Source organism: Pelodiscus sinensis, chromosome 4 (assembly GCF_052426305.1).
Source record: "Pelodiscus sinensis isolate ZL-2025 chromosome 4, ASM5242630v1, whole genome shotgun sequence".
In the NCBI taxonomy this organism is placed as follows: Eukaryota; Metazoa; Chordata; order Testudines; family Trionychidae; genus Pelodiscus; species Pelodiscus sinensis.
The window spans coordinates 52,428,899-52,499,355 of NC_143055.1; the positions used below are offsets into that span (position 1 = coordinate 52,428,899).

The 70,457-nt window shown below is 42.8% G+C and overlaps 1 protein-coding gene across 1 annotated transcript; it reads left to right on the forward strand.

Annotated features, from left to right (window-relative positions):
* Window positions 1-45,187: 45,187 nt before the first annotated feature.
* TRMT9B (tRNA methyltransferase 9B (putative)) lies at window positions 45,188-57,942 on the forward strand. Its single transcript, XM_014568724.4, has 3 exons — window positions 45,188-46,663; window positions 50,854-51,027; window positions 56,695-57,942. The coding sequence occupies exons 1-3, from the start codon at window positions 46,489-46,491 to the stop codon at window positions 57,714-57,716; spliced, it is 1,371 nt and encodes a 456-aa protein (XP_014424210.2). The 5' UTR covers window positions 45,188-46,488; the 3' UTR covers window positions 57,717-57,942.
* Window positions 57,943-70,457: the final 12,515 nt, after the last annotated feature.

Consider the following 70,457-nt stretch of genomic DNA (forward strand, 5'->3'; position numbering starts at 1 on the left):
ATTCACCCAACTTTTTTTATTGATAAGTGAGATAGATGGAGATCCTTGAGTTTCTCCTGATAAGGGTTGTTTTCTAATCCTTTAATCATCCTGTACTAGAACTTCTCCCATAGGTGTAGTTAACCCACTTCTGCAAGAGAAGGCAGCTACCATGCTAGGAGAAGCTAGCATTGCAGTCTCTATACCAGGTGTTAGGTTGGTATAACTATGTCATATGCAGGGCTATGGATTGTTTACATCCCTGAGTGATGCAGCTATACTGATGTAAATCTGTAGTATAGATCTGGCTTGAACTGAGGGCAAAGCATGGCCTTTAACTTAGCCCAAAATTATAGTGTTGATTTGAGGGAAGAATCAGTGCTTTAGTTCGTCACAGGTGGCCAAAAATACCTTCATACATTATGAAAAAACATAAAAAACAACAAACAGTAACTCGGCTACCCCTCTGAAACTTGCATACATTATGGTACAGTAACTCCTCAATTGACATTGTCCCAGTTAACCTTTTTTCATTGTTACATTGCTTATCTATTAGAGCACATGCTCATTTAGGTGATGTCTACACTGCACATTTATTTTGGAAGAAATATTCTGAAATAGCTTATTTTGAAATAGTGCATCTTCACACCAAAGCCTCATCAAAATAGCACTTAGCTATTTCAAAATAGGGTGTCCACAGTGACTGGACACTGAGTCGCATTTAAGGCCACCCGGAACCATTTCAGGCAGGGCATTAGGACAGTAGTTACTTCCTGGAGCTGCTGCCTGAGTCTATCTGAAGCTCTTGCTTGAAGGGACACCCCCGTACAGGAATGTCTCAGCCTTTTTTCCTTTGCCTACCTCCTCGAGGGACAGCAAAACCTTTTCTCTTGCCTAATATGGCTGCCCTTGCGGACATCTCAGCTCTTTAAACATGGAGCCAGAACTGCCTCTGGGCAGTTGACGGATATTGCAGCTTGTACTGCGGCTGCCTCCCAGGTCCTGCAGGAACCCAACCCGCTGTTCTGCTTGGAGACCCTCCTCACTTCTCTGCGGGAGCAGCTCATGCTGCTAGATCCCGCCCGCCCTCCCCTGCACACTATGCACCGCTGCTTCTGACGACTGGACACCAGTGCAGACCGGTGGGACAGGCTCATCATAGAGCGGTAGGGTGACGAGTAGTGGCTCCAGAATTTTCGGATGAAGAAGGACACCTTTCTGGAGCTCTGTGAGTGGCTTGCCCCTGCCGTCAGGTGACAGGACACTCACATGACACCCGCCATCCCCCTTGAGAAGCGGGTCACAATAACCTTGTGAAAGGTCGTCACGTCGGACAGCTACCAATCTGTCCGGAACTAGTTTGGCGTGGGGAGATTGATCGTTGGGGCCCTGCACATGCAGGTATGGTGCTCTCGGGCTACTGTTCCAGGAGGGGGGTGAACTGCTAGAAAGGTGGGGAGGAGGTTGGGGGTGGAGGTGGAGGTGGTGCAAGCCCCCTCCCTGGAGATTTTTTTCAGTCTCACCTTCACAAAGCCCTGCTGGGGGATGGGATAAGTGGAGGAGGGGTGGGGGGGAGAGTTGCCCCTGGTGGGAGGGGAAGGGGAGATTGGCCTCAAGGACCTCCTCAGGGCTCTGGCCACCCTCTGATTCTCTGTTTCTTTATTTTTTGTATGTCTCGTTCTACAGGTGGTGAGGGCCATCAACACCATCTTGCTGCGGAGGGTCATCCACCTCAGCGATGTGGATGCCAGTCTCAGGCTTTGACGACATGGGTTTCCCCAACTGCAGGGGGGCTATTGATGGCATCCACATCCTTATCCAGGCCCCTAACCACCGGGCATCTGTCTACATCAACCGGAAGGGCTCCTTCTCGATGTCCCTGCAGGCCATCACAGACCATCAGGGCCAGTTTTCAGACATCTTCGTCAGGTGGTTGGGGAAGATGCATGATGACTGTGTCTTCCACAACTCCAGCATGTTTTAGAAGCTGCACACCGGAACATTTTTCCCTGACCACACCATCATGGTCGAGGATGTGGGGAACACGGCCTACCCTCTTCTGCCTACTCCAGCTACCTTGACCCCTCCAAGAAATGCTACAATGCCAGGCTCAGCAGTGCCCGCATGGTCATGGTCATGAGGGTGCTTTTGGGTGTCTGAAGGCATGGTTCAGATGTCTCTTCACTTGGCTGGACATCGGGGAGCGGAACATCCCACATGTGGTGGCCGTGTGTTGTGTCCTCTACAATATTTCTGAGTGGAAGAGGAAGGCGTTTTTGCCAGAGTTGGGGGCAGAAGCTGACTGCATCGGCAGGGCCTTGGAGCAGCCGTGCACAGCTGCTGTCCAGCATGATCTGAGGAAGAGTTTTTCACAAGGACCCCAGTGACAGTCTCCCTTGGCTGCTGCTATGTGGCTCAGGGCTGTCAGGGCCTCCTGTCTGCCACAAGCCCTTTTCCTTGTGGCTGCAGCTTTAAGAGATTCAGGGGTAGGGGAGACTACAGAGTTTGGCTGTGTGTAGTCAGAGTGGCCAGCGGCAATTTGGGAAGGACTGGAGACCCTTTATTTCTAAATAACTGCAGCTGTCCTGTCTACAAAGCTCCTATTTTATAATAGCTCCCCTAAGTTCCTATATGTAGTGGCCAGCAGCAGTTTTGCTATCCCTCCCGCACTGTCATGCTACTCCTTGCCCGCTGCCTTGGAGCTGCTCTCAGAATCCCTCTGCTTGATGTTCCCCCTTCACTGATAAAGCCTCCCTCTCCAGACCCCATCTCATCTCCACAAAACAGGGCTATTGTGTTTCCTGCCTCAATCCATGCTGCCTTGTAGAGTGTGAGGCTACATTAACAAAGGCTCAACTAAGTGATAGTTCATCATTTAGTAACAAGACATTCTCTGGAAATATTCCACCCACTGACTACACAACCTCAACCAAGTTTGTTTAAAATTGATATTATATATGTATAAACTGTCTGTTGTCTGCTGAAAAAAAATTCCCTCGAACCTAACCTACCCTATTTACATGAATTCGTTTTGCTTATAGTAGCATTTTTTCAGGAACAGAAGTACAATGTTAAGCAAGGAGTTACTGTAATGCTGTTAGTGATTTTTGGTCTCAGATCTTTAAGGGAAAGTTACAAATTCACCAGTGTTGTATTTAGCAACTAAATTAACTGAAAGATGCTTAAAGACCAGTAGTTAGACAGTTACATATTGCCTGCAAACAACAGAGGAAACTTAAGAACCCAAAGATTAAATTCAGTCTTATGATATGTATATAGAGCTCTCACTGAAGCTGTAGGAGGACAGAACTTGGCAGTAATTAATGCCACTATCTGCACGATTCTGCTAACCTTGTTCTTGATGAGTTCCTTCATTCTCAAATTGAGGTCAATGGAACTATAGAAAAAATAAAATGCAACTCAAGATGAGTAGCAGAGTCTGACCTTAAACTTAATCCACATCCTCCTATTTCAGATGGAAGCATAGGATGAATATAGGCATGCTGATTTAAAAAAAAACCTCTTTTAATCACATGGTGTCATTTTCTAGAGATCTGATTTCAAAAACAAGCAAGATAGGGACATCTGGATATCTACATTAATGTACAAGGGCAGAACATTGGCAATTCAACAGTTAAGGAAAGACTCAGAAGGGTAGCCATGTTAATCTGTATCTGCAAAAATAAGGAGTCCTGTGGCACCTTAGGTGCATCTACACAGCACCCTAAACTCAAAATAAGATACACAAATTGCACTACAGTGAACCCTCGCTACTTCGCGGTTCGACCATCGCGGATTCACGACTTCGCGGACTTTTTTCATTACATTATGTATATACGTGAATCCGCGATGGTCGAACCGCGAAGTAGCGAGGGTTCACTGTACTGTGAACATAAAATTGATCCTTACCAAAACTTTAAAAAGCCTCGGGGGAAGCCGGCGGGGGGGCATCCCAGGCGCGCCTGGGCTGCTCCCCCGCTGGAGCCCCTCCGCGGCTTTCAAAGCCGCGGAGGGGCTCCGGCGGGGGAGCAGCCCAGGCGCACCTGGGATGCCCCCCCGCCGGCTTCCCCCGAGGCTTTGAAAGCCGCGGAGGGGCTCCGGCGGGGGAGCAGCCCAGGCGCGCCTGGGATGCCCCCCGGCCGGCTTCCCCGAGGCTTTGAGGATCCTACTTCGCGGATTTTCATCTATCGCGGTCGGGTTTGGAACCTATCTACCGCGATAAACGAGGGTTCACTGTACACAAATTTTGTATCTTATTTCAATTCTATTTCAAAAATAGTTTATTTTGAAATTTGGCATGTCTACACAGGGCAAAATTTCAAAATAACACCGTATTCCAAAACATCCCTTAATTCTCATGGAACAAGGGTTACGGGGCTGCCGAAATAGTGTGCTCATTATTTTGAAAAATATTTCAAAATAATGTGCAGCTTGTTAAGATGCGGGGTAGCTATTTCGGGATATCTCCAGTATTCCAAACTAGCCATGCAGTGTAGAGACTAGCAGCAGCTTCTTACATACTTAACATAATTAAAATATCTAATACACACACAACAAATCAGAGGGTAGAATTTGGCCCTAAGGATATGTCTACACTGTGCGGTTTTTCCGGGATACTGGAAGTATCCCAGAAAAACTCCGCTGTGTCCAAGGAATGCATTTGCTCTTCCGCTTTTTTTGTGTAAGAGTAAACATGCTCTTTCGGGGAGCCCTGTATACCTCATTCTATGAGGGATAAGGGATCTGCCGAAAGAGGAGGCTTTCCCGCCATTTGGCCCTACCTAGACGGGGCCAAATGGCGGAAAAGCCTTTTCCAGAAAAGCGATCGGAAAAAGCTACGCAAATTGCAGAGCGCAATTTTGTGTAGCTTTTTCCAATAAAAGACTGTAGTCTAGACCTATCTTATATTTGATTTCATCTTGATCTTGAAATGTTTTAGTTTGAAAATTTTAGCATGTTTACAAGACAACTGGTTTTTGATGTGTCCTTGGTGTAACTGGTTTGCCAGAATCATCTCTATGAAGTTCTTGCAATGAGAAGACTAATAAACTAAAATGCTTCAGTACTGCCAGGGAGAACAGCTCTTTGAACAGTAGATTTAAGATTCTGTGTGGGTGGAAGACTCACAGAGGTTACATTATCTCTGTTGTGCTTAAATTGGAAATTCTAAGGAGGATATATGTTAGCTTTTTTAATTTAAAGAAGCTTTATTGTTTTGTAAAAATATCTAAGAAAAAATATAGAAACAAGGGTGCCTTCCAAAGAGAGAGAAAAACCAGGAATTGGTAATGCATGTATTACATAAACATACATTACAGATTGTACAAAACATCAGATACTCAATGACAATTAAATTAATTACTTACTAGATTCCAGATGCTAATGAGAAAGACTCCTTGTTACAACTGTAAGCATAAATCCTCTTAAATGTGTGTCACTATAAAAGAATATATCAAATTTTTAAAAATAATTTTAATGTTAATTAATTTTAATTTAATTTTAATAATTTAATATCAATAGACATGAGAAGTTTCTAGTATGAATAACCACTGTACTTTACAATATCTGATATGACTATTAGCAAAATCATAATCAACATATTAATATTGCTTTTATATTTTTCTATGAATTAATCTAGATTTTTCCCCTCTTGAATAAATAGGAAAAGGTCAATTTGAATAAATATTATGTTTGCTGTCTGACACATTCAGCAATAGTACCATTCTGAGAGACATGCTTTAAACATTTTACTTGTAGTTTTATCCATGTAGCTTTACAAAGCAAGAAATTGGATAACTGATGATCTCGTTTGTTGTGAAGGTTCTATCATACTGTCTCTCATTCAAGGTTTGTCTACATTTGAAAAGCTACAGCAGCACATCTGCTTCAGTGTACATATTCGCTATAGTTATGGGAGAGGTTCTTTTGTCAGCACAATTAATCCTCCTTCCCCAAAGATGAAAGCCAGATCAATGGAAGAATTCTTCTATTGACCAACTGTTGTCTAGACTAGGGGTTAGTTCAGCTTAACTGCTCTCCTGAGTGATATAGTTAGACCAACTTCTTTTTTGAGTACAAAAGTGGCCTCAGAAAATGATGGAGTCACAGTGTCACCTGCCAAATTTTTTGTAAACCTAGCATTAGTGTAGCTGAATTGTCTACTGGGAATCCAAAAGTGAGAACTCTCAACTCCCTTTTACTACAAGATGAAGACATCATGTTTTCACTGTAGATGTGTAGATTTAATTAAGCATAGAAATCTTAGATTTCTAGAATGGGTATTATTTGTATTAATAATGCTAGGCAAATGGAAAAATATATCACCCTTTTTCTTATACTCAACAAAGCAGGACACAGCTCTTTTCCTTCCCTTCCTTCCCCATCTCTTTTCTTCCTGTGTAGCTTCTCATTTGGCCACCGAAGTTCTTCCCATAGTAAATGCTCCTGGTGCAAGCCTGCTGGGTGCACAACTTCTCCAGAATGTCCTTTTGAATGTAGTACTTAGAAGGCTGGCTGTCCAGCCCGTGTCTAAAGCTGCCTTTGCTAAGAGCAGTTTATGGTAAAATTGGCTGGGAATTTTTCCATGAAACAGTTTTCACTGGAAAATGTTGATTTGTCAGAATCAAAACTTTTCACAGAAATGTATCTGTTTAAACAGGAAGGTTTCTCAGGTCCAGGATGGAAGAAAGTGAGCCCTCCCCCACTGTAGTATAGCCAACAGGTGGGAGCTTAGGGCTCACCAGGGTTCAAGTCCCTATTCTGAAACCATGATATTGTTCACAAAATAAAATTCTTGTTTTCCAGCCAGCCCTAATTTATGGCTTTGATCCTGAAATGCATTACATATGAGTGGACTGTTGTACCTACATATAACAAATTTCAGAATCTGGGCCTGAAACAGGAATTTGATATAATAGAAAAAAAAGACAGAAATAAAATAATGTTATTTAGAAATGTAAGTCCTACATAAACTGGTACGCTGCCATATTTGGTATAGTCTACTTTTGCTTTGATAACTCAAACTGTTTAACAAAACATTCATTTTTTACATAAGAGCTGAAAAATTCAAAGGCTATTAGAAGCTGCAGTTGATGTAATTATATTTGTTAGTTCTCATACAGCATTATTTCAGATAGATTCACACACTTTCCTTTAGTTGCAAATATTTTTCCTTTTCTATAAATCAGAAAGAAGTGCTAAACCTTAATTTGCCAGAAACAAATATATATGTTCCCTAGACAGGTCTTTCACGAGTTCTGACACCAATATCTAGAGTCCTACAGTTCAGAAATCTGTAATACCGCCTCTGCTTTCTCAGAAGTACACTCTTACCTAGAATAAAGCTATGGCTACACTAGAACTATGTTGTGTACCTGCTCTAAGTCGATGGGAGAGAGAGCATTCTCCAGCATTGACTTAATCCACTTCCAACATAAATTATACCGACATAACAGGTAGTGTAGACATAGTCTGAATATATACTAGAATATTTCCAGTTCACATCTATTATTTGAAAGTGTACAGACACTGCAACATACAACTATGTCAAAAGCAAAAGTTGTACTGTAGGTCCTATGGGGCATTTACTGTGCCCATTACTTCTATGTAGTGTTAATTACTCATTCAATGTACACATTTATTTCAAAGTTTTGTTGATTCATTTAAGTCAAAACTGAACAGAAGTAAAGAGAAAACTGTGACCGGCCCAGATTTTCCTACTCTTTCACTGGGCCAGGTTATCAGCTGGTGTAAACAAATCTCTGTCAAGCTACACAAATTGACTCCAGCTGAAGATCTGCCTACTAAATTGTATCTTACCCCCAATTTAATCAATGGGATTACTCAGAAGTAAGGTAGGACTTATTCTAAAAAAGTTGTCAGAATTGAGTCGTCAGTCATCAGTTAGGGTGCATTTGTGTTATGTAGATTTCAGGGATGAACCCTGCTACTGTATTTCATAATTATTATGTTTTAGTTAAACTTTCTGCAAAGCTAGTAAGGCTGGGTCTAAGTTAGCTCTTTGATAGGATGAAATGCCTATGTAGCTTTCGCTTACAGGGACAAATGCCGCTTGCTTTACAGATGGAAAACTCACTGAGTAGTGTCACTGAAATCAATGAGTAAGGTGAGTAAGGTGAACATCAGTTGGGTATTAATGCCTGCCTGTAATACTTAATAATATGCTTAGCACTTATGCAACTTAATGCTTTATAATCTTCAAAGTGCTTTACAAATCTTAACGGCCTAATCCTCACAACAACCCTGTGAGATACAAGATGAGGACAGTAGCCTGAAAAATTTCCACAATACCAAATGTTCTGAGCATTATGTGTAATAGTCTGGATGAAAAAAAAACCAAAACACTAACACAGGTAGGTCCCCAAATGCATGGAAGTTTACTTTCTACTTGAATAGCCTCACTCCAGTCACTCACAATAAATCAGCTCTGCTCCCTTCTGCAAATAAATCCCTCCTTGATGGATCTGACCCACAAAATGCTCTCTAGTCCCACTCACCCAGTCAAAATGTCTACACTCCCAGGCAAGTCCTAATAAAGTGTATGTTACACACTGCTCTTGAGATTTAGATATTTTGACTTTCTAACACCGCTTTTTTTTTAAACAGTTTTTTTTAAAAAACCCAGCAGTCTAAACGTGGATCTGTCGAAAATAAACCCTTTTTTGACAGATCCTGTATTCCTCAAAAAATGACGTTTACAAGATCTGTTGAAAAAGGATTTATTCAACAGATCCGTATCTAGATTGCCATTTTTTTGAAAAAACTCCATTTCAAAAAAAGCGGTGGCCATGTTTATGCTAATGGGATATTTAAATCCCTGCTTCATTAGCAATTTCGATGTGCCTAATCTACATCTCTCTGTCGACAGAGAGGTGTAGTCTAGACACCCCTAAAAGACTATTTCAGAGAAATCAGTTGTAGTAATGCTAACCTATCCACACTCTTGTATTAACACCCCTGTGTGATCTAATTTGTTCCAGGTAGGAAACTTTACAAACAGCACAACATTTTTATTGTCTTATACTGAAGATTCAGAAAATTCTAACCTTTTGAATTTAACATGCAGACCAAATGTATTAAGTTTCAATAATTACCTAATTATTACATTTTTATAGAAATTAAGTCTGAAAAGTCTTCAAGGCTGACATGAAGATGAAGCAACTACTTTACTTTGTGACAGTTCGTTGGAAGAAAGTCAAGTACAGGCGCTATGCTATGCCAGCTACAGGTATTTGCTGAAAAGTATACAGATTTTCAAACACCATTGCTTCATTTCTAATAAGCCAGTGCATCGTTAATTAATAATGATGCTCTCGGGGACTACTTGTTTTCTTTTTGATTTAGTTCTACTGTTAATTCTCACTTTCAATCTCATGTTTTGAGAGCTGGTATTCCATATGAAGGAATCTTATAAAAAAAATCTGGGAACTGGCCTTGATTGAAAGATTTATAACATAGGATCTGATTCACCACTGCTTTGTACCTATGAAAAATGAGTGCAAAGATGATGTAAAATAGTAAAAGCTGCCACCGAGTCAAAACTTTTGTCTAAGGGTACGGCTACACTGCAATGCTATTTCAGGATACTGGAGAAACCCAAAATAGCTATCCTGCGTCTTTTCAGCAAGCCCATTATTTTGCTATTCCGATGTCCCTGTAAACCTCATTCTATGAGGAGTAAGGGATGTTTCAGAATAGCGCTTTATTTTGAAATATGGCGCTGTGCAGCCAGAGGCAAATGATGAAATACGCTGTTTTGAAATAGTATCAAAATGAGATATCCAATTTGTGTAGCTCAAATTGTGCATCTTATTTTGAGTTATAGTGCAGCATAGATGTACCCGAATTCACCATTAAAAATAAAAAAGTTATTTGGTGGAAACAGTTCCATATATACCATATTTTCCATATATATAACTTTACCTGGATTTTACAATACCAGGTAAAGTTCCCATTTTGAGAAGTAACAAAAAAGAGGATAGGGAGATCCAGAATGTAGTAGTGGTGTAAATGGGTGGAAACATAAAGGAATGTATATTTAGCTAGTTTCACATGCTTGACACTTTACAGAATTTTAAACTTTCCAATATCTGCAACAAATGAGGGAGGTGCTATATAGACAACTTCTTTTACTATACCATTCTGACCATTCCCTGCCTGTCCTATGTACTGAATGAGGCAGGGATCCACTTTTAAAAATCAGATGTAATCCTGTAATATCATAATGCATATACACAAGCAGGCTGAATTAAAGTTGCATAAGAACTCTGAATTCTAGCATTTCCTAACTTTTGAGTGCTTGAATCTGCAACCTTCAGGCTCTCTTAACTTAGTTTTTTTGGATGTAAATTATTATTAGTAGAGTAATATGGATGGATGGTGCTTAAAGGATAAAAGTATTTTATTTTACATAGGTTCTTCTACCACCCTCAGCATAGTATATAAGCACCATTCAGTAGTGCATTAAGCCACGTGACTGATAACTTACTACATGTGGTTCGTTCTTTCATCCTCTTCCTGGGGGCAGAGCCAGCACTAGGCATAAGCAGACTAAGAATTGCTTAAGAACCTGAGCAGCTGTATTTGCTTGTCCTATTTGCTTTTTCTTATTAGAACTTGCCATCATTAGTATTGGGGAGATGACAGCATATTCCTGCATAGGACCCCCATTAGGCTAGCACCAGCTCAGCCACAAGGGTGAGGGAGAATTGTGCATACAGTACAGAGTTTTGTTTGGGATTTTTTAAAAATGTTCATAATACTCTGTTTTTATTCCAGAGATAGCAGGTTGAAGTACACCTTGCACATGGCTTGGAAGGTGGTGATCATTTGTGATGCCAGTTAATTTTTATGGAAATGTATTCCTCAGTCTTTGAGTGGTCCTCAAGAAAGTTCTGTCTTCTGCATAGACAAGATTTACCTTTATGGCAGAAAGTTCCATTGTTCCCAAGCAGAAGAGCTATGAAACACAGACTTTATCCTAGTTCTTTAGATGATTTTTTTAGATATGCTGGCCCGTATAAGGACTAAGACATTAAACTTTACTCAATAGTCCTGGTATATTTAATATAGTCTTAGTTTCATTTTTCTTATATGTATTCTTTTCCAGTTTGGTGTTTATAGTGTTCATGAATTTTATGTAGTGTTATTTGTTCCTTGGGTGGGACTTTCAAAAACATCTAAGTGACTTAGGAGCAGAAGTCCTATTGAAAGTCATTGGGATTTGTGCTCCTAAGTTAACTGGGCACTACTGAAAATTCCACGTGTGTATAAATATATTATTTTATCGTAGTAACGTGTTACATAGTTTTAAAATATTAGAAATTATTATTTTCTGTGTTTAAATTATTATAATGGGAATCTTCAGGAAACAATTGCAAACAATGCAGACTGATGGAGGCAGCATTAATCATAAAAACTCTCAAGAGAAATAAAACCTTGTTACAGACAGATTCTGTACTTGTGGGAGACATCCGTGACAAAAAAACTGTAAAGGGAATTAAAATGGTAACAATGAGAACTGACTACAATATGAATAAGAAGTTCAGAAACAAGAGAATCAAAGTAAGGATGAATTCTGACTATGTTCCCGAGGGACATGCAGCTGTTACAGAGAAAGTAAAAATGAGAGAAAAATCGAAGACTGGGATCAAGAATGACTCCTGGGGCTTGATTATTCTGACATTTGCTCAACATAAGGCCCCTACATTTCTAGCTACAGGAGCAAAGCTAAGGGCTAGCAGCAAGCGAAGAGCCAGAAATGTGGGACAAAAGGAACACAATATGAATGATGACTCAATCATGTCCTGAGGTTTTCCGTGACTCCAGTTAACCGATTCTTCACATTTCAAACGATCCCTTTTCCTAAATTCTTCAGCTGTTCGGTGATTTCACAGTGCGAAGGCCGGAGCAAGTAAGACCAACTGAAGAAGGGACCCGACAGAGTTCAGAACAGCCCCCATAATGGATCCATTCACTCTCGGCCTTGGGGACCTAGGTCCCCGGCCACTTTCGTCTCTCCGACTTCATCTTGCCTGCTCTTCATGCCAGCCTGCGGCGGCTCTTTTCCCTCCTGCCAGAAAGCTCCCGCTGACGTAAGCCTCCTGGTGCCCCCTTCACGTCAGCCCGGGGGTGCGGGGGGGTGACGGGGGCAGCACCCCAGTTTTGGGAAGGGCGCGCGCCCCTTCTCCCGCGCCCGCAGCCATCGCAGCATCTCCCGCCTCGCTCCCCGCGGCGCAGGTCTCGCCCCCGCCTTGCCATGGCCGGGGAGCCGCGTCTCCCCATTTATAGCCCCGCGCTGGCAGGTGCGCAGCCCCCGCCCCGGCACACCCCGCCCCGGCCCGCCCCCAGCGGAGGAGCGCGGGGCCCGCTGCGCCGGGCCGGGCCGGGGTCACATGAGCAGCCTCGCTCGCCGCTGGGGGGCCCAGGGCTCCGCGCTCTCCGCGCCCCGCTCGCTCCCCCAGGGCGCCGGGGAGAGCGGCCCCCGCCCCCGCCCGGGGTGCCCCGCGGGGCTGCCTGGCAGGCAGCGGGCGGGAGGACGGGAGCGGAGCCGGGCAGCGGGGGGAGCGGGCAGGCGCCGCCTCCCAGGGCAGGATGCAGCAGCTGCCGCCCGCGGCCGGCACCGGGTGCACGGACAGAGGCGGCGGATGAGGCAGCGGCCCCGCCCCCACTGGCAGGTGCAGGTAAAAGGAGGGGGAAGGGGCTTGGGATGGAGCCGGTACCTGCTGCGGCTAATCCGAGCCGCCTCCTGGCGATATGGCACGCAGGGTGCAGTGGGTGTGCACACACTGCCTGCTCCTGCTAGGGACCACACATGGCAAAGGATAGCTATAACGCGCGCGCACACACACACACACACACCAGCTATCTATAGCACACACACACACACACACACACACACACACGCTATAGCCTACCCCCCTCCCCACCTTCCCCATTGGATAGCTATAGCCTCCACAAGCACAGAGTATGGGATAGCTATACCCTGCACACACACAGAGCGTGCACATGCACACAGACACAGAACATAGAATAGCTACAGCCTGCACACACAAACATGCACAGACACACAGCATAGGATAGCTGTAAACTGCCCCCACACTATATATTATAGTAATATACTTTATACCAGGGGTGGGGAACCTTTTTCGTGTCCAGTGCCGCTGACCCAAAGAAAAATCAGTTGGCACAGGGGCTGGAGTGTCAGTGTAGGCTTCCCAATGCTGGGGTGCAGGAAGGAGAGCTGAGCCCCTGGGACCAGATCTAGGCAAGCCAGGGACAGAATCTGGCCTCTGGTCCTTAGGTTCCCCACCCCTGCTTTACACAGACACACACTGTATGCTTAGTAGTGCACATACATTTGATATGCCTTGCAAACAGTAAACCTAGATGTGCATATCATATGTCTCTATCTGATGTATGGATTGAATGTATGGATGGCTGCTGTCTATGCCTGACTGTGCCTGTATTGTCTCTCTCTCTCTCTCCACTCTACTATTCTCTACTGTAACTTCTTCCCCATGCTCCCTCTTCCTTCTGTTTTTGGAATCAATAACTCAGTCATACTGGGAAACCGTCTCTTTGAACTGCATGGCTTTTCTGTTCCCTGAAAAGAAAATAGGTCACATCTTTCTTTTTAACAAAAGCCAAGAAAAGAGAAGTCAGGATTCAGCCTGGCTCCGATGATTTTGGCTCCTAGAGGGCTGTAGATCTCTCCTTCAGAAGTGGATTACTGTGCTGGTTACTGGTTGCTTTGTCCATCTTGCTGTTCTTGAAAACTTTTAATTATCTTACAAAGCTTCATGTCTCCTCCCTGCCCTCTCCTCTCCTTCCCTGCAGCTGGAGGCACTGCAGGATGTGCCAACTGCTAATGATAAGGAGAAGAAAAAAAATCACTATTAATAGTCTCTTAGCTTCTCCGTTCAGGCATTGGGTCCACTTTGAGACAGGGAAACGTGATGGTAATCAGCTATGTCTGTACCCTCCTTACTGTGCCAGGAGTGTAGCTGCTTAGCTGTGACTCACTAATTTCTCCCCTCATATTTAGTGCTTAGTTACTCTTTGCATATGCATGGACCAAACATACTTTCTTTGAGCAGCCTCCTGGGATGCCATATGCTATAACCTGGAATCTGTTTCGCTTTTGACACTTTCCAAGTAACTCTACATTTTCATGTTATTTCTGTTTTTGATAGTTGGGTTTAGCATATAAAGGTGGGTTATGAAAGGTGGGTTTACTGAAAGAACATATAGAGTTTGCAGTAGAACAGAGTATATGTGTTTTTCTGGGTTTCTTCTACATAGTTACCTTATTTAAATACATGTGTTTTTCAGTTATGTAGCAGTAATTTAATAAGTAATTCTTACAATTCAAAACAAGTGATCAGTGAAGTGGTATGTTCTATTTATTCATTCTTCAACAGTATATTCTAGTTACTGTATTATCCAAGTATTTGCCATTGTAATTCTTTACTTGTTAGCATTGGAAATTAATAGTAGTTTAATGAGAGTTTATAGTGGGTTTTTTTTCCAGAAATTCTGAGCTCTGGAGCCACTCACCTAACCATTTCTGAAAATCATACCATTAATTAATTTTATGTATGTTTGTATTTATTTGTTTATTTTTGCAAAGAAAAAGATTAGCAGAATTATTTCAATACCACTGCTGAGATGTTGTGATACAGAGGCTGAAATTCCAGGCTGTCATCCATTGCTCATCTTGATTTTACCAACCTGTCATGTAAATTATGTCTCTGGAGTTTCTGATTCTTAATGTGAGAATGAAGAAACAGATATGAAAAACACCAGAGGCAATCTATGCACATGATCTGTAGGAAAGGTCACTGTAGCAGCTTAGAAGGTCCAAAAGGCCCATTCTTTCACAGGGAAATATTCAGGAAATGTTTTTCATTACTACTATTTATTTTCAGGCTAATATCTATATTTCAGTTATACACATCCTTTTTGTAGAAAACCTGTTTCAATTGATCCATTTTCCTCCACTCAACACAGATCTTGATTTTAAAGATCAAATTAGTGTGTTGATCTTAAAGAAAAGATTTGATGATTGAAATCTTTCTGTATATAAGCTATGACAAAAAGACAATGTAAAAGACACTGGTGTCATTTTATTTATCCAGAGAGTAAGGCAACTACCTTTGCATAAATTATTTGGATATGCATTTGAATATTTGTCTCTACCAAAAATATCCTCGAAAGGTTGTTGTGCATTCCCAGATTATAATATTCTTTTATGCAAGTGAAACTGCGTTTGTAGAAAAAATAAATAAGCTAGTCTTTTTTTAATTTCTCATTTGAAAGGTTCATACATTTTGTTTTGTGACTGAGCTGAATTTCACCATCCGAGTCAGGAAGGAGATTCCAAAATTTAGAATCATTCATGCATTAGAGGGGCAGCCAATGAGCAGTTGCCATTCACAAGTTTTGAACAGCAGATGTTTTGCTATCCATCTGGACTGTTGATTTAGAACCTGAAGTATGACAAAATATTCTGTAAAAAAGTCAATAAGACTACTCTCAATGCATACAAATAAGTATGTGCCAAAATCTTTGCATGGTAAGGACTGAAATATGCAAGTGCATGTCTCTGGGAAAGGAAAAGGGGGAGAGAAGGAAAGCATATATGTCAAAAAGCCCCATCTAGAAATGTGTCCCCAGCTGTACTTGTAAACATACCGCTAATTATATAATGCTCCGATCTATTGATATTATTTTTATATGTACAGAATCCAGACCATTCTATTTACACCTTTTAAAGAATTTAGTAATAAAACCAGTTATTCAAAAGAGTTCAGTCTACACTGTCACAGTTCAGGCAAACTACACCTATTATTTCCAGTCCATTGTCCAGGAAGGGCACCTACTTCTAGGCTTCTATCTCCCAGCCATCACCCCTTCTGTGCTGAGACCTATGTCTCTCCCTCCAGACTTTTTTTTCCCAGGCTGCAGTTCCCTGCCCCTTTTATGTTATTCCAGTGAGTCAGATTGCCTAACCAGGGGCATCTGTGCTTTGCTTTCTCTTCAGAGGCTTATGCTCAGCATAACTGCCAGCAATTACAAGTTACTACAAAACCCTTTATAACCCTTTATAGCTCATGTACTGAAGTGAAATTGTTACAGAGAACATTGAAATCAATAAAATAAACTACATGTGTGCTGAAAAGTTACCACAGATCACCCCCTGCCTTGAATTCCAGCAGTCGCTCACCACCAAGAGTCACTCCTTCAAACTTGTCATAGGCCACAAAGTTCCCCCTGTTGAGTTAGCATGGCCTAACATGTACTTCCTGCCTCAGTTTCCATTCTCAGGGAGCCAATAATGTCACTTAAGACACTCTTGACATGTGACTTAATAATTCCCTCCTTAGGACTTGTTTATTAAAAAATCTCTTACAAAGGGGGCCATAACAATAAGTCTCAAATAAACAAAAAGTGTTTCTGGCTTTCAAAGATCCTTTGTAGTCTGTTCTCTAAGTTCTGGTCTCAGCCTTTGTCTCTCCTGACTGGAAGCCCAACCCCTCCTCCTGGAGCTTGGTTAATTAAGACAGCTATTATCCTCCTCCTTACTAGGAGTACCCAGCTTTACTCCTGGAGTTGGGTCGCAATTTATCTCCTTTAAGTGGTCTCATTTAGTCCTCAGTCTCAGAGGGTTATGCAGCCGGCTCCTACTGTTGTCTGCTCCCTATTAACTCAGGACCCTTCTTACTCCTTGCAGTATCTGCAAGTATCTGCCTATTATGAAGGAGGAATAGCATTTATGTTGGCCCCTTTCTTGATTCATGTATTATTGGCTGGGTGATAGGAGAGTGTGTGATGCTGTTGCAAAAAAAGCAAACATGATTCTGGGATGCATTAACAGGTGTGTTGTGAGCAAGACTTGAGAAGTCATTCTTCTGCTCTACTCTGCACTAGGTAGGCCTCAGTTGGAGTATTGTGTCCAGTTCTGGGCACCACATTTCAAGAAAGATATGGAGAAATTGGAGAGGGTCCAGAAAAGAGCAACAAGAATGATTAAAGGTCTAGAGAACATGACCTATGAAGGAAGTCTGAAAGAATTGGGTTTATTTAGTTTAGAAAAAAGAAGATTGAGGGGGGACATGATAACAGTTTTCAGGTATCTAAAAGGGTGTCATAAGGAGGAGGGAGAAAACTTGTTCATCTTGGCCTCCGAAAATAGAACAAGAAGCAATGGGCTTAAACTGCAGCAAGGGAGGTTTAGGTTGGACATTAGAAAAAGTTCCTGTCAGGGTAGTCAAACACTAGAATAAATTGCCCAGGGAGGTTGTGGAATCTCCATCTGTGGAGATATTTAAGAGTAGGTTAGATAAATGTTTATCAGGATGGTCTTGACAGTATTTGGTCCTGCCATGAGGGCAGGGGACTGGACTCGATGACCTCTTGAGGTCCCTTCCAGTCCTAGTATTCTATGATTCTATGATTCTATGAGAGCCTGTACCCTCCTTTCACAGAGGCACCAATGACACTATGGTTTTTTTCCAATAACAGTTCGTGCATATTGGGCAAAATGCTATATTAGACCTGTACATAATCATCTCACAAAATTATTTAAATAGATGATTTGTGGAGGGAAGCATTTACACGGAGTTTCTAGGAATTCTTCCATTTTCACAAATGCTCTGACATTCTGATCCATGTACATGTTACCCGGAGAGCTGGGGTAAACAATTGCTGTGCTATGGGCTATGCAATTTAATTAAAGCCTAAGGTGCCCTCCCACAGAAGCCAGATTCGGCCTGGTATCCTGTATCTAATCACCAGGGAAACAGCTTAGAAATTACCAAACAACAAGAATTTAGGGCCAAACCATGTATTTTAAATGTAAGATTAAACATCAGCAAACAGCATACAACTCAGCAACAGTCCCACCCTAACCCTGGAAAAGAAGAAGATAGAAGAGTCCCACACACACAAGGGTATACATTACATTCAACGCGGCGATTGATGTTCGATGTCCGTGACCTTCAACCTCGTGGCTAGTGAGAAGCCTTGAGGGAGGACAAACGAAGCGATCCCTCGATGGATGCTTCTCGCCTCCTGCGAGCTGACGCTTGGTGGGCACCGGATCCTGTCCGAGTATCCGTAAGCAAGACAGTTATAAGTCCCAAAGTCTTAGTGGGAGCGGAAAAGGCTTCCCTTATTCCAATTAATGTCACTAGCAATGGGTAGTCTTGTCAGACTGCAGGCTGGAACCTTGGCCTCCTCCGGGTAGACGATGACACAGGGCAATGATGATCACAGACGCACACACAGGACATGAAGGGGGGGCCAAAGAACACGAATGCTCTTTGACAAGGGTATATAAACATCTTATGGCGGGAAAGCCATGAAGAGAGCGGGGTGCATAAAACTAGAGCTGGGTGCATAAAACTTAGGTGCCGTGTGCAAAGAATGGGTGCGCACGCAGGCAATTGGGCGGTGTGCACAGCCTTTGGTGCTGAGTGCACAGGTTTAGTGCTGGGTGCACAGCCTTTCTTTACCTGTTTTGGCGGGAAAACTGCTCTGAGGGAAAAGAACCCCTCTGACTCCATTTTGTATTTTACCCAGGCAACATACATTTCATTCTCCAATAGTACTGTCCATTTACAAGTGTACAAAAGCAGCAGGAGTGGAGGTCAAGTAACTTGCTCAAGATCGCAAACTTATCTAGTGATTGAGTTGTGGTCATAAATGCAGGTTATTTCAGTTGATTTCAGCCCAGTGATTTCTTTCCAAAGTGTGAGGGGGAAAAAAACACCCCTCTGTACATTCACCTAGGCCATGATCCTATACTATTGGAATCAATGGGAACTTTGATGTGAACTTCAATGGGTGTTGGATTGGGCCATTAGGTAGTGAACCTGGCAGATTGTACCACTGTGGGGGAGATGTGGAGGAAGCAGAGAAGACATACTACAAGCCTGAGATAGTGCAAGAAAACACTGGGAAATCAGTATATCCCAATGTTTATGTACAATGCTCTCTTCTTGTACTATGCTTTATCCTATAGCAATATGGATCACTCAAAAGAAATGCTGCCATTGGCTCCCACACTATGCTTACTCATTCACTATGAGTTTCTCTGAGTGGAGCTGTAGTCACGGAGTAGGAATGCACCTTTAAGAAAAGCATTAACTTTGCGTGAGTGTCTTGTTGGACATCTACCATTTCTGGAAGGGAGCATTCCCTTACACATTTCCCCTCAGAAAATCTTCATGCCATTTTTGTGGTGTGAACTTGAAGGGGCTAGGTTAGGCTCATAGAGAGCCAGAAGTATGTTAGGTAGCTGTCATTCCCACTTCCATCTATTTTTGAACATCATTGCTTTCTGGAATGCACCACATAATGGAGTGAGTGTTTGGTCCTTAATTTCCAGTTGTTTTCACTTTGTCATTATTTTCACAGTTTATTTATAATACAATGATGTTGCTTAGTAAATATAAGAAAAGTCAAGAGAATATTTTATCTCTAGAAACTAATTTTTGTAACTGTCAAGTATTGTTAAATCTGATCGTTTTCATCAGATCATAACAAAACAATTAAATGTTAATAAACAAAAAAGGAAAAATCATACGTAACTTAAAACGTTTCTATTGCCAGTGCACATTGAGTGTTTCTTAAACAGAACATTAATAATGGAACTTGTAGCTATCTCATTGACCAGTGGTTCTCAACCAGAGGTACGTGCATGCCTGGGAGTTCAAAGAGGTCTTTCAATGGTACCTCAACTCATCTAGATATTTACCTAGTTTTGCAATAGGCTACATAAAAAGTACTAGTGAAGTGAGTACAAACAACTTTCATAGACAGTGATTTGGCTATATTACTCTGGACACTAAACACTAACATGTAAGTACAATGTATATATTTTATGATGATATGGTAAAAATGAGAAATGTAGCAATTTTTCACTAATAATGTGCTGGGGCACTTTTGTATTTTTACATCTGATCTTGAAAATTTGTAAGTTAGATGAAACTATGCAAGACAAATCAGTCTGTTGAATGGATACAGTTGTTTGGAAAGGTTGAAAGACAGTGTCATAGACAACTGTAATAGAGTACACTGCTTACTGGCCATGCTTACTGGCCATGTTAGGGAATAGTTCTCTGAGCCAACATGCTGTCTCCTGTTGGTGCCTTTCTGTCTGCCTTCTCCACTTGCAGAGCTATCTCAACCTAAGGACCACAGTATTTTTTCCATTACTCAGCCATTCCATGCTACCATCCATGTTTTACTTTGTCTGTGTGGGTATCTCCTAATTCTATAGTCCTAATTCCCTCATCTGGGTGGGTATCTCCTATTTCTATAATCCAGCTACTTTCCAGTGACAAATGTGTGTGTGGGGAGGATCCAGGCCTACTCACTACTCTGGGTTCTAGTCCAGGGACCTTGTAGTTTAGCAGTCTTCTGCTGCCTGTCCTTAATTTCTCTGCCAGAGCACCTCCAATTCCTAGCCCATATCCCAGCACCTTCTTCTCAGGACTTCCAGCCAGCACATTCCAGCAGCCAGTCAGGAGATCATCTTGCTACCCTAGTCCTTGCCATCACTGCTCTGTCCAAGGTGCTACCTTTTTTCAGCCTGCTAAGAACACAGTACTCACTTCTTGGGTTCTCTGAAGTAACTGACCCTGCTCTGTCCTGCAGCTCTGTCTTATGTGAGCCCACTGAGCCTTGATTGACTGTTCTGTTCTGCCTATATAAGTGGCTGTCCCTTCCCCTTCTGTAGTCTGCTTTTAATTCCTTCCTTTCCAGTCTGGGGTGAACACCCCATCACAATAGCATTAGATTTTTCTTTACATGCTGATTAGGAAAGATCACTTCATCTTCACAAGCCTTAAACATCAAATTCAAGACTCAGAGAGTGACTTGGACTGCTAAACTGTTATGACTTTACATTTCTTAGTCTTTTAAGAACAACAGCAGCTATAGGCCAAAATCAGTGGTGACTTGCATCTTATAGAAGTATGAGTTGTTTTTGGATTTGCATTTAGGGAACCATACATTTATTGTGTTATTATTGTGACTATAATCTCCTTCTATTGATACTATATCATGTGTTGAAATTAAGCCTTTCCTAAACAAATGCTTCCAATTCTGGGGATTTATACCTCAAATATTTGCTCCTGTATCAACAGTCATTTGGAAAAGTCAGATGAAGTGGATAAAACATAATAAAATATCTGTCCTGTGATAGCCGGATAAGTATTTTTTTTAAAAAATATTGAAGGTAAGTTTCAGTATTGGGAAAGAGAGCTATCATTATTAGAAAACAAGATAAGAATTATTTTTACTTTAAATATGTGAAAGGTGGGGTAAATTCATCCCTAGTGTAACTCCACTGATGTAATAGAAATTGCCATACCTAGATCATATCCCTGGTCCATGTAGTCGAGTATCCTATCTCTGACAGTGGCCAGCAAGAAATCCCATAGAGGCAGATGTGGTGTAAGTCCACATCTAACCCTAATAGGCAAAGATTGGCTTAAAACATCAAGCAGGAGATTTTATCTCCCTTACAATCATGGTTTTCCCCCTCTAACCATTAATTATTATAACTTTGCATATTCTTATTTTTCATAAAAAATATCCAGTCACTCTTTGAATCTTGCTAAGTTTCAGTGGTTTTATATGTACTGCAAATGCCCTTTTGAGACCTTGTACGCTAGTCTCAAAGCACTATGATGTCTATTCTCTTTTTGAGAAAGTAAAAAAGTTTGATTTCTGAGGAATGGAGATTTTAAAAAGAACTGCTTGAATAAAAGCAAGTGATATTGACTTGAATCTGATCCTGGCGGGAATGAGCTCAGAATAGCCTATTACACAGCATGTACTCCTCTGAATGATTATTCTTCATTTGAAACTGTATATTGGCTATGTGAACTGCAAGGGATGAACATGCTATGAGAGGAAATAATATTTTCAAGAACAGTAGACAAAATAAATATTTTAGAGGAAAAAAACAGATAGTAAACATCCTCAATAGCAATGTAATAATTCTATACTTATTTTGAAAGTTCTAAGATTTAATTAAAAGACTCATCTAAAATGTCTTTAATTCAGAAAATGGTTGAGAATGAAGATATAATGATGAATTATTGCATTTGTTAGCATGAAAATAGATGTAAAATAGAATTTAGAATTAGCGGGGCCCACAGCCCCTGAGGGTCCTGGTACAAGGGCTGTTCTGAGCCCCTGGAAGAGGTGGGGCCTGGGCAGAAGGGGCAGGGTCTAGGGCAATCAGTTCTTACCACCAGCCAGACTGAGGTGTACCCCTCCCCATAGCCCTCAAAGCTGCGCGGACTGTCACTTCAGTGCTCTAGCAGCAATTCAAAGGGACCTGGGCTCTGGCTGCTGTCGCAGCTGCAGTAGCTCTAGCAGTGGCTGGGAGCTCTGGCCCTTTGAATCTCCGAGCCCTGGGGCAATTGCCTCTTTTCCCTTCCTCTCCCCCCACCCCTATTGACAGGCCTGTTTAGAACAGTTCCATTAATTGACCTGGTAGTAATAGAATGCCACTTTTAAAAATCTAAGAAAATACCTAAATTTTGTCTCATTTGATGCTTATTCAATAATTAACTGGTCTCTGAAGAGAATGCAGATAAGATACACTGTTTTTTATCAATAAGATAAATAAGGTAAAATATTATTTGTATTATGTGTAACCTAGTATAGGACCAGATGGAGGGGGGAGGAGGGATAAGCATGATAAACAGAGTATTCTAGCCCTGGACTGGTCTAAGAGTTAAGACCCACTAAATCAAACGCTGAAGGTGGCTCTGGTCAGTGCTGGTACTCCTCACAGTTGCTTCCATCCGGCTCTGTCAAGGTTGTTCCCCACTTTGGCACTCCAAGTGCAGAAGGTGAGGGCCCACAAGAGAGCTTAAAAACCTTGCCCCTACAGGAACTGGTTACAAAAACCTTTCCCCCAGAATCACAGTACATAGATTTTGGGGGATCGCTGCCACCATCAAGTGATTTTTATCCCTAAAAAGTCAGGGGTGAACACTTGAACCCAAGCTCTTTTGCCCTAAAGAGCTTGAAAAAAAGAAAAGAGGAAAACAAGCTGCAGTCTCTAGTAGTTGACCTCTTAGTCTAAGGCATGCAGATACTCACAGACAGACCTTCTAGGACACAAGAATCAAATCATCACCTTAAAAGGGTGATTTTTTTATTACAAAACAAAAGATAAACTTGATAAAGCGTACCTGGTTTCTAGATGTTACAGAGCAACTAAGGAAAACAAATTAAATCACAGAGAAAAGGCTCTCGGCACAGTATTAGATGGTAAATGGGGAGGGGAGGCATAGATTCATACAGAGCAGTTCAAACCAAACCACAAAATAAAGAAAAATCACCCTGAACATGACTAGATCCACTTTTCCCTTTACTTACTTCCAATTTTCTCCTTGTTTAGTCCACTCCCATGCTCCAAATTTCTTGGAGACATGGTAGTCCTGTCTGGTTTTAAATCATTCTGTGTCTCTCAACTCGTAGCTTTTCTCTCCCACACAAAGAAAGCAGGCAAGGAATCTTATACAATTCAGATTTCAACACTGTATGCCCATTGATTCTCTGGTTCCCTGTGAACACATTTGCTAGCTACCTGAGCTTAACCCCTTAGTCACCGGGTCCTGGTCATCACTTCCTATGTCCATTACAGGCTCCCTCTGTGAAGACAGTGCCAACCTGGAATTGCATAACTTAAGTGTAGAACTGATGTATATTAACTCCTGTCTGTGTGCTCCCATCTCTCATAAGTATTTTACTAACATTACTAGTTTCTTATCTTTCTTTACCAGTTTTGCCTCAAAAGTGATCATTGTGAAAAAGTAATCTGCAAAACAAAACACACTTTTTGCTTTCTCTTTGCTTTGACCTCTCCATTTTACTTTTCCATAATCACCCACTGTGGAGTCTTCTGTTTGTTTTATTACCAGAAAATTCTACTTTTGTTGTTGCAAATGCCAGGATTATTTAACGTTTTCTTTAAATTTAGAACAGCAGAAATAAATACACCATTAAAATAGAGCAAGAAAACTATCAATCTACTCTGCGTACAGCAGTTATTCTTACAGCCAGCAGAAGAATAATTTACTATCACACAAAAGCTTGAAATGTTAAATATGATCCTGAAAAATACTGGTATGTCCTCTCCAGATAGTAACAGTACGGATGTGATGCCAATCTAAGAACTCAGTCCTTAATTCTTCCTTAACAGCGCCAAGATGTTCAATTGCTATGGAATAAATAGAATACATAGCACATGAATACATCACTGACCCTCTTTTGGGACAAGATGAAGTGAAAGCCTTAGATTTGGGCTTCCTACTTTGTGTTAGATTTTGTCACAATTTAAAACATTTGGTAGGTAAAGTTTTTGTATTTTAAGTCCTACATTTCAAAACTACATTTAAAATTCTCTTCAAATATATGATACTAGAAGATTCATTGCTTGGGTCCTCAACTCCACTCATTTTTGGGTTTTGGAAAATAAAATGAAAATGTACACGCTTCATTTGAATTATTGCTCTGAGCAGAGCCATGGATAAGAGGGGGTCATTATGCAGGCTAGCCAATGGAGAGAGGACTAACCTAGTGCTCTCTCACCGCAACAGCTTGGGACCAAGTGAGAAGTACTTCTCCATGGTTGCTGAAGCTTCAGCAGGCAGTGCTGGGGATAGGGGCAGTGCTGGGGGTATGTCCCCCACTTGTGCAGTTGCAGGTTTGACTGCTCCCTATGCTCCCCAGTCAGTGAGGAATGCAGCAAACTGTGTGCCCTTTCCCCTCACTCCTTGACAAAGGGGAACAGCCAGCAATCTTCCTGTATGAATTGGGGCGGGGAGCGAGAGAGCTTCAGTCTCACACACTCTCCCTAAATGGTGACTGGGGGATTGGGAGGCTTGGGGTGGGACAGTACCAGAAGGGGGCCTGCCCCAGTCAGCCCCTTTCACCTGCCTGTTGAGTCTGTCTCTTTTCTGTATAGTTGTATGAGAAGCAATTCCATTCCAGGCACATCCCATTTTCCTGGCACAACCAAATCCTTACCTTGATTTAAGTTATCATAAAAAGAAGCTGCATACTACATTTGGTGGACTTAGTTCTTACCATTTAAGAGAAGTTCTTGAACAAACAAGCAGACAGGCACACAGACAGACAAATTTTCTCAAAGATGTAATGGATACCAGTGATACATTAGCTACTCCTCAGGCCCAATTACCTATTATTCTGTGTAATTCTAGGCTTAAGAAGGTTTGAATGCAAAGGCAGTTTTATGCCAGCTTTGGACCTCCAGAAAAACACCTGCAGTTGGCCTGTGTCAGCTGACTCATGCTCATGGCTTGAGGCTATAAAGGATTGTAGATGTTTGAGCTTGAGCTGGAGTCTGGGCTGTGGAATCCTCCCCCATTCTGGTCTGCAATGCTGCTTATCCTTGGGTTGGTAATCTGACTGCTGCGGTGTGGATATAAGCTAATCAACTCAGGCATTGCTAGTCCTCTAATGCCTTCCCACATGACTATTTTTGTTGTTGCTGTCTTTCAACTCTCAGCTTCTACACTAGAAGTCACCTACCAGCCCACATATATAAATTTAGTGTTTAAACTTCACATTGCAAGGGGACCTCTGAATCTGTAACATCTATACTCTGCTTCCATAGAACTTGAACAGAAGAGATGGCATCCAGGAAATCTTCCTGGCTAGATGCTGGCACCATAGATCCTGTGAACTTCTGGTCTTTGGTCAGTAAGAGCAATAGTATGGGGAGGTCTGCTCAAAATGTACAGTTCTAGAAGGCCATTTCCAAGAAGCTGGCAAAGAAAAGGTTTTGCTGAATGGGACCTCAGTGCAGGACGAAAATTAAATCCATCAAGAACATGAATCAGAAGATCTAAGTCCAGAATGCCTTGTCTGGCAACACTGCAAGAAATTGCCTGTTCTAGAAGAGGCTGGACTGGGTGCTCAGATGAAGACTCCATGTGACTTCAATGATTGACTAGAAACAGAGGCCTCAGAGAAGCTGGAGCAGACAGAGGAAATACATGAATGAGATAGTGTGGAGCAGACACCAGTCTCTTCAGGGCACAGCTACAAAAGCTTCAGGCTGGAGTCCCAATGACAGAGTTTTTTCAGAGGTGCAGGGCATCAGTAGAAAAGGACCTCTTTATGTCAGGATGCTCAGCTGTTTCACTCTGCTGTCAGCCCCAGCTTTTCAGGCTCCTTTTCAGGCTCCAATTCTCATTGAAGTCAAAGAAAAAGTTCAGTGGGAGCTGAACCAGGCCTTAAAATGGGATGATATAAATGAGCAGCAGCTTAAAAAAGACTGCACAACTTTTGTGGATGGGAGTTTTCTTCTAAGTGGCTTTAAATGTTTGTTCCTTTATTACAATAGGTGAAAAGTGTTCATCCACAAAGTTAATGCTAAGGTAGGCACCTCTCTTAAATGCTACTTTCCAAATATGCAGAGTTCATGCAAAATAATTAGAGATACCTAAATGCAAGCTCAGGAAGTCAGAACATAGTCCTAAATGTATCACAATATAGGAATATTAAATGATTAATTGATGAGGAGCTTAACACCAAACATTCCATATACTGCAGTTAATAGTTTCCACTGGACTGGAAAATAAAACATGAGAAGCAAGAACAAAATTAACAAGATGTGAACATGATAGTAGGTAGGAAGTAGATGATATTATTGACTGTTAATACTCGAATCACACAAGAGATATTTTATGCTGAATTCATTTAAGTTAATACAATTCATTGGCGGTAAATACACTTTTAATTAGTCCAGCAGCTTCAAAGAAGACTCATAATGCTTTTAATCCTTCCATGCACAGGCTGAGATTCTTTCTCTTGCTCCCACATTCTCTTTAGTAAACAAAAATATCGTAACTGCAAGTTTATGTGAACTCTATAAATAATTCAAGCCATGAAATAGCTTTAAACCTCTAAGATCAAATTGATGCAAATTCCTATTGAAATCAATGGGAATTTTGTCTGAATAAGGAGTGCAGTATCAAGGCTTCAGTAAAGTAGTACTGAAGAAATGTATTTGTATAAACATTTCTTTCCAAGATGCTTCTGGAATGCTGTTGTACGGGATTATTACAGTTCATGCTTGGTTAATTGGCTTGCTGCCTCTTGCATCTGATGTAAATGCACAACCTTCAGTTTTGCTCAAGTGTTCACAACCCAGATTACAATAGATTTAACCGTTCTCTGAGGCTATGTCTAAATAGCAGCATAATTTCAGAATAACTGACATTATTCTGAAATAAAGAGCATGTCTACACAGCAAGCCATTGTTTTAAAATGATGGCGAACTGGAGAACTTCTTACTCCAACTCATGATAATCTTCATTTTACGAGGAGTAAGGGAAGTCGAAGAAATGGTGTTTTGACTTCAGCTATGCAATTGACATAGCTGAAATTGCATAGTTTAATTAGACTTTTGCCCTACTGGGTAGATGTACCCTAAGGGATTATTAGGATATCCCTCATAGTTTTCTCTACTACCAATAGATCTATTTGTTTTCGTAATGGTTCATACCAGCAAGCAATTTAGAATGTGAAAATACTCTGATGGCTTTTGTTGATCTTTCTTTCTTTACCCATGTAATGGGAGTAGTCACTGTGATTAATTTACACAAAGAGTAAATTTCTCTTCTGTGGTTGAGGTGGTTTTTTTTGTTTTTTGTTTTTTTACAATTATCATTAAAAGGAGTATAATAGATTTTCCGATAGCAGGGATGGGCAATAATTTTTGAAGGGGGGCCACTTCAACATTTTTTGAAGTGATCGTGGACTGCCCCAGAAGGGGTGGGGAGTCTTGGGCGGAATTGATGGAGCCTTAGGCAGAAGAGGTAGGGCCTTTAAATAGCAGGAGTTGAAGGGGCTCCCGCCTCCCTTGCGTTCCCAGGCATCATGTTAGTGGAGAGCAGGAGCTGTGAGCCCTTTCAACTCCTGCAATTTAAAGGGCTCGCTGCTCCCGGCTTCGCTACTAGTGCTTTGCCTGGGAGCTGAGATGTGCAAACCCTTTTAACCGCTTCTATTTAAAGTGTTTGCATCTCCCCCATGGCTGCCATTGCCTGTCAGCCACGGGGAAGGTGCGAGCCCTTTAAATAGAAGCAGTTGAAAGGACTCACCACATCCCTGGCTCCAAGGAAACATATGGGGGGGGGGCAGGGCCAGGAACTGCTGCACAGGCTGGATCAAAGATCTGGCCTGCTGACAGGCTTTTGCTCGCCCTGTCCAATAGACTACTTAGGTAGTGACAAGGGAAGGTGGTGCTTCCTCCCACCTCAAGAGTCTGAGAAACTTCAGGAAGCTGGAGAGGAAATTGTGGCCTTTGTGGTTGGTTGGTTGGTTGGTTATTGAGAGACTGCAAGGAGATTTTGGAGGGAGCTGAATTATCAAACCTGTGAGATTATGGTGACTGTGACAGTCTTACCTTTCTAGCCTCTGTTAGGCCCTTTGATGGTTAAGCAATATTGCCACACATTGGGAATATTGGTATCTGGAGAGGAAGGAGGGCAAATGAAGGCAAGGTAGTAGTATATCATTTGTCCAATGGAGACCAGTTTTGCTGTGTTTAAAATTAGTCCTGTCATCTCTGGGGGCAGAATATTGGAGGACATACTGAGATTGAAGGAAAACAACTGAGATACTTCTGGAGTCAACTAGAAGTTTTGCCTCAAGACAGAGTGAAGTAGAGGAGACTTGTAGATGACCTATGCTCCTCTTGGAATACAAGGGTTTAAGAAGAAGCATATGATGGAGTTGGAATAAGACCAGTATTGGTTAATATGTTGTAACAGAGCTATGGTGAGCTGCTAGGCCCTTTCTGCTCCATCTTTCCCCCCCTCTACTCCTGTGAGAATAGTGTTGTCTGCTTGCTCTCCTCTCTCTCCTACTTAAAACCTTCTCTGGGATCCTGAGGGCCAGGGACAAGCTCTGTCTGCATCCTTCTGTAGCTCTGGTTGGTTGCTGTTCCCAGGGAGCTGAGCAAGTGGGGAAGTTAGCTGGTGAAAGGGATTTTTACCTGGGCAGGAATGGAAATCATAGGAGATCCATGTGTCATTCCAACACTTGCTCCAGCAGGGGCCAAAATCTTGTTTCAGATAGAATATACATGCTTTCATAATGAGAACTATAACTCTGTACAATAGTCTCCAAAAGGAAGTGATGGAAGACATTTAAAACTATGCTGGTCAAAAGGACATGAAATTCAAATGTACTTTGCATTGCATACCCTAGTACATACCCTAGTCAGTCTTTCTATGATTCTGTAGTCTTCAAGTCACAGCACTATGACATATTATTTAAGCATGTGGATTTTCTTGTATAATACTAAATGTTAACAAAGCTGTGTTTATACAATACATAATTCTATAACATGGGGGTACTAGAGTTAGGAGGAAATTCTAATTCTCTCTCTTTGTAGATTACTGGAAGTTGCAAATTTGTCATTGCAAGATAGCACTATAAAATGTGTGCCTTACTGCAACAGGAATAGTGCACTTGCAAACATTACAGTTTTTTGAAGCTGCATTCTTGACAAATTAATTATTGAGCAAGTTTCAGAATATTAATAGAAAAGAACTAGAATCCCACAGTTTGGGTATATCTAAACTACATCCCTCTTTTGAAAGAGGGATGTAAATTAGGCAGATAGAAATTGCAAATGAAGCTGGGATTTGAATTTCCCACACTTCATTTGCATAATGGTGGCTGTGCGGTCTTGCAAAAAAGGGCTTTTCAGAAAAAAACCCGAATTTTTCGGAGTTCGGGTTCCTTCGAAAAAGGGGTTTTTTTCCTGAAAGAATCCCATCTAGACAGCGGTTTTACTTTCGAAAAGCCCACGTGGCTACCATTATGAAAATCAAGCATGGGAAATTCAAATCCCGGCTTCATTTGCAATTTCGATCTGTCTAATTTATATCCTTCTTTTGAAAGAGGAATGTAGTTTAGATATACCCTCTGAGAAAACCTTTAGGCAAACATGTGGCTATAACATTTATGCAGTTACGTATTTTCCAAATATTTCTTGAATCTTTGGGTATGTCTAGACTGCGTGGCTCTTTCGAAAGATGCTTTTTTGAAAGAAACTTTAGAAAAAGCGTCTTTCAAAAAAGAGCATCTAGACTACATTATGCGGATCAGAAAATAGATACGCTTTTTCAAAAAAGAGCGTCCTGACTGCTGGACGCTCTTTTGAAAGAAAAAGCCACCCGGAACCGCTTCCGCCATGGTATGGGGGCAGCATTTCCTTCCAGGTGCTGCTGCCTGCCCTTTGCAGAGATGTGTGGTTAAAGGGACGTCCCCGAACACCTGTTGCTCTGCTCCTGCAGCTGCCTTTGCTGTCCCTCTAGGAGGTAAGCAAGGCATTGCAGTGCTTGTTTGGAGTGCCCGGCTTCCTGGGACACCCCAGCAGGTTTTTTGTTCGGAGGTTTTTCTGATTTAGACCCCTTTTTTTTGGCATGGAGCCAGAGCTGCCCCTGGGCAGGCGATGGCCCCACGCCATCATACTGCAAGTGTTGCTGCATCTGCATGACACAGTCATGAGGCTACTTCCCCATCTGGACCCAGACCAGATGTACAAAGGGTTCACCTGTCATGCAGCCCCACTGCCCTTGCCTCCAAACTTCTTCATGCAGAGGTGTTTTTGGAGGCTTGACACCAGCTCCGACTGGTGGGATCGGCTCGTTATGGAGCTCTGGGATGACCAGGAGTGGCTCCGCAACTTCTGGATGTGGAAGGCCACTTTCTAGGAGCTGTGTACCTGGCTCGCCCCGGCTCTGCAACGGCAGGACACCCACCTGCGGCCTGCTATCCCCCTGGAAAAGAGGGTCACTATTGCCCTATGGAAGCTGGCCACCCCCGACAGCTACCGCTCCATGGGACACCAGTTTGGAGTGGGCAGGTTTACTGTTGGGTCCATCCTGATGGAGGTAAGTCATCGTCGGGGAACTGTCACAGTTTGGGGGGGGGGGGGGGAGGGAGACTGTCAGGAAAAGGCAAGGCGTAGTGGGGGATGGGGGGAGTGGGAGTGGGAAGGAGCTCTTCCACTCACCCTGAGCTCCGGGTGGGGGAGGAGGGTTCTGAGGAGGGGATTCCCGGTGTGTTTGAGGGGGAAGGTGCGTGGTGGGTTCTCCTCCTAAGAGATAAGGCACCCCTTCTAAAATTTTGTTGTCTGTCTAGTTATCTCTTTCTGCAGGTGGTGAGGGCCATCATTTCTGAGCTGCTGAACAGGCTCATCCATCTAGCAGATCTGGACAGCGTCGTGGCCAGCTTTGCTGCCCTTGGCTTCCCGAATTGTGGAGGAGCGCTTGATGGGACACACATTACAATCCATGCACCGCCCCATCGAGCAGCCCAATTCATTAACAGAAAAGGGGTATGTCTACACTACAAAGTTAGTTCGAACTAACGGACGTTAGTTTGAACTAACTTTCATAGGCGCTACACTAGCGCTCCGTTAGTTCGAATTTAATTCGAACTAACGGAGCGCTTAGTTCGAACTAGGAAAACCTCATTCCACGAGGATTAAGCCTAGTTCGAATTTACTAGTTCGAATTAAGGGGTGTGTAGCCCCTTAATTCGAACTAGTGGGAGGCTAGCCCTTCCCAGCTTTCCCTGGTGGCCATTCTGGCCAACACCAGGGAAACTCTACTGCCCCCTTCCCGGCCCCGGAGCCCTTAAAGGGGCACGGGCTGGCTATGGGGTTTGTGCCAGTTGCAAGGCTGCCAGCACCCGTGCCAGCACACCCAGCAGCTGACACCCCATGAGCCAGCCACCCGATGCCCCCCAGCCCTCCCCCTCTTCCCGGAACCAGCCTGGTGGCTCCCAGGACCCTGCCCGGGGCCACAAGAGGCGGGCGCCCGCATGGTCTAGTGCGGAGATCGTGGACCTCATCGAGGTTTGGGGGGAAGCCTCCCATGTCCACGATCTCTGCACTAGCCACAGGAACGCGGCAGTGTACGGCCGCATGGCTGCTAGCCTGGCCGCCAGGGGCCACCAGCGCAGCCGGGAGCAGGTGCGCTGTAAAATTAAGGACTTGCGGCAGTCCTACTTCCGGGCCTGCCTGCCAGGGGCTGACCCGGAGGCGTGCCCCCACTTCCAGGCTCTGGACCGCATCCTGGGGGCTCATGCCGTCCCTGCCCCCCGGGAGGTGATAGACCCCGGGGAAGAGGGACCACTCCCAGACACCGAGGAGGAGGAGGAGGAGGAGGAGGAGGGCTCCGAGATCCAGGAGCCTGCCAGCAGCCTGTCCAGAACCCAGGACCCCCGAGGCACCCCACAGAGCCGCTCGCCTGTGTCGTCCGAGGCCAGGGAGGCGTCCACATGTGAGTACCATCATGCTCCCCTTATGTGTACGGGGGGCTGGGGCGAGAGAGAGCCCAGGGACCGTGCGCCTGGGCCTTGCCCACCACGGAGCAGCAGCTGGGGATCCTGCAGGGGCCCTGGCCTTGCAGAGGGGGGCTGGGTTTCACACATCTGGGCGCCTGGGGTAATTGACCGCTGTTCTTGTTTCACCACAGCCGCAGCACCTGGGACTGCAGGGCGCACCACCCAGCCTGCAGCAGCCGCCCGCGCCTGGGCCAGCAGGAGAGCCAGGAACCAGGAGGAGTACCAGCGGCGGCACCTCCGGTTCCTGGAGCACCAGCTCCGCACCCAGGACCACTGGGTCCAGGAGGACCTGAGGCTGCGCCGGAGGAGCTTGGAGGCACTGGAGGAGCAGGGCCGTGCCCTGCGAGGCCACCTCCAGAGCCTGCTCGACCGCTTCCCAATTCCTCCTGCTCTGGCTCCTGCTCCTGCTCCTGCTTCCCCTGCTCCTGCTCCTCCTGCGCCCCCAGCTCCCCCTGCTCTTGCTCCTGCTTCCTCCAAACCCCCTGTCCCTCCTGCCCCACCGTCCACAACCATTCCCCACCGACGCCCCCGGACCCGCAGTGTTGCCAGATGGGAGAGGCAGCCGGACCCCCACCCCTGAGCTTTCCTTTCCCTTCCTCCCTTCCCTCCCCTTCCAGCTCCCTCGTCCCATGTTTCCCCCTCCCCTCTCCCACCCTCATTTCTCCCTCCCTCCCCCCACCCTAGTTATGTTAAATAAAAAGACGTTTTTGTGTGAAAAACAGGTGTCTTTATTTGACAGTAGGTAGGGAGGGTAAAGGGGACGGCGGGTAGGGTGGAAGAAGGCCCCAGTGGGGCATGCAAGGGAGAGGTCAGTCCTCCTCCTCCACCAGGAAGCTCTCCCGCAGGGCTTCCCAGATCCGGACGGTCCCCCGCTGGGCTTCCCGGACGGCGGCAGTGCGGGGCTGACCGTAGTGTCCAGCCATGCGGTCAGCCTCAGCCATCCAGGCTGGCAGGAAAGCCTCCCCCTTTCTCTCACATAAACTGTGGAGCACACAACATGCTGCCACCACGGAAGGGATGTTGTGCTTGGCCAGGTCCAGATGGGTGAGGAGGCATCGAAAGCGGGCTTTCAGTCACCCGAAGGCCCCCTCCACCACGTTGCGGGCCCTGGTGAGCCTGGCATTGAAGGCCTGGCGGGAGGGATTGAGGTGCCCCGTGTAGGGCTTCATCAGCCACGGCTGCAGTGGGTAGGCTGCATCCCCCACCAGGCACACGGGCATGTCCACGTCCCTGACCCTGATGTGGCGGTCGGGGAAGAAGGTCCCATCCTGCAGCCGCTGGCACATGGAGGAGTTGCGGTACACCCTGGCGTCGTGTGCTTTGCCGGACCAGCCCACATTAATGTCCGTAAACTGGTCCCGGTGGTCACACACGGCCTGCAGGAGGATGGAGAAGTACCCCTTGCGGTTCACGTAACGGGACGCCTGGTGTTCCGGGGCACGGATGGGGATGTGCGTCCCGTCGATGGCCCCCCCCCCCCGCAGTTGGGGAAGCCGAGGGCGCCGAATCCCCGGATGACGGCATCCGGGTCGGCGAGGCGGACCACCCTGCGGAGCAGCACCCGGTTGATGGCCTTGACCACCTGCGGAGAGACACAGCAAAGCGCCAATCAGTGGGGCGCCCGGGTGGCTGGAAGCATTCGTGCCCTGGCAGTGCCCCGTGCCCCACTCCCGGAAGCAACCCCCCTGGCGGCGTGTAGTACGGCCGGGACAGACCGACCCCTCCGGTGCGGGATGCTTTCGCCTCCTCCCACCCCCCCTTTGTCCCTGGGGCGGCCTATCCCCTCCTTGCAGCCCTCCTCCCCCCCCGGCGCAGTGGCCGACGAGTGCCGTACCTCCATGAGCACCACTCCGACAGTGGATCTCCCCACGCCGAGCTGGTTCCCGACGGATCGGTAGCTGTCCGGCGTGGAGAGCTTCCAGAGGGCGATGACCACACGCTTCTGGAGGGGGATGGCGGGCCTCATGCGAGTGTCCCTTCTGTGCAGAGCAGGGGCGAGCCACTCGCAGAGCTCCAGGAAGGTGTCCCTCCTCATCCTGAAGTTCTGGGTCCACTGTCGGTCTTCCCAGCGCTCCAGGACGATGCGGTCCCACCAGTCGCTGCTGGTGTCCAGACGCCAGATGCGGCGGGGCATGCCGGTGCCGGGGCGCTGCCGCGGCTCCTCCACGGCCCCCAGGGAGGCCAGACGGAGAGGCAGGGGGATGACGTGCACCAGGAGGTGCCAGGCAGCCTCGAGCCATTGCTGGCAGGCTTGCAGCAGCAAGTCCAGAAAGTGCACCAGAAGGTGCAGGGCGAGCTCTGGCTCCATGTTGCCACCTGCGGTGGCGTCCCCAAAGGGAAGCACCGATACACACGGGCACAGAGACCAACGCTTTGCTGTCCCTCAGTGAGGTTGTCAAGCAAGCAGGAAAAGCTGAGAACTGGCTGTCCAGGGGGGGTCCCTTTAAGCACGAGCCTCAGACAGCAGCCACAGAACACAACTACTGACCTGATGCCCTGCCGGAACCGGTTTCAGCTGCCCTTAAATGCCCCCCTGCGTTCAATCAGTGTGGACGTGCTAGTTCGAATTAGCAAAACACTAATTCGAACTAGTTTTTAGTTCTAGATGCGTTAGTTCGAATTAGCTTAGTTCGAATGAACTAATTCGAACTAAGTTAGTTCAAATTAGCGCTGTAGTATAGACATACCCAGGGCTACTTTTCAATGGTACTTTAGGCCCTGGTCGACCATCATGACCAGTTTACTGACATTTGTGTTGGGTGGTCGGGGTGGGCACATGATGACCGCATCTTCAGGAACTCATACCTCTACTGGAGGCTTCAGGCAGGAATATTTTTCCCGCATCATGACTTTGCGGTTTGAGACGTGCACATGCCAGTGTGCATAGTGGCTGATGCCTCCTACCCCCTGATGCTGTGGCTGATGAAGCCCTACACCGGCCACCTGGATGCAAACAAGGAGCAGTTTAATGCTCATCTTAACCGGGCTTGAAACCAGGTGGAATGTGAGTTCGGACATTTAAAAGGGAGATTCTGGTGCTTGCTCAGATGGCTAGACATGGGGGAATGCAATATCCCTGAGGTGGTGGCCGTGTGTTGTGTTCTCCATAACCTGGTGGAGAGGAAAGGGGAGGCCTTCCTACCAGGGTGGGGTACAGGTGCTGATGGTCAGGAGAGGCACTTTGACCAGCCCTGGACAGCTGCCATCTGCCTGGCTCACCGGTCTGCTGTTTGCATCTGGGATACCCTACGGGAGCGATACTCTAATGGAGGCCACTGACTCTCCTGAGGGGCTCCTGCCTGGGGGCTTGGCCCTGGCCCAATACAAGCTTCCCTCCTCAACCCTTATCCTGACCCTGTTTTTAGAAATAATTATCACCAGGATTTGTCTGAAAAGAATAAGTTCTGTTTTATTGTTATAAATATTAATAACTGAAAGAATGTATAACTGTTGCAAACATAAAAAAGCTTTTGTTTATTGTACATAGTTTTTCCTCAAAGTATACTTTCTCCATCAAAAATAAACATTTTCTTAAATACCAAATAATGTGTTTAACTGGATGGTGGGGGTGCTTGAAACCTGGAGGGGGGAAGGGGACTTGAAACCTGAATGGGGGAAGGGGATTGGATTGGATGGTGCTTGCCTGCTCGCAGTCTCCTGCTGGTGCCTCGTGTTTGGGGTCCACCATGGCCTCGGGATCGGGTGGGGAAACTGTCTGTTGGCTGGATGACATAGGGTAGGTGCACTTGGGTCTGGAAGGCCTGGGGGAGAGGAGGGCCAGGGAGAGAGAGGGGCTGGGTACTGGGGGGGGAGGGACTGGGGGAGAGGGGAGGCTGGGGGAGAGGAAGGTACAAGTGGGGAAAGGGATGGTGCTGTGGAAGGGGGGATTATCCACCAGGGCTTCTTCCCTGGAGGCCCTTATTTTTGAAAAAAGTGGCTCCCCACGTCCACACACACCTTTTTTGGACGGATCTCCATTGAAAAAGGCGTTCTTCCTCGTGAAATGAGGAGTACCGCTGTTGAAAGAAAAGCCGCGTTCTTTCAATTTAATTTCGAAAGAACACGGCTGTAGTCTAGACGCAGGCTACTTTTTTCGAAAAAACCCTGCAGTCCAGACACAGCCTTTGAGATTTATTTTTAATCAAGAAGAAAAACTGTGAGCTGCACAGAAAATAGACTTTGATATGTAGCATATTTTCCTTCAGTCTTGTTTGTAGACCATAATTACATGTAATGGACTGATTAATTTTCTTACTAACAAGACCAGCGAATATTTCACTTTTGGCTTCATCCAATATGCTTTCTCACTCACTCTCTATTTCTAGGTTGCAATTACCTATTTTGTTCTGAAAGAATGAGCCTAAATGAACCAGGAAGCAAATTATTTCAAGGAAAAGAGCCATAATCCTTTAGAGCTTCATAGTGATTGCATGTTTTCATATGTATGCAGTATTGTTGTAGCTGTGTGGGTCCCAGGATATTAAAGAAACAAGATTGGTGAGATAAGAGTTTCACAGCTCTTCAGTTACATCCATGCTTTCAGATCTCTTGCCCCAAGCAAGAGAATCCTCTCTGGACAAAATGGGGTGCTGGAATTAAGGCTAAACTGGAGCCCTCTAGTCATTCATCTGGTGTCTCATATCTCTTTTGAGGAGGCAAAGCCTATTAACCTGCCTTCTCCTACTAGGAAAGCTGTGGTAGCTGCTTGGTGTGATGCAAGGGAATGGATACAGAAAATAAAGATAAAGTTTGCATAACTAAAACGTGAAAGCAGAGAAACTGAATATGCAAGGAGGGAGGAGGGAGTAAAGGCTTTGGATTTCACTATCAGTGGTTAATGGTAGCTGAAATAGGGCTCAGAGATACTCTTCCTTCTCGACTATTAACAGTTCTTCTCCTGCCATCTGATGTAGTGGAAATCTGGAGCTTTCCCCTACATACATAAATAAAATGAAGACCCTGGGAAGCTATTCACATTGTCTGAGATTTTCTTTAGTGCTCATTGCCATAATAGCTAAGTAGTAACCACTTCTCTGTAACTCAGTTTTACTGCATGCAGTAAAACCAGATGTAACAGGGTGTGAGTCACTGAGGGTATAGGGGTGGGGGCTCCTTGGGGTTGGGGGTCTCCCTGAAGAGGAGAACCCCAGAGTGTGGGGGCACTGTGGCAAGGCAGTACCCAGAGGGGAGGATGCCACAGTCTGAGAGGGACATGGGACCTAACAAAATGGTGGAGCCAATAACTGGTAACAGCAGGCGAGACACCAGCCAAAAGGGGATGCTCCAACACTGAATGATGCTAATTCCCTGAGTGACCTGCAGGAGGCACCTTGGCAGTGAATCGCATCCTGTTACATCTGGTTTTACTGCATACAGTCGTCATCTAGCCTCTTACCTCAGGGGCAGACTGAAGTCTGAAATGACTACTCCTCATTGGCAAGGGGGTGTGGACCTGCTGCCTTCTGCAGTCCTGGCTGCATTCCTATAGCCCTAGTATCCTAAGACCTTGCTTCAAGCATGTAACCTGGGAGCTTGCCTGGCCAGAGCTTCCCCAGCTCTGCCTGCCTTTCCCCAGCCTTGCTCTAAGTCAGGAAGCCTCTAGCTTCCCTAGATCCCTCCTTCTCCACAACTGGAGCCAGAGTGAGTCAGCCTCTTTCCTCACCTCCAGGAGCCTTTATTTATACTGCCTTCAGCTGGGCCCTAATTGGCTGATATATGCCACAGCTGCTGGCTCCACCGCTCCAGCCCTCTCCCAGGGCTGGGTTTAGCTTTTGAAGGGCAGTGTGGGGCACACACCCTGTCACACCAGCAGATGTCCAGTATAGGGGAAAAGTCACAAGCAATCACAGTGAATAAGAGTGCTGAAAAAGGAAGTAGATGGGATGAGTGATACTTGGTAGCTTCAGTTACTGGTGATGCTATTTTGGGGTCAGGTGTGGCTGCTTTAACATGACCTGTTCCACAACCCATCAAAATCAATGGAAAACCTCCCATTGGATCCACAGTGATTTGGATTAGGCCTAAAATGTCGTCAAATAAACTTTTCCACATGTCCTCTTCAGAAGGGGTGTTGGAACAATATTTATAATGGGGGTGCTGAGATCCATAGATCCAAACTGTAAAATCTGTACATAATGACAACCATTTCAAACCAGGGGGGAGAGGCAGTACTTATCCTTCACTCACAGTTCCAGCACCTATGATCTAGAGCTGTTGCACTTTCACCTAATGGTTTTGTAATTCACTAGGTAAGAAACAAAACTACACCTCATCCTACATTGGAATTACATTGAGACATCTTAGTGAAAGTGAAATTTTGTGCTTATTAATTAAAACTATATTTTATCACCCACTTGCTTAAGCTCATGTTGACTTTGGTATTTACGTAAAACAACTGATTTAACCTTCAAATGAGCCAATTAATGGGATTGTTGGCATAAGCTGGCAGTTCTTCAGGGTGTCTGAATTTAATTAGAACAATTGAAAACATTTAATCTTTGTTTGAGAACTTTAGAAATAGAAGTAAAGGCTTCAGGAGAGATAAGGACAGTTAGAAACACTGAACACAATGCCTCAAATATAAAAGAGAAAGCATGGGGTATATTGAAGGGCTAAGGGAAATGATTAAATGCTTCTGAAGCTTCACATATGGATGGAGAAGGGAGCGGGACAGTAAAAATAAAATAGATCTTTGCAGTAAAGGGGAAAAAAGCAGTAGATCGAAAAGAAGATAAAACATAACTGACCTGTTTTATTTAAGTGTATGAGAAAACATTGGGTTTTGGAAACAATATATGAATAGCTAATATGGAATTACTGGAACTAACGAATGTACTTAAAAGTGTTATTTAGAACAGAAAACCTGAAGAAATACCAACTTAATAAACAGTAATATATGCTACATCCTTTTATGTCTATACTCATTACTGTGACATCTGCATAAATCACTGTTACATAATTTGTTACAATTCTGTATCACCTCAAAATAGCACTAAATTCTCTTCCAATGCTTTCTGTGTAAGAGTTTTTTGTGCAAAACCAAGCAGTGTAGATGGATCCATTTTGCGCAAAAAAACTTTTTGGCGCAAGATCCTTATGCCTCAAAAAAGGAGGTATACGGATCTTTCACAAAAGGTTTTTTTTGCACAGAACGGACCCGTCTACTTGTTGTCTGCTTGTTTTTGCTCAAAAACCTCTTACGCAAAAAGCATCGGAAGAAAATATGCAAATGAAGCACTAGAAGTTGCTAATGAGTGCTTCATTTGCATTGCCTCTTCCTCAGAAAAGAGGAAGTGTAGACGTAGCCTTAAAGTTTTATAAAATAATGCTGAAAAGCTGTAGAAATGTTGTTTTATGCACCTATCGGTGCTCTGATAAGTTAAACCTAGGACAATGCATTGATTAATTACAAAAGAATTATGGACCATTTAAGAAATGACTCCAAAATGAGTCAGGGTTCTGAAGACTGTAATTGGTTTAGAAAGAGAGTCAGAGGGTACATCTGCACTGTGTGGTGATGGTATCCTCTGGAGGTATCCCGAAATAGCTACCTGTCATCTAAACAAGCTGCCCATATTTTTAAAATATTTTTCGAAATAACGGGCATGCTATTTGGGCATTCCTGTAACACTCGTTTCACAAGGTTTAAGGGATATCTTGAAGTAGTGTGTTACTTTGAAATTTGGCCCTGTGTAGATGTGCCAAATTTCAAAATAAGCTATTTTGAAATCGAATAGAAATAAGATACGCAATTTGCACTACACAAATTTCTAGTGTAGGGTGCTGTATAGATGTACCAGAGCCGTAACAAGGGCGAGGCGAGTGAGGCACTTGCCTTGGGTGCATAGCTGAGGGTGTGCAGAAAAGACGGCTACTGTGCTGTCTTCACTCACGCCTTGTGCCACTTCAGCACTCCCACCCGTGCCGAGGACGGTCTTGCCTCAGGCGCCAAATTAGCTAGTTACAACTCTGAGTTGCACCTAGTGCTTTTTTTGTTAAAAAAAGGTGCCAGTACTCCAGGGGAGAAAGTTGTTGAGCTCTGACTGGAGGTGCTGGTACTGTGTCTGGAGGTGCTGGTACTGCGTACCAGGCAGTACCATCACACAAAAAAAGCACTGGATGCACCCATAGTGCTTAAAGACTATGATCACCTAGACTGAGTTCCTGCATACAATAGGACAAAAAAGTAGATAAAATAGAATTAGGCTCCAACCATATGGCTCTAATCTTATGTAGAGTTAGGCTCCAATCTTATAAATTCACACATCTGCTTCAATTGAATACACAAATAAACCAATGACGCTAATGAGACTACCGTAAATTAGCACATATAACCCATGCACGAGTATTACCCGCACCTGTGTATAACGTGCAGTTTTTCCTGATTGAGTAAAAAAAGTCTTGTATACCCCGCACATGTGTATAGCCCAAGGAAGATGAACCGCAGGTAGTGTTAATGCAAAGCACCTGTAATCAAGTGTTAATGAACTGCAGCTGATAACGCTGAGCACTAAGTAGGCTACAACTGTTGTCGCTGGTATATAACCCCTTTGAACCATGCTGCTTTTCCATTCATTTATTCCTTCAGTGGTTTTAACTTGTATTTTAAACTTTTTAAACATGAATAAGAGCAAATCCTACTCAGACGATTTTAAATTGTGTGTAGTGGCATTTGCAAAGGACAATGGAAATAGAGCCACAGGGAGAAAATACTCTGTGAAAGAAAAGTCTGTTCGGGAGTGGAGAAAGGAAGAAGCAGAGCTTGAAAACTAATGAATTTGAATGTATTTTAATGAATTTTAATATAACTGCCTCTATGATTAAATTGAAATATGCTGCTTTTCTCAAGTAAGAGTCAGTCTTGTCTTCCTTTCAGTAAAAAAAAGTCTGTATTACACGCGGATGAGTATAGCCCGTGGGGGCAGGGTATGTAAAACTTTGCCTAACCCGCGGGTTATATTCGCTAAAGTACGGCACTTACATCAGGGGTGAGGAACCTCTGGTCCAGGGGCTGGATGCAGACCCTGGCTTGCCTAGATCTGGCCCTCAAGTCTCAGGCTCTTCCCTGTGCTTGTGCTCCAACCTTCCCACTGCTCCTCCACAGGGCGGGGGCGCACAGAATCTACTAGCCTGGCCCCCTACACTCTGGTGCGCGAGGGGAATGTGAGGAGTGTCTTTCTCCTTCTCCGGTGGGCAGTTCACATGATGTGAGTTGTGTCATGGCTCCTCCCCACTCTGGCATGATAAATGCAGAAGTGGGGGCCAGCAAGTGTACCCCAAAGCCTTATCTACCAGGCTTTGGTATAAAACTTCCCCCAAGATCTTAAAAACCTAGATCTTGGGAATAAAACTTCCGCTGCCACCACCCAAATGTTGCTAAAGAAACCAGGGGAAAGATCATTTGGGAAATCTTCCCCCTAAAACAAAAATCAGGGCACACCATTAACCACTGCCAGGTTAATAAAAGAAAAGAAAGAACTTTTATTATTACAACAATATTCCTGTTGCAACCATAATGACTAGATAGGGAGGTAACAAAATATACTCATGGAGAAACTCCATGGGCCTAGAACTTAGTTACAAAGAAAAGCCAAAACATCTTTTAAGCAGTGCCAGATCTCAGATCCCATACCCAATCCATAACACAATAAAACCTAACGAAACTACCTAAACTTTACCCTACTTACAGAAAATGAAGAATGTGTCTTGGAGAGAGAGAGAGACATGCTTGTCCCTCTCTGTAGCTGCAGAGAACTCTCCCAGAGAGAAAAAAAAGGGAGAAAGGAAAAAAAAAACAAATTCCTTTGTCCCAGTTTGAAAAGTCCCACCTACATTCTTATTGGTCTCTCCACCTGGCTAGGTGTAGTTAACCCCTTAATCCCCAGGCTGCTGGCTAACCCTCATAATCATGACAAGTTGTCTCTGAATTACAGAACTAACAAAGAGGTGCAGGTGGTGGAGCTAACTGTTTTTGAATTGGTCCTAATCACAGAAGTCTCAGAGTACTTTTATGTATTACTATTCATTTCTCTTCTTTTGAATATTTGAGTGTTTTAAGAGTAGATGTGTTGACTGATAGTGTAGAACAGGGCTGGGCAATAATTTTTGAAGGGGGGCCACTTCACCAATTTCAGAAGTGGCTGTGGGTCGACCTGCAAGGGGCGGGGCCGTAGGGCAGAAGGGGTGGGATTGAAAACTACCCTGCTGGGAGCTTTGCTTGGCCTGGGGTCCCTGCCCCCTGACTTCTGACTAATGGAAGGGACCTGGAGCAGATTGGAAGGTGCTGCGGGCTAGCCTCCTCCCAGAGTTGTCTAGAATTCATATAACATGGCTGGCAGCTCCTGGCCCTGCTGCTAACCTCTTGCCTGGCAGCCACCCAGCAGGCACGAGCCCTTTGAATAGAAGCAGTTGAAAGGGCTCGTGCCTCCCGGGAAGCTCCCAGGCAACAGGCCAGTGGGACTGAGAGCTGCGAGCCCTTTCAACTGCTTCTCTTTAAAGGGATTGTGCCTGCCAGGTGGCTACCAGGCAACACAGCCACCCAGCAAGTGCTGAGCGCTGAACCCTTTGAATAGAAGCAGTTGAAAGGGCTTGGATGTCTCTGGCTCCCAGACAATGGTCTAGGGCAGGGATCAGCACCCTTTCAGCGGTGGTGTGCCAGGATTTGATTTATTCACCTCTCTTACAGGTCCAAATGCCGATCAATAATATTCCTACTTACAGCAGCTTCATTAATAAATACATTAAGATGCAGATCTTACCTTTTAGTGCAAGGGTTGGCAACCTTTCAGAAGTGGTGTACTGAGATTTAACTTATTCACGGATCTGTGTGCCGGGGAAAAGAGGGAGAGGGGAAACAAGAGCAGGCTGGGTACAGTGACCTTATTTTCTGAACTAGCTGCAGCTAGTGAGAACAGTTTAATTTAAATTATGAAACAGATTAAGCATTTTCATTTCTCATGTTAGCTTATCAAACTTAATTTTAAATAAAGTAAATATTATGTCCAACACAAAAGGTTTCAATGTTTTCTTTATTTATGGCAGGGGTGGGGAACCCTTTTTCGGTTGGGGGTCACTGACACACAGAAAAATCAGTTGGGGACCACACAAGTGAGAAGCAAAAAGACTCCTACAAAAACCCCCAGTGCTCACTGATGTGTCCCCAACTAACAACACTCACTCCTCTGGTGCCCCAGCCTCGGGGGAGGGAGGGAGGGACTGAGGTTCAGGGCTTTCCATAGACCAGATTTATTTTTCTCAGATTGCAGAATTAGTGGATTTTTTGGACCTCCTTAGGCTCTGGGGTAGGGACAAAAATTAGGGGTACAGTGTGTGAGCCAGGGCTGCCAGCAAGTAGGATAGGGATGAGGTGCAAGATCTGGGAAGGAGGTGGGGTGCAGAAGGGAGAGAAGTTGAGAGGTCTGGGTGGGGGGAAGGAGGCAGGAGCAGGCTGGGAGTAGAGTGTCTGGCCTGGTGGAGGAAGCAGGATCAAGGGAGGGTGCAGTGTGTGACCAGGAGAGAGGGTGCAGGAGCAACATGGATGAAGGAGCAGGGTGGGGTGTCTGGCCAGGAGAAAGGGTGCAGGAACAAGAGAGGGTGTTGGAGCAGGTTCCAGGTCTTGTGGGGGGGAGGGAAGTGAGAGGACTCTGGTGTGCGTGGAGGGGGTCTGGGCATGAGAGGGACCTTACCTGGCTTCGTGCCCCCTTGCAGCAATGGCTGCAGCTATGCTGCCCTGGCTGCCCCGGAGGGAGGCCTCTCTGCCACGGTGGCTGTGCAGTCCAGGACTGGACTCAGAGGCCAGAGGCGCCACTGCTGCATGGCCACGTGTTCTGGGGCTGGCCCCGGAGGTGCCGCTGCCATGTGGCCACATGATCTAGGGCTGGTCCCAGAGGCACTGCTGCTGCATGGCCACACAGTCCAGGGCCGGGGCCAGAAGCTTCGCTGCCATGGCCATGTGGTCTGGGGCTGGCCCTGGAAGCCAGAGGTGCCACTGCGGCCGGACTGCTTGGCCACAGTAGTGGTGCCTCCAGCCTCCGAGGCTGGCCCTGGACTGTGTGGCCGCAGCAGTGGCACCTCCAGTCCCTGCTGAGGAGCCGCTAAGGAGCCTCAGCCGTAATGCTGCCTCCTCCCATTGCATGGCATATTGTGTGCCGTAGGTTGCCGACCTCTGCGCTGGGGGCAGGGCCTGGAACTGCCTCACAGGCCAGATCAAAGCCCTTTGAGAGTCTTTTGTCCATCCCTGGCATAGAATCATGAAATCCTCTATATTTAATAAGGCATTTGTTGTTAAAAAGCTTTGTTGTGTTTGGTTTACACATAGCATAGTAATGATAACAGTATGGGATTTTCCTTGATTCATGATCCTCAAATTATTCCTTCATTAGGATAAATTACTTGTTCACCTAGGAACAGATTATTGCATCTATCATATGGTGGATGGCCCTTCTGAAGAAACTTAAATCTCAGGCCACCTGTGACCCAACTATTTACCTCCCTAGGTGGAGAGTACGAATAGAGAGTGACAGGTAGTCATATGATTGAACCAGGCCTCTGGGAATGTGTGTGTGAGGGATAGGGGGAGGAGGAATCCAGAGGAATGTGTTATAAAGGGAAGATCTTTAAACAGGCTTTACTTTCTGTTTGTGTATTGAATCAAAACACTAGATGACTAATGAGTCCTGTTTTTCTGATGCGGAGGAATAATTTCTCAAGAGGCCATCCGTAATATGAATACACATGAAGAATGCCATATAAATGCTTGCAACTATAAAATCTTGGCCTGTAATTTCATCAGGCCTCAGAAGATAAAGAAGGATGGCGCGGTTGATGATACTCAGATGGAAAAACATTAAGAAAAACCAAGAGTACTGCAAAAAAGTAATGGTGATGGTTCAGTGAAGGTATTTATTTCTGAATCTGTCCCATCTGATGCCCCAGCACTGTGTTTGGAGCTCTATGTTGTTGATGGTGCCATCTTTCAGATGAGTTATTAAACCGAGATCCTCATTAAACTGTGTAGAAAATGGAAAAAAATTGTGGAAACTTTGTTTTGATGAAAATTCTCCAAGAAGCTCTAAACCATTAGAGATTAGGGGATACCACTGCTCTTTTTTGCAGGACTTATGGTTTTTATTGTTAATGTTCTGGCCACACTTCATTTCAGGTAATTATATTCTGCCTGCCTGAATTTACCTGCAGTTTCAATTGGATACAGTATTCTTCATTTTGTGCCCTAAGCTACTGCGTAATGCTGCTATGCATTATGAAACATCTTATGTGTTCCACCCCATAGACATGTGCATTTCATTGGTGAAATTATTTTGTAAATGTGAATACCTGTGCACGCGTTATCGCATAATGGTCTTTGGGCATAATGATGTGCCCACTGAAGTCATTAACAAAACTCCTACATATTTGACGTGGTAACACACAGAAATCTGTTGGGGAACATTTTAACTTGCCCAGGTACTCTCTAATGGATCTCAAAGCATTTTCAAAAACTAGCTAGAGAGAGAAACTGCGGAACTTGCCTTCATATGCAAATTTGACCCATTAAAACAAGGTTTGAACAAAGACATGAACTGGATGGGCATCATATTCAACATCAAATGACATCAAAAGCTAGGAGTCTGGTACTTACAGCTCACTCCATTAGGCTCATTTAGCACCGACACACTAATTAACAAGATTTTTTCCCCTTTCCATCCCCATCTTCCCTCTTTTTCTGCTATTTATTTGTACCTCTGGATCTCTTGTTCCATTCATCTGAAGAAGTGGGTTGTGCCCACAAAAGCTCATGATACCGTATACATTCTTTAGTCTCTAAGGTGCTGAAGGACTATTCATTTTTTTATTATTGTTATTATTTTTATTTCAGTTAACAGACCAACATGACTACCCCTCTGAGACTTTAAAACTCCCACTGACTTCAGTGGTGCAGTATCTGACTCTATGTGTCAAAAATTTTATAAATGTTAACTTACAGAGGCATGTCTTGTGAAATACTATAAAAATATACAACTTACGGAACTACCATTTATATTCTGCTTTATATGATATTTGTCTATTATGTCTTATGTTGTATTCAGGATGGAACATGAGGCTACCCAACTGGAAAATCAGCATGTACATAGTGTATATAAAAGCACAGCCTCTTATTTTAATGACCTGCAGAGTAAAGCATGGCCTCGTGTTCGTCAGTTTCTGTTGGAGCAAAAGCCTGGCAGTCTCATTGCAGACATAGGTAAGTTTCTGGTTTATTGCATGAATAATCATATATCATTGGTTATTTTACATGTTATATTTATCATACTTGCCCTTGAACTCTACTGTGTATGGATTTTCTAAACAGCATATGACATACAGCGCCCAAAAATCAAAAACAATTGAGAGGAATTTGTTCTCACATATCTTATTGCTTGTGTACCCTTTGCCAAAATGCATACTATTTGTTCTAAAATAGTGTGAAGTTCACTTTTTCAGTATTTCAGACTTAATTAAAAACAAATCACAATTCAAAAAATTGCACTTCTGCCTTTCCTAAACTGGGGAATATCAGTGGCACATGTAGCTTCCTAATTCAATGGAAATGGAGAAGGGGCTCCAAGGAAGGAATGGAGCCTTATTACTAAATACTATTACAAATTAAAGTAATGTACATACAATATAATGTACATACTAACTATTAGAGGAGTTAGCAATATTAAGTTTCATTCTAATGTAGAACTGTGAACTGTTGCATTAATTTAGAGAGAATAAAAGACTGAAGGAGTCAAAGGTGTTAATGTTACTCTGTCACTTTCCAATATTAAACAGTGTTAAAGAAGGTTCATGACTTAATGCACATATAGGGTGCGTCTACACAGCGGTGTTATTTCAGAATAATGGCCATTATTTCAAAATAACAATACAAGCGTCTACACAGCAATTCTGTTATTTTGAAATAAATTCAAAATAACGGATGGCTTATTCCAATTTCATAACCTCATTCTACGAGGAATGATGCCTCTTCCGAAATATTTATTTTGAAATAGCTGTAGTGTGGATACTCCACTGCTGGTATTTCAAAATAGCTCCTCCCCAGGGACATTCAAACTAATTACTGCCCTGTGTCTCCTGGGGCTTTAAATCAAGGTAGTGCATCCATGTTAGGAAGGCCTGCCTCGGACTAAATTTGAGGCTTCCCTATAGTGTAGACATGCTATTTAAAAAAAAGCTATTTCGGAATATTTCTTCTAGTATAGCTTATTTCAAAATAAGTATGCAGTGTAGTTGTAACCATAGAGATCTTAGCTTGCTTAGTACCATGGCAAATACACTATACAATTAATATCAAAGGTTAGAAACTTACCAATTAAAACATACAAAAATGAAAAAAATGAAACAAATATTTAAACAGAAATTGACTGATGATGCAAAACAAATGTAAAGCCTATAAAGGCTCTTTTGAAGAAGGTGAATTTATGGATAAAGTTTATTATGCCTCTTGGAGTACATCTACATAGCACCTTAAACTCAAGATAAGATACGCTATTTGTGCTATGCAAATTGCATATCTTATTTCAATAGCATTTTATAATAGTGTATTTCAAAATTTGGCACGTCTACACAGGATGCTGAAATAGCGCATCTGCTATTTTGAGACCTATCCCAAAATAGCAGACATGTTCAAAAGACTCAGGGTAGCTATTTCTGGATACTTCTGGTATCCCGAAATAGCCCTGCTGTCTAGACGTACTCTTGGTGAGGAAGAAAGAGCTAGTTCTGTAGTTCAAATCTTAGCTGGGAATGGTAGCCACCTTTCTACTTTCAAAACCCTGACAGACACAAGGTGGAGAAGCGAATGGATAGTACATAAGTGGGGAAATTCAGCTTTTGTTCTGATTCTTAGACTATAGGGTGGCTGCTCAGTCACTGATGGATGCATTGGACTGGTTGGTCAGCCATGACAGCTTTTGCGGTGGAACCTGGCTTGCCTTTCTCATTAGGGAGATCATGTCAACTTTTCCGTTAAAAGCATTTTCGGAAATTCATGCCAGTGTAGACGTAGCCTTTCTGTTTAAAGTAATCAGTTGTTCTGTCTCCTTCTTCCATCTTTTCTTAAACAATTTTATACAACAGGTCATTGTAACAATTCATGAATCCACTTTCCACTAGTCAGGCTCATAATTATTACAACAGAAACATTTATTGGCAGCACAAAAGTATTTTTGGTTCCCTTATTTCAGAATATGCACTGAGATTTTTAAAAACTGTGTTGTAAGAACTGTCCTTCAGTTAGCTGAATTAAAGCATTTTAATCAATATACACACAATTTGCATTTTAATCGAGTGTACTGCTACTAACATAATAATCAATTATACTTTAATTCTGATTGAGTAACTCCTACTCTCTTATTAACACACATATCTTAATTTTTCATTTCATATTTACTGCTTTAATATATTAGTCTCTTTCATTTCTCTTGAGCATTATTCTTAGGAATAATGCTGGATTTTTGCTCTAGCAATGTGCTCTTTTTTACCACTTTGAGTGTTCTGTTGTTCTCTCACAGTTACTGTGCTATCTTTGTAGATAATGTCACACATTATCATCAATGAAAGCAGTGGGGCTGCAGGCTGCAGTGCTGTTTCTAAAGATAACTCCGGGCTTTAAATTCAGTTACTAAGAGAAAAATGGTTCTCTTTGCGTAGCTGTTCTCCTGACTCCAGGTGTCAACTTTCAGATAGCATTCTCTGCCACTGACCCATAATGGTGCTGAATGTTCTCTAATATAATTTTGAAAAGTGTCTGTAATGCATACGGTATGGAAGGACACTCTGGAATATTTCATAAGAACATAAGAATGGCTATACTGGGTCAGACCAAGGGTCCATCTAGCCTAGTATCCTGTCTTCCAATAGTGGCCAATGCAAGGTGCCTCAGAGGGAATGAACAGAACAGGTAATTACTGCGTGATTCCCTCCCTTATCACACATTCCCAGCTTTTGACAAACAGAGGCTAGGGATACCATTCCTGGCTAATAGCCATTGAATGACCTATCCTCCATGAATGTATCTAGCTCTTTTTTGAGGCCAGTTATAGTCTTGGAATTCACAACATTCTCTGGCAAGGAGTTCCACAGGTTTACTGTGCATCATATTCTTCCTTTTGTTTGTTTTAAACCTGCTACGCATTATTTCACTTGGTGACCCCTAGTTTTTGTGTTATGGGAAGGAATAAATACATCTTCTTTATTCACTTTTTCCATACCAGTCATGGCTTTATAGACCTCTATCATGCCCCGACTTAGTTGTCTCTTTTACATGTTTTCCCAGTCTTATTAATCTCTCCTCATATGGCAGCCACTCCATATCCCTAATAATTTTGTTGCTCTTTTCTGAACTTTTCCAAAGCCAGGATATGTTTTGTGATGAAGTGACCACATGCAGTATTTAAGATGTGGGTATACTATGGGTTTTTCAGTTTAGAACAGCACTGATCCTTTAATATTTCTAAACATACTTTCAGGTGGAAGACACATTGTATAGATATCCATTACACTTACAAACATGTGCTTATAACTGATTTAAAAAGTAACAAAGAGGATATGTCTGTACCACTGAAATCGTTCTTTATTGCATGGAAATAATTAAACTTTGGTCATTTTCACATCTGTGTTTGGAGGTCAAAATTTCTTGTCTTCTCTGTGCTCAGATCCGTATTCAGCAGTCTAGGGCAAATCCTTCCTTCTCTGCAATCACAGAGATTTCACTTGCTGAAAAACTGTTGCACAGCATGGAATGCAGTATCTGTAGGTTCTGGAAGGGTAGCACATATGGCATAGAGTTTAGGTCAGCAATGGCTAAAGGGTGAAGATTGGGAGTAAGGCTGAAGAAGTCACTGCTTTATTGGTTCTTCTGTTTGCTCCCTCACTCCTCATGAAGGGGATGCGTTAAAGATGTGGGCAGTAGCAGCTATGCTGCAGTAGTCTATGGCTTGATGGGGGAGGATTCCTTTCTCTTCTACTTCCCCAGCCCATCCAAAGAGAAATCCATTATACAGTCTCGTTTTTAGACATTATGGGAGGAATTGGGCATGCTGCATGTGCAGAATTTCTGTTGACACCAGGAAGATCTTTGTTGCATTCTGAACAAATATATGCATTGTGGATTGGAGAGGAGAGGTTTTGCCCTTCATTTTGTTCATGATTTATTGATGATCTTACCTCTGTGCCATGAATTTACAAAGCATCCTTGTTGCTGTTTTAGATACCATTCCATATAATTTTACAAAGACAATGATTTCAGTGGGAATTAAGTAGGATCATTGCATTTTCTAAAGCTGTTTTATTAAAAGGTTTACAAAGTGTGTTTTTCTACGTGGGATGACAGGTGGTTTGAAGGAATCTCATAATAGGTTGCTTCCTGTAATAAAGCTTATTGCTTTGTAGGATGTGGGACTGGAAAGTATCTCAGTATCAACAGTCAGGTGTTTAATCTGGGATGTGATTATTGTGAACCTTTGATAAAGATTGCAAGGAAGAAAGGCTGCGAAGTCTTGGTATGTGACAACCTTAATCTTCCCCTTAGGGATCAGTGCATCAATGCAATCATCTCCATTGGAGGTAAGAGAATACAGTAGAATGTTTTTCTATTCCAAAGTAAATACGAAATATTTTGGATTTTTTTTTTCAGTTGATTCTTATTCTTCATTGTCATTATTATTTTTAAACCAGTCCACTATCTTTAAAATCTTAGAAAACAGAGTTTCATTATAGGAAACTTGAGAACAAAAATGTATTCAGTTTAATTTCATAAGAATGATGTTAACTAGGGAAGTACTGTTTATTTGTGGGGCCTTGTACATACTAGGAAAAAGGTTTGTTTTTAAAGTGTGTTAAATAATATGCATTAAAATCCTAGTATGAACAAGTCAAGTTGTAGTTTTTAAAACATGTAACTATTAAGGCAAACTCTTTCCCCACTGCCCTGGGTCTACATAAGTTGCCTCTTATTTCAAAATATTTTCGAAATAATGGGCACATTATTTCGGCATCCTGGTAAACCTTGTTGCATGAGGGTTAAGGGATGGTTCGAAATAGTGCACTATTTCAAAATTTGGTGCTAATTAGATGCGCCAAATATAAAAATAAGCTATTTCAAAATAGATTTGAAATAAGATGCAATTTGCATAGCGCAATTTGTGTATCTTATTTCGAGTTTAGGGTGTTGTATAGACGCACCCCAACTAATATATTAAATCTACAGCTCGCCTTAGCTATCATGTATTCAGATACATGTGGAGCACACATAGAGTTAAAGTTCACAACCACCTAAGGATCATAGGTACATAAGTCCTGTTGGATTTAATTTTTGACTATATTACCCATATCCTCTTGAATGTATAAATATAAAAGGAGCATATGAGGGAAGGACATTTTGGGTGATATTTTTAACAATATTCTTCCCTGGATTTATTTTACACATGTTTATAACTGATCTTCAATCCTGCTATAGTGTGCCATGTTATCACCACAGAGCTGCTGACAGGTCCTTATAATAAAATAATGAAATATGGAAAAAACTGTAGCCCTCTCTTCCAAAGTGTGTCTGAAACTTCCTTCCTCTGCTCTCCCAGGTACTTGATAGCTCTAATATTTGGAGTGGCCTTATACCCTCCTTATGCCAGCTGGATCATGGGTTTTTTTCTTGATACCTGGTGTCTCCACTCAGAGTGGCTTTTCCCCATGCTTGAGAAAAAGGGTGTTGTCCCTTGAGATATCCATGATGATACTTCAAACACAATGATAAGAAGGATAAAGCCCAGTACACAGGGGACAATAAAGCAACAAAAACAAACCTCAACAAAAGCAATAATGCCCCAAATAACAGCATCACAGAGGAGAGAACTGTATTGGAAAAAGGAAAATAGTATCTGGGGGAGGAAGTGATTAGTGTTAACTAATAATTAACCAGTATTTATAAATAAGCCAGTTTCTCACCTCACAAACTCCTCCCTAATGTTTCCTGAGGTGGATGACAGGGCTGAGATTCTGAGTCCTCAGATGGAGCCTGCAGGTGCTGTAGTGCTGCTCAGATTAAACAAAAACCACTTTACTTGTTCTTTGTCCCCAGTTGGGGCTGAGCCCTCTCCTGACTCTGCTATGGCTCAAAGGTTCCCTGGTTTGAAATCGTCCTTGGGTCTTGACTGGCTTTTAGTACTGAGTGTCAAGTCAAGAGCACTCTCTCTCTCTCCGGGTATATCTAAACTACATCCCTCTTTCAAAAGGGGGATGTAAATTAGACATATCAAAATTGCAAATGAAGCCGGGATTTGAATTTCCTGTGTTTCATTTGCATAATCGCGTCACAGTGTTTTTTCAAAAAATGCTACTTCAAAAGTGAAACTGCAGTCTAGATGCTGTTCTTTCAAAAATAAAAGTCTTTTGCAAACAATCCTGTAAAGCTCATTGTTTGAGGAATACAGGATCTTTCGAAAAAGGCTTCTCTTCTTGAAAGAACTGTGTCTAGACTCCGGTTTCACTTTCGAAATAGCATTTTTCAAAAAAAACGCTGTGACACGATTATGCAGATGAAGCACGGGAAATTCAAATCCCGGCTTAATTTGCAATTTTGATATGTCAAATTTACATCCCTCTTTCGAAAGAGGTATGTAGTCTAGACATAGCCTCTCTCTCTCTCTCTCTCTCTCTCTCTCTCTTTCTCTCTCTGGATGCTGGGCACTGCAACACTAGAGCAACCTGGTACATGCAGTTAGTGGTTCAGAACAGTGCAAAACTCTCTTTGCAGTAAGAGGTAATTTAGAAGGGACTTCCTAAAGCTACTTCTCCCGTAGCTTTCCAACTCAAACAAAATGCCCTCCTTTTTGTCAATTTTCTCTTTCCCCCCATTAACTTGCTTGGGACTGTGAAGCCCTGTCTTGTCATTGATCCTCTGGAGTGCCTGTCCAGATCACCCCATGTAAAAGCGTCCGTACTTGGCTCCAGGAAGGGCTTTAGTTCCTTTTTTATCAATTCTCACTCAATGTATCCTGTGAATGGTATCAGAGGGCATTGGTAGCCATCTTAGTTGTAGCCTTTTGGGAGGACCCTTAGAGCCTAGAGTAGACTCCAGGAACTGAGACACACAAGTTAATCACTGTAAGGATATGTCTAGATTGTAATTAAACAGGTATGGCTGGCCTAAGTCAGCTTAGTCAGGCTCACAGGGGTCAGGATAAAGGACTGTTTAATTGCAGTGCAAATATTCAGACTCAGACTGGAACCCAGGCTTTGGGACCCTATGAGTCTGAGTCAGCTGACATGGGCCAGCAGTGTGTGTTTAATTGCAGTGTAGACCTACCTACCCTACATTACCAGCAAGAAACTACTCCAAATGTAGTGAGTAAAATGTATTGTCACAAAAACAATACATGCTTCAATATGCTCAGAAGCTGACTAATATGCTAACAGGATTTACTTCTCTTTGCTTCCACTTTATGAGAGACAATAGGGCCAGATTCAGCTCTTTGCTACCTTGGCACAATCCCACTGATAGCAAATCACTCTCAAAGAGCTGCCTGCTTATACAGTATTTATATCAATTACTATCCTGTCAAGAATAAATATGATAAATCACATTTTTGGACAGGTAACAATAATGAATACTAAGCCTAGATGCCCTGTGATGTACCGTATATACCCATGTTTATCTAATTCTAGACTAACAAATGTTCTTCCTTCCGCTTTTGGAAATTTGAAAAGATTTGTGCAATGGGTCAAATTCTCTTCTGGATGACACTGGCAGAATCCCATTGGGAGAACACGTATGGCTATGGGGATTATGCCATTTTAGCCATGAAGAGAATTTGACCCCTTATCTGAATCTCTTTTAGACAGGGGCTGTGTTGGCTGATTATCTATTACTGGTGGTAGACAAAGATCCATCCTGATTTTTTCAGTTCTGTCAGTTGCCTTTGATACCATTTACCAGGTGGTGTTGTGAGGATGTATGGCCTGAACTGTCTTCAGTATGAGACACAAACTCTGCTCTGTCTCTATCTCATCTGATCCCATTGTTTAAGAAACTGGGGTTTTGCTGAAAGTGAGCTGGTTGAGCCTAGATCTGGGTAAAATTGAGAGATTACTGACAGGCTGGGGGAGAAAGAGTAGAGCCTTTGACTGAGGGACCATGCTCATTGTTTATTTCTAGGTGTAATCTTGAGTCCTCAGATGCTCCTAGTTGTCTAGTTAACATCAGCAGGGTTTTATCATGAGCAGTTGGCAGGAAGGATGCACACTCTTTTGTACATTTTACACATACTTTTTGACAAATTAAAACACAACTAAATGGACTAAGATGCATATATCATTGCAGTGCATTTCACGCGGGGGGGAGAGGGAGGACACCTTACAATTATTCAGAAAGTGTGGCTAATTCAGATTCATATGCAACTCAATAAGAAGCACATTATTCCTCTACTCTGGGCCTGCTGATATCTGGATGAAGGTGTTGTCTTTCACGCGTAAATTCCTAAGTGGTTTGGGTCCTTACCTATTTCAGTCTGCCTCTTATTCTACGTGGTACTTTAGCAACAGAGAACAGGTAATGGTCATGAGCCAACAGAACCCTTGTTCAATTTATGGTGAGGCATTCTCGATGTGCTCTCAGCTGCCTTTCTTTGTTCAACCAAAGTCTGGATCTGGTGGCTTTCAGGTCATGCTGCAAAGCTTACTGGTTCTTCCAGGCATCTTCTGTGAAAGAAGGGAGTAGTCTCAATAGGCCAGTAAATTCATGGAGAGCAGTTAGCATGTTTTCAGTTTTGTCCACTGGTTTAATTGATAAAATATTTTATATAGCCAATTGGAGCTTTGGATAGACATACTTTAAATGTACCTAAATTAACACATAGTATTTGGGAATATTAGTTTGATATTCAGTCATCTTTGATTATCATCTTCAGAACAGTTTGCATATTTGAGATACTTTCATTTAATTCAGTGGGAGCCCACTGGTTGAATGGTCTGGGGAGCCTCAGCTACCCCCTTTTGGCTACATATTCTCCATTCAAGACACGATCAGGAAAAGGATGGCAATTCCATTTTATGAATGATTTTGATACTTCACAATTTGGGTTTGTTTCAAATTGGAACATAGCCTGTACAATTTCTAAATTCTCCACAAAGCACAATTCTGAAAAAATGCTTTGGATTGATTGAAAAGTTTATTTTGATTTGATTTAAAATGTTGCAATACAGACACGTTTAAAACTAAAATTAATTTGAAAATAAAAAACCTAAATGTTTCATTTTGGGTACGGCTAAACTAGGGGGTAGGATACAAGAGATATCCTGAAAAAACTCCTCCGCATCCAGGGAACGCATTTGCTCTTCTGTTTTTTTTTTGTGGAAGAGTAAATGCATTCTTTTGGAAGCCCCTGTATTCCTTGTTCCACAAAGAAGAAGGGGGCTTTCGAAAGAAGGTTATTTTTTCCAAAATTTGGCCCAGTCTAGACAGGCCAAATTTCAGAAAAGTTTCTTCTGACAAAAGTATCAGAGAATGATGCAAAAAATATGGAGCACATTTTGTGTATGTTTTTCCGATAAATCCTTGCAGTCTAAACGTACCCTTTGAAAATGTTGAAAATGGACATTTTTATTTGTTAGATTTTTTTTCAGTTTTTCTCCAAAGTGAATATAAAATTGACTTGATTTTACCAATGATTTCTATTTTGATGAAACTTCCTTCTTTGATGGAAAAGGATTCTATCAAAATTTTCTGACCAACTGTAGTTAAGGCATATTGGTAGGAAAGTATGGAGGAGGCTCATACTGTTATTACCTTCTGCTCTGCTTGTTCTGTGGCTAGATCAGGATGGGACATGAGAAGTCTGTGGGTCAGATGCAGATTGCCAGGCTTAGTCCCTGGCAGGCTGCCAGACGCTTTATTTACCTGGGCATCCTCAGGTCTAGCTACTCATAGCTCTTGTTGGCTGTGGTTTGCTGCCAGATACTGTAGCCAGACCACAGCCAAAGGGAACGGCTAGCAACCATACCCGTGGACGGTCTGCTCAGGTAAATAAAGTGTCTGTTAGCTCCTCCAAGGGCTACCCTAACAAACTATGTCTGTTACTTGGGCTGCTTATTGCCCACCCCATGCTAGATGGAGGATTTATGTTTCCAGAAAAGTCAGTTGAAATCTTTTGTTGACACTAAATTAGTGGAAGATTATTTTTAAAAATTAATAATGTAACAGTAGCGATATTTAACCGTATGCCTTTCCTTCCTTCACAGTGATTCACCATTTCTCAACTAAACAAAGAAGAATCAAAGCAATAAAAGAAATGGCAAGGGTGTTGAAACCTGGTGGCCAGATCATGATTTATGTTTGGGCTATGGAACAAAAAAATCGTCGCTTTGAAAAACAAGATGTATTTGTTCCATGGGATAGGGACTTATGCTCCCGGCTTCTTTCAGAATCTAATCAGTCTGGACATAAAAGTGACCTTGGACATAATGAAAAGAAACACCCACCGCAACTAGAAGGCTCTGAATGCAGCTACCCAATAAATCTTAAACAGGGACTTGATACAAAAAGTTCCCACAGTACAGACCACTGCTCAGTCAAAACCTGCTGCATGAAAATGTCTGAAGAAGAGGAAAATAGATTCTATAGTGCTCTTGGGAGATCTTTTCGTTCATGGTTTTTCTCCAGATCCCTTGATGAATCAGCATTAAGAAAGCAAACTGAGAAGGTAAAAACACTGAAGAATGGAGGAGGATGGGTAAACAGTACTATATCTATTCAACCATCAAGACATTGTAGTTTAGACTTAGGTCATCATGGGCCACTATTAAAAGAACAAAGTTTAGATGATGATGAAGTGTTCATGGAAAATGCATCTCTCAAAAAACCACAATGGATGACAGCCTCAGGTGTAATAAGGGATTTAAATAGAGAATTTGATGGAGTAGTTCAGAGCAAGAATGAAGAAACATCTTTTCTGAGTGGTCCTGTGAAAGACAGGGACTACAACTGTACTTCTAGTAAAGATGAAGATAAGTCTACCACTAGCAAACTCTTTCAAAGAACTTCAACAACTGACTCCACTGATTCTATTTTGGATGAAGCAGTGGCTGTTGGGGACGAGGTTGTTGACATATTGGATACAAAAGCCTTCATGCGATATTATCATGTTTTTCGGGAAGGAGAGTTAAGCTGTCTATTGGAAGAGAATGTGCCTGAACTTCTTATTATTAGTTCTTGCTATGATCATGGAAACTGGTGCATTATTGCAGAGAAAATAGCCAAATAACTGCTTACTAAGCAAATCAAACAAAACTTTGAAAATTGAGAACTTTGAACACTGCTCCTGGAAGGTGTTCTGTGGTATTGTAATTGTGCAGTATAAAATGGAATTTGAGTCTCATATAGATGTGTTACATCCATTTCTGATTTTACTATCTTTAAATACTGTATATAAGAATGCAAGAGGCAAAAAATAATACTTATGTTTTATTAAAGATAGGCTTTTAAGAGTTTTTTATTGCTTTTAGCAAATGATTCCGTATTTAAATGTACTTTTTTATTGAAAAATAAACAAAACATTTTTATAAGATAAGGATCAAGACATCATTATGAGAAATATTTGCCCAGGAAAAATTAAAGCTTGGTACATCAAATATGTAAGCATCTGTATTAACTTTACTCATTGGGGTCCTAATTCAACTGTCCATGAGTCTTTAGTAAGTAACTTAAGGACATGCTTAACTTTAAACATGTGCCTAAGTTCCAATTTGGATATGTACTTTAAGGTAAGCACGAGTTTAAAAATGTTGAATTGGGGTCATTGAGATGGGCTGCTCTAGGCTTAAATGTTCGCATGATCAAGCCTTGATTATTCTGTGCTTAGCATTCTGGAACAAATGGGACCACTGTATTTAAGATTTTGGTCTTCATTTTTTCTATTAGAACAATCTAATTTATGCCTCAGAACTAAGAGGTTGAGGCTCAGTCTTATGTATTCTCTGCCTCAAATATTTTAATTTATTTTCTAAAGTTTTAAAAGTTTTGCTTATCTGTAAATACATTTCACTAATTTTAATAATTGCTATTTACAAAGAGTACAGAAAATCAAGTGTATTTGAGATGTACATTTTTTGAGAGAAACAGGGGGAGCTCTGTGTAAAATTAGTATAAGTCTTATGCCTCTCTGCTTAGTTTAAAAGACTGATTTAGCTGTAGTATTGGATCCGCTTATGTACTTAGATGACAATATGTACATTCTTAAAGGTATCCTAAAAACATAGAAAATATGAGTCAAGTATGTAAATAAAACATTACAAATAAAATAGCAAAATCTTAAAATACAGGTCTTCCATATTTAAAATGGGACATTAAAAGGTCTCTGATGCCTCTAAATGCCAGAAACTAAAGAACCATTTTTCAAAGAACTAGAGGATAACTCTGATCTTGGGCAGATTTACCTCTCTCAGGTCTGATTTTATACCAAGGCTATGTCTAGACTGCATTGCTTTTTTGGGATACCAGAAGTATCTCGAAAAAGCAACGCCACGTCCAAGGAACACGTTCGCTTTTTCAAAAAAATTTTTTGAAAGAATGGACACAGTCTTTCGTCATCCCTGTAAACCTCGTTCTTTGAGGAATAAGGGATGGCTTGAAAGAGCATTTTCTTTCACAATTTGGTGCTGTGTAGATGTGCCAAATTTCGAAAGAGCCTCTTTTGAAAGTAAATCGGAAAAAGATACGTAATTTGTATACCATAAATTGCGTATCTTTTTCCAATTTAACAGTGCAGTTTAGATGTAGCCCAAGAGCTTAGGTCAATCTAGATATAGTGCTCAGGGTTGTAAAAAATTTCATGTTCTGTGCAATATAGTTAAGTTGACCTAACTCCCACTATGAATGCAGCTAGGTTGGTGGAAGAATTATTCCATTGAACTAGCTACTACCACAATAGTGACAGAAAACTCTCTTCTCTTCCTGTAGTAAGTGTCTATATTATAGCAGCATAGCTGCAGCCCTGTGGCCGTGCAAGCATGGTGCTTATAGCATACATATACCCTCAGTAAAATACCAGCTATACTCTATAATAAATTTTCTTACAGAGCACACAGGGCTGTCTTAAGGCAAATGTAGCATATGCAACTACATTGGGCACCACTAAATTGGGGCACTGGTGTCGCAAATTTATTAGTGTCCTATGTTGCGGTCACCACCGACACAGGCAGTACCTGCTTCGGTGGCCCCAATCCTCCAGCCCCACATCCCCTGCTCTGCCTCCCAGCCCCATCAACCCCAATCGCCCAGCCCCCTGGTCCACCTCCCAGCTTCTTTGGACCCAATATACAGCCCCTGCCCTCTGCTCCACCTCCCAGCTCTGTTGGCCCAAATCCTGCAGCTCTGCTCTGCCTCCTAGCCCTATCAGTCCCAATCCCCCACCCCCAATCTCCCCTCCCCAATCTTTTGCCCTCCCTCCTCCCTATTCTATCTGCCAACCACAGTTCTGACAGGCTTTTTCACCTCCCAGCCGCAGCTCAAGTGGGCTGTGCCACTCAGTCTGCCTGCTCCCCCCACCAACCTCCCTACACTCCTTCTGCCCACCCCCAAGCTCCTGCCCCACAACCCTGAGCACAGCCCCACCCCAAAGAGTGGCTGCCTAACAAGAGCAAAACTACTGTAAATGCTTTTGAAATGTTACCCATTCTATAATATGCACATTCATAGCTTTTAGCTTGTTCAATACTGGTTGGCTAGCATGTTGGTTTTCTATATGCATTTTTAGGCTTGTGTATCTTCCCATGCATTGTATAGGGAGTTGAAATCTTTAACAGCTTTGTGAACTGCAGTTGTTTCCTGAGATTTTCTAGGCACTTAAAAGTTAGGCACTGTGATTCTCAACATTACAACATTTAAGTTTGGTCCCTTTGTGGATCCCGCTATGAGTCTCTCTTACCATGAACAATGTTATATTTCCAACCCACTTCCTCCCCACCCCTCCATGTGATTCCAGTGCTTATTTGCTTAGGAACATATCTTAATTTGTTCAAACAAGTGGTGACTTCCATAGCAAAGCCCATTACTAATATTAAATAAATACAATTCCTGCATTATTTGCTAAGATTAAACTCTCATGATGTCATAGCTGTAGGATTTGGCCCTTAACAGAGGCAAAAATGAAGTTTGGAGTTGTGTCTTCTGTTTGGTAACAGAGTTCTAGATGTAAAATTCTGGTCCCATTGAAGCCAAAAACTCCCACTGACTTCAATTGGTCCCTCCATCACTAACCTCTCCACGCCTGGTATTTTGAGATATTTTGATTAGAAGAGGAAAGATGCCCAGTTTCCTTCTGTTTAACTTAATATTTGATGTTGTCAGTGTGAAATAACTGATAATAGCTGCTATTTTAACTTCTAAAATGTATTATTTAAAGTAATATCTGCAATAAAAACATATTACTATTGTGCAAACTTATTTTTGATGGAATATGAAAATACAATATTTAATAAATGTAATTTTGCCTTTTTTGGAGTGAATATGAATATGTTTAGATGCGAAAGTGACTGTTTTTCTACAAAAAACAATTTACCATTTCAAAGCTGAAGAGGGCAATTATTTTAAAAGCACAAATGGGTTATGAAAAGCTATAAATTGTAAAAATGTTCATCTGTGATAAGTGCTGGTATTCTTGTTATTTGTGTGTATACTTTAAAATGGTACTAAGTTCAGAGTGTTACAGTAGTGTAGGAGCATACCTAACAGGACTAATAGTGAACAATCTGCCTGTGTTCTGATTAAAAACCATGGACCTCATCCTGTCATTGCAGCTGCACTGAATTGTGTTGATGTGTGCGCTCCATTGACTTGAATGGATCATCTTTGGGGTGTAGAGATTTACTTGTGTGATGCATTTGTAGGATTTGAGGTCCCTATTTATTCTTCAGTGCAATTTGAATGCTTCAGTGTTGCTAGTTGTCAAATATACATTTCTATATATCTGTTGTGAGCTCTTGTTATGCGTATCCTGTATTAATTTTGGCAGCTACTCATTATTCTAACCTGACTCTCCTGTGTTTAAATACTACAGTATAATCATTTTAGTCCACATATAACATTTCAGCTATTAATCATCATTTGGCTGAAAACAAGTCTTGCTCCATTGAAATATTATTTACTGCAAACATTACTTAGTTTAAGATGCATTAATAAAAATGACATATTATCCACTGGAAACTCTGTGTCTGGGAAAGTTCTTTCTGCATGTCAAACCAGAGAAGTTCTTGTAGGGTAAGCTGAGGCAGCCCTAAATGTGCTAGTAGGCCTCTAAACAGCATGACTCCATCCTGGGATCAGGCCTGGGAACACCACAGTCAGGATAAGAGCTGCAGGCAGTAAAAAAAACCCTGGGCACCATAGCAACCACATTCTAAGACACTCGGACAGGATCTCAGTTAGTAACGTAACACATTTTGCTTAAGATAACATTCATAAAATTTGCTTAACTGTCTTGCTTCTCTCCTAGATAATGAGCCTGAGAACCAAGCACTGCACCAACTCAAGGCCATACCCACCTGCTATAGAAACATCATCTATGCAGACTAAAATGTTATTACTGTTTTGCTGACATGTTTTGGCATTTGAACAGTAACTACCTGTATATTAATTACTTTGCAATGGGCGGAGATATTATGTAATCTTTAGTAGTTCTATTGGCTTATGTGCTCATTTCGTCTTGCTGCTAGACCTATCAAATCATTTTTCCTCCGTCCACCTGCTGACTATATAACCTATTGTATTGTGTTAATTAACCAGTGTTCACCAGGGTAACCCCTGCGTGTCACTCCATCAGCTGGTGTATAATAAATCCTCCGCTTGTTTTCACCTGCATCCAGAATGTCCTGAATTATTTCCAACATTGGCTGTTAAGACTCATTCAGTATTTCTTGGAACATAGCCACATTTGCACCCATAACCTCCTATCTCCAGCACTTCAGAACCCATCTCTCAGGCAATACATAGCTTTTGTGGCAATTTAAATCAATAGAAAAAACATTTAGTTAAATTTGGTGCCGCTGTCTGTTGTTTATAGTGTTACATCTTGTTCTGGTTAACTGCATACACAGCAGAAGGTTGCACGTACTTAACTAAATTGGTTTCATACTTCCAAGGTGACAAGATGTTAGAGCTAGATGTCTAAAGGTATAATAGGTGTCTAAAGATGCAGCAAGTGTGTCTCCAATGGGAGTTAGACACCTATATCATTTAAAAATCCCACTGGGCACCTACATACATTTTTAAGCATTAAAATTCCTTTACAAATCTGGCCCTGTATAAATTGTAATGTCAGCTGATTTGAGGCTTAGGAGGCAGGGCTATTTAACTGTGGTGTAGACATTCAGGCATGGGCTGGAGCCTGGGTTCTAGAACCCACAGAAGTGAAATCCCACAGTTCAAATACTAACATCCACAATGAAACAGCTCTAGCCCAAGCCAGTAGAATGGGCCAGCCAAGCGTGTATAAAAGCAGTGTAGCTGTACCCTTGGAAAGTCTTTCAAACACCACTGCCCAAACTTGCATAAAGCCACACAATTTTCAAGGAGCAATAACAGATGGGGCCAAGTACTCTACCAATAAGAACTCCTGATGTGAGTCCACTCTCTCTTATACCTTGGCACTCATTATGTGGGATAAAAAACAGACTAAAAAGTATCGCTCCCGACAAAAAAGATTTGTATGGACGTCCATCTCCATCAGTAAGGCCAAACCCAATCCCATCAATCAGCCCCTAGAACATGCTCAGTTACTCTACAAGGATGTTGCAGGCTCAGTCTGTTACATGCAGGCCCTTTGGCGGATGGCGCATACACAGTGTAGATGGAAGCTTCAGAAGATAAAGCTGCCAGACTCTAGCTAGCCTCTTCCCAATAATTCCAAGCTGTCATTGTCAGAAATGTGTAACTTAATTACATTGGAGTGGCATTTCAGGGGGCAGCAAAAGGCACATCCCTGACATAAGGGTGATACGCTGGCAAATGTCCGGTCCTTTCTCCAGAGCACAGAGGCGTTTCGGCTTCTCAACCAAATGGCTTTCAGAATTTTTAATGTGGATTAACTAGCATATTTGTAGGGATAACATATTAATGTATTGAAAATGATTCCCCCAAATGGAAGTGACTCCCCATAATTTGTTCCCCACAACTTAAAGTGTTTAGATTTATTATTAATTCTTCTTATTATTATTATTTGTTAAGATTGTTAAATGTTTAGATTTATTATTATTATTATTGCCCTTTTAGAATATAATGTATTAGGTCATGTAACTTAGAACTGTTAAGAATATAAGCCTATGTAGCCAGAAACAGCCCCCCCTCTGTGTCCCAGGGCATGCTCAAGCTTGTACAAGGGGCTGCTTGAAATTGACATTGCAGAGATACATTGTAACAATGCATTGTCAAGCCACTAACTCTGCTATGGCAGTAGAGAATCAGGATCACTAGAACTGTGACCAATCCTGATGCTGATGATGCTGATGGGGGTTCCTGTTAGACTATTGGTTCCCATTCACAACCCCCAACACTTCTCCATATGGTCCTTTTTACACATTACACAGTACAAGAGACATGCTGCATTTGTCTTTCAAAAAGCCTAGTTGATTCATTGTGGGTTTGATCCCAGGTATATCAGTCTTGTTTGAGCTACTTGCAATTTAGCAAACTTTCCTTTTTTATTGTCTTGTCTCAAAGCCATAGTACAGACATCAAATGTTAGAATTACAAGACTTGGGAGTAATTGGGACTTATAGATTGGCTAAATGATCTGTAAGGTAGATCGAAAGCTGACTAGATTATTGAGCTCAATGGGTAGTGATCAATAACTCAATATTGGGGTGAAGGGGGCTATCAAGTGGAATGCCCCAAGGGTTGGTTTTAGGGCCGATTTTGTTCAACATCATTAATGATCTGGATGAGGGGATGGATTGCACCCTCAGCAAATTTGAAGATGACAAAGCTAGGGAAAGAGGTAAATACATTGGAGGGTAGGAGTAAGGTCCAGAGTGACCTAGAAAAATTGGAGGATTGGACCAAAAGAAATCTGATGAGGTTTAACAAGGACAAGTGCAGAGTCTTGCCCTTGGGACAGAAGAATCCCAAGCATTGTTACAGGCTTGGGACCGACTGGCTAAGTAGCAGTTCAGCAGAAAAGTGGATGAGAAGCTGGATATGAGTCAACAGTGTGTCCCTATAGCCAAGAAGGCTTACAGTATATTATGGTGAATTACAAGGAACATTGCCAGCAGATCTAGAAAAGTGATTATTCCCCTTTATTTTTGGCACTGTTGAGGCCACATCTGGAGTATTGTGTCCGATTCTGGATTACAGAAAGGATGTGGACACATTGGAGAGGATCCAGTGAGGGCAACTAAAATGATTAGGAGGCTGGAACACATGATTTATGAGGAGAGGTTGAGGGATTTGGGTTTGTTTAATCTTCAGAAGAGAAGTATGAAGGGGGATTTGATAGCAGCCTGTAACTACCTGAAGGGGGGTTCCAAAGAGGATGGAGAGAGGCTATTCTCAGTATTGACAGATGGCACAATGAAGAGCAATGATCTCAAATTGCAGTGAGAGAGGTCTAGGCTGGATATTAGGAAAAACTATGTTACTCAAAGGGTGGTGAGGCACTGGAATGGGTTACCTGGCTGGGATGATTTAGTTGGGATTGGTCCTGCTTTGGGCAGGGTGCTGGATTCGAGGACCTCCCGAGGTTTCTTCCAACCCTATGATTCTATGATTTCAACCCTATGATTCTATGTTTCTAATTAGATCACCATACTGATGTGGAAAACATGTCAGAAGAAAAGAGAATGTAAATTTTAGGAGTAGAATTGAACAATTCTAGGAGAGAGATACCCCCTCTTGCCCTGTAACGTTGTACATAGTGTTGCAAACTCTTCCCATTCTCCCTGCATTTAGCGAAAGCTGTGATGCTCGGGTGCTGGTATGGTGTTAGAGTGCCCTCTTCTGGAAAGAAAATGTAATCCGTGTTTACTGCAAAGATGATGACTAGCTTACTGTGTGTTAGATTCTTTATGACAGTGGTCACCGACCAGCAGATTGGGATCTCCTGGTAGATCTTGGTGCCTTTGGCAGGTGATCCTGACAGGTTTGGCTGGGAGGCTATCAAGTGTGGCACTTCATCTGCCCCTCTCAGCAGTGCTGTGCTGCTCCTGCCCTCTGTCTTGGAGCTGCCCCCATGCCAGGAGCCTCTGGCTTGCTGTACAGGGCACAAGAAGAAGAGGAGGGGGTGCTGATGTCAAGGTGCCTTTCTGCCCACCTTGTACCCCATCTCCACAGAGCAGAGGGGGGCAGGGATGGAAACAGTTTGCTGGCTGCTTTTGGGAGTAGTGCAAGGCCAGGGGATGGGTGAGCCTGCCTTAGTCCCCTGCACCATCACCCGGAAGCCACCTGTGGTAAATGGTGGATCCTGCATTCCAAACCATGGCCCCAGTCATGAACCCCACCTGCCCCCCAAACCATTGCCCTAGCCCTGAGTCCCTCTGCACCCAAACTTCCTCTCAGAGTCTTCACCCATCCTGCACCTCAACACCCTGCTCCAGGCTCAGCTCAGAACCCCTGCCACACTCCAAATCATTTAACCCAAGATCAGAGACCGCATCTCCCTCCCTTGCACCCCAAGCCTAATAAAAGTGAGGGGGGGGAGGAAACGGAGGGAGGTTGGAGTGAGCAGGGACGGGGTCTTGGAGAAGGGGCAGGAAGGAGGCGAGGAAGCGTGTTGGGTTTGAGGTGGATCCTGGATTGCACTTAAATTCAAAAAGTGATCTCATGCTTAAAAAGGTTGGAGACCACTGCTTTAGGGAACAAAAAAAAGGCATGGTCCCTGCCCTGAGCATCTTGCATATTCATATTAGATTTGCTTTGAGTCAGAGCTGGAAAAAAGAAGGCGAGGGGCATGAACATCTTTTCATCCTCTAGTTCAGGGGTGAGGAACCTTTTTTGGACTGGGGGCCACTGGCCCACAGAAAAGTCAGTTAGGGGCTGCACACAAGTGAGAAACAAAAAAGCCCCCACCCCTCACCAGTGTGGGCTTCCCAGTGCTGGGGGGAGCCCTGTGTCACAGGGGCTGGATCCAGGCAAGCCGTGGCCTGTGTCTGGCCGTGAGGCTTTAAGTTCCCCACCCCTATTCTATTTGACTAGCAACAGCACGTTTTCTCAATAAACTAACATGAACTCTATTGAAACACATAGCTCTAAGCTAAGAACTAGGTAAAGTGTAATAACCCCCCCTCCAAAAAACTTAAAAACCAACAAATAGTCTAGCAGCACCTTAAAGACTAACAAAACATGTAGATGGTATCATGAGCTTTCATGGGTACAACTCACTTCTTCAGTCATTCAGACTGATGACAGAGTGCTGGAAGCTAGCAGGTGAGTCAGTATTCTGATGACTTAGGAACTAATCACTTTCCCTGGGGAAGGCTGATTGGAGATATACAGCTATTTAGCTGAGTGGGTTGGGAGGGCTAATAAACCAATTAATCATCAGCTGATGAGTATAAAAGAAGACACAAGAAGGCAGGGGAAAGGGGAAGATTTGGGTTAGTTAATACACACTGAGGTGTTGTTCTGGCCTGATTCTGTGGGTAAGTTCCAGAAACACAGTGAATGCTACATGGGAGGATATGGGTGTTGCTGCTGGAACTATAGCTATGTTGAATATATGGAATATATATGGGTATATAGATATGTTCCACATGATGGTGTCACTTACTGGAAAGGGTCAAACAGATTTGTGGGCATCAGAGGATGGACTGGAGTGTCTCTATTATAGACCTCTAACTTGAGTCCTTGAATTGCAATATTCTTCAAGGTCTCTTTCTCAGTGTCTCCTCTATCTGGCTGGCAGTGAAGAGACTGTACTGGTATATCCGAACCATTGAGAATAGAATGCCTGCTTCCTTACCATGTGACCAAGACGACAGGGAGGGTTAATTTTCAGTGTTTGGCTGGGGTAAAATACTCTTGCAACTGGAGGCTAAATTTGGTGCTTTGGAAAGGGCATGCTCTCTAATTTTGATCGAGTATAGCCATTCAACTCCAGATTAAACATTTCTGCTGAAAACAATGGTGCTTGGATGGAAATGTGGGGCATTAACCAAAGCCAGTTCCTAGTGTGTCTGAGAAAAATGCAAGAGATAAAACTTTGATGGATATAATAGAAAACAAGGCACATGTACAATCTCCAGGCTGCTTTAAATTGATATTTTAAGTAATGACATGGCCTAGCAAAGCCCTGATTTTGAAAGGGGCTCGAGGACTAGAGCGTCCTTTTGAATTTAATAGCAGCTAACGGTACACAGTGATTCCTGGGGTCAGGCCTTATTTCCAGCTGCAGAAGCATTTGGTGTTCCTGCACAGGGCTATTGGATAATTAATTGTAAAAAAATGAAATGAAGGCCTTTATTTTTTAAAACAAATTGTGTGTGTGTGTTTGTGTGTGCAGACAATTTCCTTCAATTTTTTTCTGCACACTAAATAAATCAGCTGTCACGAGTGGAGTTTTTTGTGCGCTGTAATGTAATTGTTACTGCTGCTCAGTAGTAATGAGAATTTATGAATAGTACATGGAATATTTAAGAAACAGGAAATATCAATAGCCATAAAATGGTTACTTCATTACAAACAAGGTTCTATGTTATGCATCAGGAGCGAGATTGTACATTTGGGCTATGGTCAGGAGTGCTTGTTTTAGCAGTACAGTATCTTATCTTTAGCTTGACTATGAAGTGGAATATTATCGCTGGATTTTGTCTTTTTGTTTCAGATTAGATTCTGAAATAAATGGAGGTCTCTAGAAAGTTCATTTTCATATATATTTTAATTCATTCAACCTAGTAGTGGAATTTTTTCCCCAGTCATCCTGAAATCCAGGACTTAAGCAGAGCTGTTACCACAAGTGCCAAGTCAATGCTTTAGGTGAAAGCTCCAGGAGTAACCAAGCTGTGCAAAACATAGGGCCAAATTCTAGTTCTGTTGACTTCAGTGGGTTTTGGATCAGGTCATGAATGGAAATGTCGCCATTAAGAGCACGGGATCTTCAGTCAGGGTGCAGGCTTTGAAGAAATCCTGAAGTGATTCATGGTTGTGCAAGGAAGCTGTTCAGATGTGAACTGAATTCATAGCCAACTGGTCAATGAAATATTAAACAAAACATTATTGTTCCTTAAGAAGCTGCCTAGAAAGAGTGCTTCAACCTGCAGTATGTGTAGGTACTTTGTGTAATGTACTAAGCACTGGTTAACTGAGAGTAGAGAGACATAAATGAGAAATCACTGGAGTGAAAGAGCTGAAGAAAAACATTAAACTTAATGTTTAGTGCTAAATATCCCAAAGAGATTTAACACTACGGATAAATGGGGAATTTAAAATTTAATATGACCATACCAAGAAAAGAAAAGAAACAAAAATGCTTTCCTTTACAGTACTGTGTATAGAGACATTATTTTATTACCAAATTAATCTATACCTATTCAATCATAAAATTCTATGTGTATCTGTACAAAGCAAGGAAATGAACATAAAGAAACAAAATATAAAAAGACAAAACACATATTATATTAATGGCTGTCTTCCTAAAGTTCTAAGTTAAATAAGCACAGAGCAGCTGTCGTCATTGGATACTAGCAGCACTGCCAGTTCTCACTATTTTATTGGGATTCTTGAGGTAAGTGGTATTTTTATTGAAATGCTTGCCCCTGGCTTCATCTGATTAGATAAGAATCTCCGCTTTCATGTTACCAAAAAAGTAAGTTTGTAGCCCTCATGGTTGTGGACAAAAGCTTGAAAATATGAGCCTGGGGTATTCCAAAGCCTCAAAACTAGACAATATAAAGACAATGTTTATTATGTTTTAAATCTCCAGCCTTGGTGCCATGAAATCCAGCCATGGTCCCTGTTTGTGCAGCAGTGACTGCTCCACTCCCTTCCAATATTGCCCCTGGGCCCCACTGCATCCTCTAACCACAGTTTCTGGGTCACAGCTGTGGGGTTCCACTCCCCAGACTCACCCACTTCCCCTCCTGGCATCACACCTGGGCCCCACTGCCTTCCTACCCACCTCCTCATACAGAGCTTAATTTGTTCCCTAGCATGCCAGGGCTAAGTAACCTGTTGTGAAAAGTGATGTGTGTATGTTCATTAATTATCACTTTCACTGCCTTCCTGCAAACTAGCAAGTCTACTGCTGTGAAAAGGGACATCACGTTTTACAGAAACAGATATACAGGCTAGGAAGCCTTACAAAAATAAGCAACCAAAAAAGCAAAGGAAGCAACAACAAAAAGGAGGCAAGAACATGTAAAGCACACTATTTGTTTCTGTTCTGTGTAGGTCTAATAAAAAAACAGATCACTGTATATTATTTTTATTGAATCTGTGAAAAACCCTACATAAATCACAATGATTTGGACTTGTGTGTGCATATATATTTCCCCCTAAAGTTAATTGAATATTTTAGGAAAAGTTGTCAGAGCAGCCAATAGCTCTTGCTGGTGGCTGCACACGGAGGCACAAATTTTTTCTTGAAAGAACCCCTACATTCTTGGATTTTAGAGGTTTTAAATGGATGTAGAGGGTATAAGTAATTGTTGAAAACTGATCCTCTCCTTAATAAGGAGCACAACATGCTGCCCTTGTAATCTTATTGGTGTGATCTATCTAGCTTGGCCTCTGTGCATAAAGAACCAGATCCAAACCCCATTGAAGTCAATGGGAGGTTTTCCATTGACTTGAATGAACTTTGGATTGGTCCTACCTGACAAAGAAATAGCTGGTGCCTCTTCCAAAAATAAATCCCTAATTCTGCACTGAGGTTCATGGGATCCCCTGCATGAGCTTCACTGAAGGATTGAGCTCCAAATTTGGATGAAGTATCACTAACATCAGCTAAATGCATCGGACATTGAATTTTTTTCTGTATCTTCATTTTGTAAACCATAAATACCAGAAGTGCACAATT

Excerpts from the sequence above, each read along its gene's own strand:
- TRMT9B (XM_014568724.4), top strand. The coding sequence starts at position 46,489 with ATGTCTTATGTTGTATTCAGGATGGAACATGAGGCTACCCAACTGGAA. Across the intron at positions 46,664-50,853 it reads CAGTCTCATTGCAGACATAG|GATGTGGGACTGGAAAGTAT; the intron begins GTAAGTTTCTGG and ends ATTGCTTTGTAG. Across the intron at positions 51,028-56,694 it reads TGCAATCATCTCCATTGGAG|TGATTCACCATTTCTCAACT; the intron begins GTAAGAGAATAC and ends CTTCCTTCACAG.